This window comes from Molossus molossus, unplaced genomic scaffold (assembly GCF_014108415.1).
Source record: "Molossus molossus isolate mMolMol1 unplaced genomic scaffold, mMolMol1.p scaffold_m16_p_14, whole genome shotgun sequence".
NCBI lineage: Eukaryota > Metazoa > Chordata > Mammalia > Chiroptera > Molossidae > Molossus > Molossus molossus.
Window position 1 is genome coordinate 26655041 of NW_023425349.1, and position 72089 is coordinate 26727129.

The 72089-nt window shown below is 35.9% G+C and overlaps 1 protein-coding gene and 1 pseudogene across 3 annotated transcripts; one reads left to right on the top strand and one right to left on the bottom strand.

The window, feature by feature from the left end:
* Positions 1 to 1956: 1956 nt before the first annotated feature.
* On the bottom strand, positions 1957 to 52183 carry SMC2 (structural maintenance of chromosomes 2). 3 transcript variants are annotated; one of them, XM_036261021.1, is made up of 25 exons: positions 52050 to 52183; positions 50940 to 51168; positions 50161 to 50310; positions 47790 to 47912; positions 46672 to 46710; positions 43621 to 43731; positions 43388 to 43432; positions 41754 to 41987; positions 41419 to 41568; positions 38737 to 38970; positions 36702 to 36861; positions 36115 to 36232; positions 35152 to 35290; positions 34646 to 34765; positions 31214 to 31418; positions 28216 to 28351; positions 26153 to 26277; positions 20845 to 21038; positions 19698 to 19841; positions 16385 to 16579; positions 14446 to 14646; positions 12172 to 12288; positions 8425 to 8585; positions 5177 to 5324; positions 2046 to 4180 (listed from the first exon to the last, which is right to left on the bottom strand). In XM_036261021.1, the coding sequence occupies exons 2-25, from the start codon at positions 51105 to 51107 to the stop codon at positions 4022 to 4024; spliced, it is 3576 nt and encodes a 1191-aa protein (XP_036116914.1). In that variant the 5' UTR covers positions 51108 to 51168; positions 52050 to 52183; the 3' UTR covers positions 2046 to 4021. The 3 variants fall into 3 exon arrangements, with proteins under 3 accessions (XP_036116915.1, XP_036116914.1, XP_036116916.1); XM_036261022.1 differs by lacking the exons at positions 2046 to 4180; positions 5177 to 5324; positions 8425 to 8585 and adding an exon at positions 1957 to 1983 and having other exon boundaries at positions 52050 to 52180; XM_036261023.1 differs by lacking the exons at positions 50161 to 50310; positions 50940 to 51168; positions 52050 to 52183 and adding an exon at positions 47235 to 47357 and having other exon boundaries at positions 2048 to 4180; positions 47790 to 47870.
* A 16248-nt stretch (positions 52184 to 68431) lies between these two features.
* The window catches only part of LOC118630050, an 8544-nt pseudogene continuing 4886 nt past the window's right edge, over positions 68432 to 72089 (top strand).

The window sequence follows — 72089 nt, forward strand, 5'->3', positions numbered from 1 at the left end:
GGAGGGGGGTGGGAGTGGGGAGAAGGGGGTCAATTGGGGAAAAAGGAGGAACATCTGTAATGAAAGGAGGAACATTCAACAATAAAGATCAGATAAAAACAAAACGAAGAAATTCAGATGCATGTCAGTGAAAACCATGAGCAGTCCTGGCAGCGGTGTTGTAATAATGTCTGTACTTACAGGTGTGTGAAGGGTCAACGTTTGATTTCTGTATAAATATCTAGCTGTCAGTACTATCTGTTGAAAATGGCTTATGTCATAGACATTATAGTCGATTTGCTAATATTTTCAGGATTCTGTCTGAGGATTACAGTCCTGTAATTTAGTTTTGTAATGTCTTTGTCAAGTTTTAGTATTAGAACGACACTGGCCTCATAAGACGGGCTGGAAATATTCCCTCCCTATCTATTTCCTAAAAGACTTTGTGTAACCCTGATGCTGTCTTCCTTTTTTTTTTTTATTAATCCTCACCCGAGGACATTTTTCTGTATTTTGTTCAGATAGAGTGGGAGGGGAAGAGGAACATCAACGTGAAAGGGACACATTGAGTGGTTGCCACCCGCACGACCCAATCAGGGTCGGGGACAAACTGCAACAGAGGTATGTGCCCTTAGTGGGAACTGAACCCGGGTCTCTCTGGACCACAGAACGCTCTAACCGCTGAGCCAAACTGGCCAGCGGTTACAAGTGAAATTGGAGTTTTCTTTGTGGGAATATATTTAATCATTTCAACTGCATTAACAATTTGAGGCTATTCAGGTTTTGTATATTCTTGTATCAGTTTTGGTGAGCTTTATTTTTCTAATAGTTTTTCCATTTTGTCTAAGTTGTTGAATTTATTCACATACAAAACAGTCATGCTTTTGTGTCCTTTTAATTTAGGTAAGGATCCATAGTGGCAACTCTTTTCTTTCGTTCCTGATACTAGTAATTTATAATTTCTCTGGTTTACTTGATTGGGCTAATTAGAAATATTACAATTTTACTGCTGTGTTGAGAACTAGATCTTGGTTTCACTGATTTTCTGTCTCACAAATTATTGATTTCTACCCTTTATTTTATTACCATCTATTTAACTTAGGTTTACTTTGTTCTTATTTATCTAGAATATAGGTTAAGGTAGAACCATAGATAATTGAATTTGTACATCTTTGTTTTCTAAGAGAAGCATTTAAATCTGTCATTTTCTTTCTAGCAAGTTTTTTAAAAAATAAAATGATACAAAGTATGATCCCTGATCATAACAAAATTAAGCTAAAATCAGTTAAGAAAAAGGTACCTGGAAAATCCCCATTATAACTGGAAGTTAAGAAATGCACTCCAAAATAATAATAATAGTAATAATTTTCCCAATTCATTTTATAAAGCTAGTATTACCCTGAAACCAAATAAAGGCTGTAGGAGGAAAAAACAAAAAAAACCTACAGACCAAGTTCCCTCATGAAAACACATAAAAATCATGAGCAAATGACCAATTAACACACTGAATCCAGCAATACATAAAAAGAGTTTATACACCACGAGCAAGTGGGAGTGAAACCAGGGACACAATGCTGGCTTAATATTAAACAATTAAGCAATGTAAATCATAACACTAACAGGCTAAAGAAGTTACATGATCACATTAATTAATGTAGAAAAAGCATTTAACAAAATTCCATATTCATCCTTGATCAAACCAGGAAAGAAGGGAGGAACTTCTGTAACTTGATAAAGAACATCTACCAAAAGCCTATAGCTAACGCTGTGCTTAGTGGTGACAGACTGAACGCTCTTAATTTTGGGGAAAAAGGCAAATATGCCAGTTCTCATTACATATACAAGGTAAGAAAATAAAATAAAAGGCACTTCTATAGAAAAGAAACAGAACTGCCCTGATTGAAGATGACATGATTGTGGGGACGCGCGCCTGGTAGATGACTCCACCATATTGGAAGAGGGATTCACAAGCCTGTGCTTTTGCATTTGTTGTTAGTGTACATGCTAAAAGAAAACAAAAAACATAAAGCAAAACCCACAAGGAACTCTGTCTTCAAATGTATGAGGTTCTTCCTACAGAAAATTTTCACATGTTGTACATACTGCTCATCTAAGTATCTCTTAAATGTATTATGTACAATACATACAAATTTCAAGCTATCTTAGAGGTAGTATATCATGGGTTCTGGAGACCAACTGCCAAAATGTGTATCTTGCTCTGCCACTAAACTGTACTATCACTATGGGCAAGTGTCTTAACTTCTCTGCTCAATTTAATTTCCTCAATTATATAATGCTGAAAACAATAGTACTTACCTCACTGGTTAGTAATGGATTAAATGTGAAAATATGTGCATGTGAGAATAGTGTCTGATGTATAAAAAGAGCCCAATAAATGTCAGTTACTTATATTATTGTGGATGTGTGAAATTGTGTCCCCATCCCACTTAATGTGTTCCCTCTAATCAAAGAATAACAACATTATTCACAAAAATTTAATGTTCAAGGATTTTGATCAAAGAGCAAATTATATATAAGACAAAAATTAGGAAAGCAAACAAGTAGAAAATTTGTAGCAGAGGAAAGAAAATTAGTGCATATGGCAAAATATTCAACCCCACAGGTTTATTTATACAATGCTAGTTAAAACAGCAACCAAGTACCATTTTATAACTAGTAAATCACAAGAAATAAAATTAATAGCCGTGCTGACTAGGTTGTGGTCAACAGGTATACTATACTGGTGACAGTGTAAACTGTTTTGGGCAAACAAGTTGCTATACATTGAAAGAAAATAAAAATCTTCTTATGTTTGTTCTGTGATATTGGGCTTCCTATAACTCAGCACTTACAGCTTTGTCTCCCTAGTCTCCCACAATAGTCAGAACTAATTCCAATGTGTCCCATAATATCATTTACCTGGGCATAATCTGACATCCTCACATATGCATGAGGATGAAGAATGAGAAATGTTAAATCCAGGGCCAAGGAAAGGATAACACAAAGGAACTACAACTGAGCATGAAGAAGGGATGTGGGATCAAAATAACATATCAAAGATCAGACCATGTCAGAGCTTCAAGATTCAGAGTTTGGAGACACAGGTGATATACCTATAGACACTAAAAACTATTTTATTCTACGGTTAACACAATCTTTTGTGTTTTTGGAGAAACACCATTCTTTTGAACTGGAAAGTAGAAGACACTAAGAAACACAACAATCTTCAAATTTGGAATTCTTTTGGTAGATCAGATGGATCTAATAGATTGTTACTGACTGGATTGGGAAAGGCTGACAAAAAGCTCTGAAATTTGCCCCATAGAGCAGCATGCAGCACATCTTTTTCCTAAGCTTCTACTGAAATATTTATAAAGATTGTTTTTTAAAAAAAGTATGAATGCACAGATCAATTACTGAGTAAACAGAAACATGATATCCAAACATCATAAAATGTTACACAGATCTTGAAAGATTTCAGTCATTGGAGTCTAAATCAGGGATCTAGTATTGTGTTCTCAAGGAACTAACCACAAATAGCTCAAGAACCTGCCTAATACCTTCCTCTGTGCTCCCTTTGTTGGTCCAGCTATTTGCTTTTTAATTCTTCCTTACCTAAATGACTTCATTAGCAATAGAAAACACATATCATCTTAGGAATTAAACTAAAAGCTGATTATCAGCTATATTTATCTTATAATCTAATTTCACCTGTTTCTCTTTGTAGTTTTCTTTTACAAACAGAATTTCCCACCCAACAGGTATCTCAGGCTGCCTAATATATGACTTGTGTAAGAAAAATAATTGAGGACATGCATAAAATCACAATCACAGTAATTGGGCTATAGTTACACTAATCAAGAAAAGCAGAATCATGCTCATTTGTAAGTGATTATATAAGGGAAGAGAAAATATGAATTAAGTTACAAAAATAACATTAAATCTTTATATAAACAAATTAGATAAATCCCAAGTTCTTAAAAAGTTTATGTTTAAAAATCAGGTGAAGGCGTAAATTCATACTTCTAACTTCCAAATGTGTTCATTTAGGTCCTTTTGCTTTGGACTTGGTTTCCTTTGGAACTTTTCCATTCTGACATTGAGTAAATCTGGCTACTGTAGAAACACCATCCACAAACTTGGTTTTGAAGAGGACGTTTGCATTGTTGAACATACCTTCCTTTAGGGACACCACAATGAACTTAAGGGAAGTAGAAAAAAAGCATAAAAAACCCTTTTTATAGTATCCTTGAAGAAGTTCACTTTTTACAACAGCGAGGTTAAAGGATTGTTTGGAGGTATTTTGATTTTGCTATTTCCTTAAATGCCTGGTTCTGAGCAAAGGTAGGTAACAACTAGTTATAATATTAGACACCTAAATTAATTCTAGCTTTCCATATTCAGTTTTAGGAGTCTCTTAATTTTACCTTTATTGCTTCATTACCCAAGTTTACTCTTTCCTGCTGGTTAACAGCTTGTTAATCTTCTGTAGCTGGCAACTATTTTGTTGCTAGGTCTAAATGCCCAGTGAAATATTTTTCTCTGTGATATTTTAATAATATCAAGGCTTCAAGTTCCCACGGCATTACCACTTGCTCAAACAGAACATTTATATTTGTATAATTAAGAACAGGTACTAGTTTACTGTTGCCTGCTAAAAAACTGCCATAATAAATACATAGTCTGCGAACTATGATAAGTGAAACCTCCATGATCTATAAACTATATTTAACAGCCTCAGTTCAAAAAAACAAACTACTCTTAGCTTAAAGGGGCATTCTCTACTTTCTGGCCAGGAGAAATGAAGAGCACCCCACCAAGTACCACATGATGTGGATACATAGGTATATCCCTGAAACATGCTTGTTTTGACTGCATCTCTGGCAACTAGCTAGAAAAATAATCACATTTCACCACAAATTAATGCCAAATTATGAAAATATTAGATTCTCCTTCATGCTACAATTGTAATGCCTGTTTTTTTCTTTAATAGGAGACCAAACCCACTTTCATTCTAAACCTATTTGAGTATTAATAAATATTTAAAAGAAATACACAGTGCTTTAATATTCCTCAATCTTAAATATCTTATTAATAATGAGAACCACCTAAAGAGCAGTTTTAGAAAAACAAAACTATTACTGAAACATTTTTATACTTATTTTTTTAATAAAGACACATTCTTTCTGGCTCTTACCTGAGAATGTGTGAAATGAGTACGTAGCATCTGTCCAATATTCTGGGTGTGAGAAAGATCCAAGGCTGCATCAACCTCATCCAGGATGTAAATTGGAGCAGGTTTGAAGAGGAGCATGGACAATATTAATGACAAAGCCACTAAAGACCTAAAAAAAAGAAGGTTGGCAGGAAGCTGTCAAAACTTGATTTTACCACTTTTTACCAAAGCACTGAAGCAAATTTGCTATGCTGTTATCATTAAGAAAAGTACAGATTTAGCTAAGAGACAGTCCTAAGTTTCAAACTTCAATACTTGTATTAAAATGTCTTTCACTTTTCCTCTTTTCAATGAGTTTTATTTTGAATAGAACAGATTTATATTCTTCTTTCCAAATAATGAATCAGAATATTATATTTGGTACCTATCCTTAAGAGAACACAGTGGTGTCAATAGTTTCTTTCCATCCACAGTTGCAGTAGATGCCTAGGTGACAGCCGAGTAAGGGCTATACACGTGTTAAGCCAACAGTTACTGTCTTGGTAATAGTGTATCTGGTTTAGGGGCCTTCTTTCAAACTCTTACTATGGATGCATCCACGTGCACACACAAACTCTATCCATGTTTTTACTGGCACCATTTGGCTAAGTTGAATAGATTATGGCCCATTACTCTAAATACTTCATAGTGCCAAGTTGCTAAGAAATCCTTATGTGATAGTTAATTAGTTAATTCTGTCAACTCGATTGAATCATAGGGTGGCCAGATGTCTGGCTAAATATTATTTCTGGATGTGTCTGTGAGGGTGTTTCTTGGAATTTAGTAAATCAGTTTTTCCACCTCGATGTGGGTGAATAGCATTGAGTCTGCTGAGGGCCTGAACAGTAAAAAGGTAGAGGACAGAATTCTTCCCTTCCTGCCTGATTACTTGAGTTGGGACATGAATATTCTGTTCTTGGTGCTCCTGGGTCTCAGGTCTTCACATTCAGACTGAACGATACCACTGGATTTCCTGGGTCTCTAGTTTGCAGACAGCAAACTGTGGGACTTCTCAGCCTACACAACAAAATGAGCCAATTCCTTGTAATAAATATCTTTAAATATATGTATCTATATATCTATACAGATATATATAAAATCTCCCATTGGTTATTTTTCTCTGGAGAACCCTAATATACCTCATTTAAAATTTATTGTTATGCCCACTTAGATTCTACAGCTCTTTGAAAGTTCTCTTCTAGCTAACCATCCCCTTTAACTGGTAGTGGCTTTTATTCTAATCTGATAGAAAGAATCATAAAAATTTTTGTAACTTTTTTTTTCTTAAACATATTTTATAAGAAAGTCTTGTTTATTTTAGTACAAAATATTTATAATTAGTCAACATAAGAATAAATTATCACAAGAGCACTTGTAACGCATACTCTATAACTTCAACTAGCTCCTGTACACAGCACTAGAATGAACTGTCAACCTGATGCTTACTGCATTCCAGGAGGGTATTTATTAAGAAATATGTAAGTGGGGAAAAAAGAAAATGTGTGTGCACAAGTAGAGGGGGTACAGGGAAGTAAAATTCAAATGTCTAGCAAAGAAAATGAATTAAATGGTACAATAAAAAACAACTAACAGTGAGATTGAAATATGCCTCTACAGGAGATAGCTGAGGTCATTCAAGCAATCTAAATTTATTTTTCATTTGCTTTCTCTGTGCCAAATGTTTAAGGCAGTAAGTTTTAAATGTCTTCATTCGGGGGGGGGGGGGGGGGGACTCACCAGGAATTAAACTACTTTGATAGATAGTGATATAACTATAAGTAATTTTGTATCATCTTAATTATGGAAATAATCTTTAGTATTAAATGCCTTTCACTTAACAAAATAACAAAATAAACATATGTTTTCTAGGACTTTGGCAAGAACTATTAATACTGAGATATAAACTGTGGAATTCAATTTTGGTTGACAGGCAGCAGAAACTCAAAAATATTTATGAATTTTATCAATAATGAAAAATACAGAGTGGATTGCCAGTCTACTTATAAAAAATGACAAAGGATTTCATAAAGGAAATTAACAGGTCTTAGTATTTTCTTTGTACATAAGATAATAGTAACATGATGGCATTATGGAGCATGTGAGGACAATTCAAGGACTATGGATTATACATCCTGTAGGGGAAAAATTAGTAACAATCTTCAACTATGTAAACATTCACAACTTTCTTTTAGGTTTTAATTGTTTGGTTCTCTGCAGGAAAGGATTCAGGCCATATGACCTTGTGAGTTTCTCTTGGTATGCTGATAGTCTAAATCACTGAGTAAGGCCAGGAGAAATTTTCCCAAATCCCAAGAACTTGCTATTTCTGTTATGTAGGTTTCACTTTCTATATGGTACCATTTTCCTTTCACCTGAGAATGTCCTTAACCTGTATAGTTCTACTGGGATCAAATTTCTTATAGTTTTCATTTCCCTCTTCACCTCTTGTTTGTAATTCTTGGAAATAGTTAATTTAACTATTTACCTTCCTTATCTACTAGTTTTATTACCTGTCATTTGTAGGCTAGGTCTGTTACCACTGACTGATTTTTCTCTAGGGTATGAGTCACATTTTCTTGACTTCTGTCTAGTAATTGTTAGATGCTGGACAGTTATGTTGTTCAGTCAGTTTTTTTGTTTCTTTAGAGTGTTGGACTTTGTTCTAATTAAATTACATGCAGATCAGCTTTATTCTGCAAGGCCTGCAATTAACTTTGCTAAGATGCATTTACAATAGCCTTCACTTCAGGGAATAATACAGACCTAATGTTAGGGTGTAGCTCATTGGAGCCTCCCAAAATTCTAATCTTTGTTTCCCAAATTTAGTAAGACTATTGGGCTTTGTGTGGGTTTCCCTCCCTGCATCTGCATTCTAGAAACTGCTCCCAGGAGGAAAACTGGGTAAACAAGGGGCTCGTAGCACTTTTGTTTCCTTTCTCTCAGGTATATACTCCTGGGCTACTCATTTTCCGATGTCTGAAAATAATTGTTTTTCATGTACTTTTCTCTAGTTTTCTAGTTGATTATCCTTGTTATTTCCTTTGTTGCCTACTATTTTAACCATATGTTCCAACTAAAATGTTTAGTCTTACATATTAGATTCCTTAAATTCTATATGCAAAGAGAGCTAAGCAATGCAAAACTGAAATAAAATTGGTAGGCAATGAGATGATGGATTAGAATAAGATAAGAGGAATTAGGAATTCTAACAAAGCTAAGGAATTACTCACCTCTGACCACCACTAAGTTCAGTTAGATTTTCTTTCCAAGTATTTCCTAAGGCAACCTTGAACTCCAGACCATCCAATACAGTTTGCCCCTCTGGTGGTGCAAGCATAGCATTAGCACCAGGCAAAAGAGTGGAAAAAATAGACCCAAAGTCCTTGTTTACCTGGGTAAAAAAAAAAAAGATATTAAAATTCCATAGATATCCTAAAATAGCAAATGTTGACATGTGTATGAGCAACCCAGCAGTGCATTTTTTTGTTTGTTACTCTAACTCCGGGGTTGGCAAATTATGATCCATGTGACAAATCTGGCAATACTCATTCATTTATATATTTCCTATGGCTGTAAGCACAAAAACAATAGAGTCTAATATTTCCAGCAGAGACTATTTGGCTCACAAAATAAAAAACATACATATATTATGTCCCTTTACAGAAATAGTTTACTGAGCCCTGCTCTACACTCCAGAGGGAACTAGGGACTATACCTCAACTCTACCCTGATGTTCTGTAGGCCACCATGCAGGAATCCTGAGACACACAACTGTACAACAGAGGAGATCAAACTTGTGGTTAGAGAAGCAAAAACACAACAAAAACTCTTTTAGCCACAAAATGTTCTTATAAAACTTGTTTTCCGTTGACTGGTATGGTAAGATGAGCCTGCGTTTATCTAAACTGAAAAAGTGAGGATAATCAGGGTGGTTCTAGGAAAAAAACATGAGATCAAACAACCAGGTCTGTTCAAGGTGTTGAATGGTTCTCTTTTTCTTTATTGATTTAAGAGAGAGAGAGAGAGAGAGAGAGAGAGAGAAACATTGATGAAAGAGAACATCAACTGGCAGCTTCCTGCATGCCCCTCACTGGGGATTTGGCCCACAACCTGGGCATGTGCCCTGACCAGGAATCGAACTGGTGACCTCTTGGTGCATGGGTTGACGCTCAACCACGGAGCCACACCGGCCGGGCCTTGAATTGTTCTTTTTATGCTGCTTCTCATAGCCAAAGAAGCTGAGGTGTCAAGGGACAGAAACAGGATTAGACCACCAAGAGAAAAAGGCTAAAGAAGCTGTTTGGCCTAACTTCATCAAGCCACAGTCGGAGATTACAGAGATTTAGTGCCAACAGTGTAGCTTGTAACTGGGTAATTTTTGTGCATACACATTTAATGACTTGAGAATTTGGCCATCTGTTCTCAAAGACATGACTAATAACCTTAGGGAGTTCAGCAGACAAATTTGAAAGTGTACATACACACACACATCATGGACTTGACAGCCATGTTTTCTAGAAAAATTTCCAAATTCAAATAAAGGCAAACGTATGTTTTTATGAGTATTTCTAGTAATAAGGAATCTCCTAGATACAAGCAGTGTTCCTGAATATATATTTACTAAGGAATGCATATTTTAAAGGCAACTGTACACATGCTGAGTAATATTCTACAGAGGACACAGGTTCTAGTTTTATCTGAGAGATTTTCAGAGGTAGGCAAGATTCATCTCAATAGGGAGACACCCACTGTCTCTTTCGGGGGAACTAGAGGACAGCATGGTATTTATAAACACCCTAGATTATTTTGACCAGGCAAGAGACAGGCAGTTCAGAACTAAGACAATGGAATGCCACTAAACCCTGAACATGGACATGGACTCCATATATAAATTCTTCCAAAGGAGAAAAGAGAAACTAACTTATCAGTTAATGGGCAGAGAATATAGCCTTGTGCTAGATAGAAAATAAATTGTATTCATGGGTAGATATAGATACAATGCAATCAAATTTTGAAAATCCAATGAGGCTAAGAAAACAAACACAACCAGTGCCTAACTCTGGCTTTGTTACAGGTATGCTTAAAGCCAGAAGGAAATATAAGACGCTGATCACAAAATATCCACCTCATTGGGTTACTGTGAGGATTAAATAAAAAAAATTAATCTGAGAATAATGCGCTACATACGCATTCGCTAAATTTACTTGCTTTGTGAAAACCTTGGAAATTGGGGGGAAATCAGTTTAAAGGACAAATTCATACTAGCACCAAATACAGAAACCACAGCGGGGACAGGGTAGAGTGGTGTGGACAAGGGACAAAACCTCTTAGATCCAGTGTTAAATCCACATGATGTACAAGAATAATGGGGCTAACCTTTTGCATGTATTTTAAAAAAGACAGAAAATATGACATGGATAAGACTGAAAATAAGTTGTAGAGCAGGAAAAACAAGGTGATTGAAAGGGTGTTTTGTGCTGCCATAACTAAAAATAAAGTTCCTATAGCATTGAGAGAAAAAGAAGCAAGGTATCCAGTTAAATTCCAGAGGCACAGGATTGTTAAAGTACCAAACAGCACAGTAACTATGTTCAGAATTTAATGAGGAAGTGTTTTGCTATATATAGTAGATACAGAAAAATTTCCAAGAGGTTAAAGAATTCTTCTAAAGGAGACAAATGTATACAGCCAAGAAAGTAGAAATAAATGGTAAATAAAGAAATATGAAATCTTCCAAAGTTGTCGTAAAACAAAACCAAAATGGTAATTGGCTTTTTTTTAAATTAAGAGTCCAGGAAAAAAGCATACCAAACTTAATTGTTTACTATCCAATTCTTAACAACAAGGTTGACAGCAGTTTGCAATAAAAGGCAGTTTTAACTTTTATAGAAAAACAGAAATCCCAGTTTTCTACCTTTTAGCTATATGATCTTAGGCTATTTCATTATGTAAGCTTTAGTCTCTTCATGTATTAAATAGGATAATAACTGCCAAAACAACTGAAATTGTTTTAAGATAATGCATTTAAATTAAAAAGTTAACTGTTTCATAATGTGTTAACTAATATACTTATTAATCTAGTGTGTACAAAAATGCTTTAAAAACCTACAGAATACATAATATTTATGAATTCTGAAATACAATTAATCTGTAACTGGTAAGGAATATGCCAATCTTGGTACATTCTTTTTTCTTTAAATCCTCACCTGAGGATATTTTTCCATTTATCTTCAGATAGAATGGGAATGAGAGAGAAACATGAGAGAGACACATCAATTGGTTGCCACCTGCATGACCCTGACCAGGGCTGGAGACCGAACCACAAAGGAAGTATGTGCCCTTGACCGGAATCGAACCCGTGACTCTTTGGTCCTCGGGCTGATGCTCTAATTGCTGAGTCAAACCAGCCAGGGCTAGAAACATTCTTAGAACTAATATTTGACCTCTGTGAGTCTGGGCAAGAGAAACCATGAGATTAGAATTAAAGGAGTTATTGGGAGAGCTTTACCAACAATCAGAGATTCCCCAATGTGAATCTGCTTCCAGTTTCAAGGAGAGGGTGAGTGGACAGTATCTGAGTGCCCCCCCCCCCCTCCAAATATAAGAGCCTATAATCTCATGGGAAAGACAGAGGACAGTGTCCCCTTTAAAGGTAATATAGATCTGGCAAACAGGGTAAGAATAAAAATGGAGAAATTTAAAAAATTAGAATTTGAGAACCAGAGAAGTAGACTGAGAGTATGATGCAGTGACACAAACTTACCTTTGCTGACACAAACTTACCATTGCAAATCAGTAGTAGTCAAGTCCAAAAGGACAAAATGCCTGAGGTCTATGCGGCTTTAACTAAGGATGAGCAAATGCCTCCTTCAAACACAAACCAGCCATTTTCAATGCATCTTAGAGTATAACCAATTGCCAATGTTCTTCATCTTTGCCTCACATAGAATAAATGATACTATTTTTGGTTCAAATACCTTTTGCCAAGCGATATTTAGGGCTTGGTTTTTCTTCTGGTCAAGGTCTTCTATAGTTGCAAGTATTTTGGATTTGTCATTTTCTACAATTCTCTTCTTCTTCATCAAATCATTGTACTAGCAAGATAAAAAGCATACTTAATTGGAAAAATATAAAATTGTTTTCACATTCTAGAATTCAATCAGGAATAAAGAGCCTTCGTTATTTTATATACATTATGTACACTCTTATTTATCAAAAAGATACTGTATTAATAGCTATAATATAAACCAATTTTGAGAAAAATATGTAAAATTCAATTATTGTAATTGAGAATTTATAGGACAAGAACCCAAAATATTTTGACTCTAATATTCCCTTATCTTCCAAGCAGCCAAAGCACAAAGAAAAATGTGTCATATGTAAATTCAAAAGTAGCTATGCATGTTTTCTTCTTAAGGTTAGTCTTAGCAGTGACACAAAAATTCACTTCTTGCTCTGGCTGGTTTGGCGCAGTGGTTAGAATGTCGGCCTGCGGTCCAGAGACCCGGGTTTGGTTTCTGCAGAGGGCATGTACCATGGTTGCAGTTTGTCCCCGGCCCTGGTTGGGTTGTGTGGGTGGCAGCCACTTGATGTGTCCCTTTCACGTCGATGCTTCTCTCTCTCTCTCCCTCCTACTTCATCTAAGCAAAAAAAAAAATATCACTTTTTCACCATGATGTACATATACTGCATAATCTGCCTAATTTCTCTCTTTGGCATCACTCTCTTCCCCAGACTGCAGCAATATGGTCGTTTTTTTCAGGTCCTTGAACACATAAACTCACTGTAGCCTCATCTCTCTTCCTGGGCATTCTTCCTCTATATCTGACCTAGCTGGTGTCTCAAGTTTCAGCTCAAACATCACATCTTCAGAGTGACCTTTCCTGGTTAATGTAGAAATTTTGTGGGAAAAACAACATTTGAGGGAGGCCGCAAAGGGATAATTATGCATGAACAGCAGAACTTCCTTCAGTTTTCCTCAGAGCTCCACATCAAGGCCTCATTCTCCCTTAAAAACGCCAGGCAGTCCTGCTAGCGTCCCAGCTGACCCTCGTCCTGACGGCCAAGCTCCGGAAGCCTCCTCTCCGTGTGTTTATCTTATTTGTTGCATAATGCCATGTAGTAGTTTCTTATGTGGACAAACACAACAAAAAAAACAAAGGCCATCTATTTATCAATAATAGAGCTCTGGTTAAAGAGGTGAATTTGGTGAATTCTTTTTAAAACATATTAGACCCAGTTCATTATCTAATAAAAGCAAACAAGTAAAAGTGAACTAATTTGATGACATTCTGCAGCACAAATCCGGGCCAAAGATTTACTCCCACAAATATGCTGTATAGTAAATTGCCAAGCTCTAATGGAGAAATGAAAGCCAGCAGGAACATTTTATAGAGACCACAACATGTACATTATTAGTCTGTTTGATATCTAACATTGTATAGATTCTTTGTACATCAATAACAGTTTCATAGTTTAAAAAAACAAAACAAAACATCATAGCAAAATTTCTTAAGAGTAACTGAGCTCATAAGTATCATCACTTTTACAGAGCTCTCATTAACTCTATTATGCAAATTCATATAGAATTTTGCAGAATTAAAGAAGGTACTAGGCATAACATAAAATTACTCAGATTGCTAGTTCCTATGAGGCTGTCAAGAACAGGGATTGCTTTCCCTTCAGGATTTTTCCAGTGACATGGCGGACTATAAACGTTTTGTCTGAGTAGGGGAGCTGGATAACATTACAGAGCATTAAAATAGAAGATGCTGCTGGATTTATAGATTAGTAAAAGAGTGGTTATGTATATAACAATTTTACATATGTTCCCAGTACACACTGGAGTGAAAAGGAAGATGGCAGTTGTGGAGTGACTGGTGAGGAGGCAGTAGACCTTATTTTTCATAGCCTTTCAAGGAAAGTGAAACAAATGATAGCAATGTGAAGTGTTAACATGATCTGAAAGTATTTTCATATATACCAAGAATAAGACAAGAGTAGTACATATTCGTGACAAAGGGCAAAGCCAGCAGAAAAGTCATTCTAGGTACAATAGGACATATAAACAAATGCAATGCAAAAAGAATGAAATAAAAAAACAAATAACTGAAAAGGGAGAAAAGGAAAAGAGAAAGAAAGCAAGTACCAAGGACATCAAACAAAAGGCTGACGCTAATAACTGTCTCAAAGGTCAGAGCCATTAATGCTACCCATGTGCTAACATGGCCAGTCAGAGGGAAGTCACCTACCCGCTCTTCCGCTTCTGTCAGTACATTCATAGCTCGCATGTTGACATTTCTTCCTAGTTTTTCCTTCATTTCTTGCAACTTCTGAAGTCTCTGACCAGCTTCTTTTGGGTTGTTAGTCTTGAAATCATAGGCACTATTGGGTAGCCCAAAGAGGTGTTTCTCCGCATTAATCCAGTCATAATCTTTCAACATTTTGGATACCTAGCCACATATAAAAGAAGAATTTATCATTGCTTATAAATCTACATTTGAAAACAAATTTCTTAAATATTTACTAATTTAAAATCAAACACTTGAGAAAAACCCCACAATGATGCACTTGAAAAAATGAGGTTCATTGTTGACAGTGAACCTACAGTAAGTATATTTTTACTTGGAAGATAGCTCAAGAAATAAGAGATTATTAAAAAAATATATATCTTCCTATCACTTAGGCATTATAAGAAAAGCCAATGCAGAGAAACTTTTACTATATATATATATATATATATATAAAACATTTCCATTTGAATGAAATATGAGTCAGATGAGGCTTCTTTACATTTTACCCAATTCAATCGCTTCAAAAAAAAATTCCTGTGAAAGTTAAAATTCTTACAGGAATACTCAAGTCATAGATTTGGTAAAATCATGGAAGATGATTCCTGACTGATATCTAATGATTTTTCTCAGAATTATATTTATATTCTAAGTACTGTCCTAAACGTTGATTCCATCCCTGTCCCTGTAAAATACTCCTTCATATAACTAATTAAAATTTATAGGGCTTAAGGAAGACTTTCTTCTACTCAAATTAAGGTTGGTTTTGCCTGAAAGAATCTAATACTTGTCAATTTCCTTATCCTTATTAATTCCCTAGGCATGGTCTCACCTCTAGGCTCCAAAGTGAGACAATCATTTCTAGTCTGTCTTCCCCACTTATACGTAAACTCGGTGAAGGCATTCAGTGTACGTTGCTGATCCTTTTATCTTTAGTGCTGGCACTGTGTCATACTAGTTGGTATGTAATAAATATTTGATGAACCATGTATTTCAAAGAATCCTTATCTTTTTAGCAGTTCCCTTCCCTTTACCCCCTTAACTGTAAATAAAATCCCCTAGCAATCACCAATACTAGCATTTTCGATTACCAAATAGACTAGTGGGAAATCAATACTAATAAAATATTAGGATATTATGATGTGGCCATAAAAAATGAACCTAAACATGGCTCTTTCAGGGGGTGGAGAGACTGTTTTGTATGCTGTGATCTTTTTGAAATTAAATCTGTTGTACTTTTATGATGCTAAAAAAGATTTAAAAGGTACTAAACTGTTATATACCTATAAGAAAACATAACAGGTAAATTATTAAGACTAAGTGATGCAGCCTCTTAACCAAGTAATAAATTTCTCCAAAAGCATAAATTTTCTTTAAAATACTTAAGATAATGTGACACACAAAAGAAACTTTAAGAGTGACCAAAAAAACTGAGATAATCTCAAAAAGATAACTGCTTCAGATGAGGGTGAAAAAATTGATTATACTGATCCTTAGAAGGACATCCAGAAGCCATTTAAGTTCAGAAGTTGCCTGTATATACATTTCTGGGAGTCTTTAAATCCAAAGCGAAATAAGGTAAATAATATGTGTTATTACTATTAACACATTAATAATAGTTCTATGAACACTGGGGAGAAAAAACAGATATTTCTATGGGAGACCACTAAATATGTGGTAAAAACATCTTGTAGATAGGCATAAATCTCTAGAATTAAATTTAAAAACATTTGTGCTATTTGGTAAAAATAAGCATTGCTGAGAAGCAGTTAACACAGCTGTGAAGCTTCAAAATTATGTTACATTTATACTTAGTTCTTCATCTAGCAGTTTTTACTGGAATATTTCAGTAACCCAGAAGCAAACATTTGATTAAGGGTCAAAATGAACACAAGCATGCCTTTGCAGCAGCGTCTTCAGCTTCCCGCTTATGTTTGCTGATGTTGTGGTCCAGTTCCTTAATTTTAAGTTGAGAGTCATTGTTTTGTTCCTTATGCTTCACCATTTCTGCATATTTAGCTTTAATTACATTGTCTTGGGCTGTTATCACTTCTTTTTGCTTGGTCATCTCTTCTTGAGCTTTATTTAATGACTCCTGAAACAAATAATTCAAAGATGATACATAAGCAAGGTAATAGGAGATATTTTTAGTTCACTAAAAGATCATCTAACACACTTCTGGGTAAGATGGCAATGTGATTACAGGCAGATGGTCGCTGCTATATATTATATGCCCATTAAAATGACTAATAAACTTCATACATAGGACAAAATTGGGATTTCCATTAGAAAAAAAAAAAAAAGGATGGGATGCAGTGACCATGCTGGAGGCAACAAAGTTTTTACTGAATACAATGTAGTTATGATTAATTGGGGGCAGGAGAGGATATTGAAATCTGACCTTCGAGGTCGCTCGTAAAAGTGGCATTTCTGGGTTGTTAATAAGATAATCTGATAGACTCCCAAATGGCACTTTAGTGAGAGGGGCCAAGAACAAGCACAGAAGTAAGGTAGGCTGGGATTTGTTCCTTTCCCCTTCTGTAGATGTAAACCACATTAACTTTATCAGTGGCAATGGAGGGTCACAGTGTTTGGTTCTAGCACGGGGTCAAAACAGGAAAAGGAAGAGAAAAACTTTTTTGAAGAAACAGATCTGTGGCGCAAAGAAAAACTCCCTGGTCTGACTTCTATTCCCTACTTCCTAAGGCTGAAATTTACTCAGCCTCCAAAGTGGTCATCACAACTGGAATTTAGTCTACCACCAATGCTCCCCCCAACACACACAAAAACCCCAATGCTTCACCCTAGATCTTATTATTTTTTTTCCTCACCCGAGGATATTTTTCCATTTTTTTTGTACAGATAGAGTGGGAGAAAGAGAGAGGAAGGGGGAGAGAGAGAGAAACATCGACGTGAAGGGACACATCGAGTGGCTGCCACCCGCATGACCAACCAGGGCCAGGGACAAACTGCAACCTAAGTACGCGCCCTCAGCGGGAACCGAACCCGGGTCTCTCCGGACCGCAGGCCGATGCTCTAACCGCTGAGCCAATCTGGCCAGGGCTTCACCCTAGATCTTAAAAAGAACTCACACAAATGCCTACAAACAAAAAACCCTAGGGCAACTTATATTCAGGTGATGGAAAACAAAGAATTAGGACAACCTGCTCTCTACAAGATTCTGAGGAAGAACAATCTCGTTGATTAAAAGCACCAATGAAAATTAAGAATTGTTTAGGCATGCTCATTAGGAAACAAGATAATTTTGAGCAGTAAAGAATACCTGACATTATGATTAGGTTATTGAATGCACCCACATGCTTGAATTTCCTTATACTGTTTAATTTGTGTCATTAGAGGGCTTCTGCAGAAGGAAGATAAATCATGGCATTCATCTCAAACAGTGATTTTCAACCAGTGCCACAAGAATTTTTAAAACAAGCAATACTTGACTATTTAGTCAGAGGCACTGACCTCTTTTCCCTTAGATTATCAAATAAAAAATGACAACAGCCAACACAATAGCTGTCTGATGTGAATCAATCAAAATTTTACCCATTTTTTAGTATGCTGCCTAATTTTAGTAATTAGTTTATGTGTGCCATAAGATAAAAAGGGTTGAAAATCACTGATACAGAGACAGGTTTATTAACTAATGTTGTATCTGACAAAAACATGTTTATAAAGAAAATTCTCTCATGCCTAGACTTTAAATATTGCATTGCAGGTGTGACTGTTTTAATCTTTTATTTTTTTTTTATCCTTACCTGAGGACATTTTTTATTCAGATAGAGGGGGAGGGGGAGGGGGGGAGAGAGAGAGAGAGAGAGAAAAGAGAGAGAAGAGAGAGAAGAGAGAGAAAGACATCGACGTGAAAGGGACACATCGAGTGGCCGCCACCCGCACAACCCAACCAGGGCCGGGGACAAACTGTTTTAATCTTTTCAAAAACATAATCTGTTTTATAGTGGTAGGGAAAAACAGAAAATATGTCACTTAAGGTTGAACAGAAACAAAAGTTCAGTGTTATTTGTTTGAAGCTAATTAGTTTTAGGCAGTTTATTTTCTCAGCTCCCTCGGAATATCCTTAGCAACTCTTACGAGCAAAGGGAAACGATTTAGAACATAGTCTGAAAGACCAACTTTTAAAAACTAAGTGATCCATTTCTCAGTTTCACATAGAGAAATGAACACCCTCTTTATAGAAATAGGTACATGCTTTGATTTTATCTTTATTTAGATGAAGGAAGGAGTGGCTTATCTTCATACCTCTCTTTAGAAACACAATTATCTAATTTTTTTTCCCCCTAACCCTATAATTTAAAAAAAATTCTATGATATTCATGAAAGACAGTAAAAAATATGCAGGAATGAGATACACAATTAAAACAACAAATTAAAAAGAAACTAAAAATGTTTTAAAAACTAAAATTTACTTTGGAGACATAGTAGAAACTGATCAGAAACTGCAGAACATTTATTAGAAACACAAAAGCTTCTGCATTTCTCTCCCTTATCTTAAAAAAAAAAAAAGAACAGTTAAAAATTATTTTGCTATTGATTTGGTAAATAAATGTGTTAAGAACCAAAACTTGAATTTAACCACGAATAAGATCAAGAGGAAACACCTACTTATCAAAACAATCGTTTCAAGGAGAAAATGTTACAGAAGATTCAGAAATAGATGACAAAAGCAAGGCAGAAACATACTTGACTACAATGTAGGTAGTATGAAACTCCTGTTAAAGCTATATATACATTTTGTTAACATGAAAATCAATTACATTCTACTTACAAAAACAGTATTGATAGCAACATGACAGAAAACTCAACAGAAAATTCAATTTTTCAAGTTATATCACAAAATGAAAGTATACAGACTATACTACTAGTTAATAGTCCTATATTGCATATTTAAGTTGCTGAGAGAGTAATCTTAAAAGTTCTCATCACAAGAAAAAAAAATTATAAGTATGTATGGTGAGACATTAACTAAATGTCCTGTTCAAATTATTGTATAGCTTTTGTCATCTGAATAGACATGGACTAAAATAATTAGTATTATTATTTCAGGACTCTTTCTGGATCGGTAGTCACTATTTTTGTATCTCATCATGAAAAGAGTGAAGAGAATGCGACCTCTAAAGTCAAACATTTTCAAGCCAACATTTCGTAAGTAAATTAACATCCTCAATATGGTAAGTAAATCTTACCTTATTTTTAGCCACCTCAATGGCCATTACTTCTATCTGACCTTCATAGGATTTGATAGCTTCATTTACAGCTTCAAGCTGTTGTTCACAGGATGCATGCTCTCTCTTGAGCTCTTCCAGCTCCAGAGTGATAGCTTCAACCTCCTATAAGAAACATAGTATCTGGGCATTCAACAGGTTAACAACTACTGAAAAATAAATATGACATATCAACAAAATTAGTAAGAATATCATTCAAGTAAGACCCACAGCTTACTCAATCAACTACCTAAAACACATGTAAACTGCTTCCCCAGAAAGGAGGGAACATAAAATTCTTTATTTTCTTATACTTAAGAAAATGACAAGTGTTTGTACAATATTTATCAGTAAAAAAACGTTGCACAGAAACTTTCCTTTACCCTTCTATTCCTATAGAAAAAAATAATATAGAATTCTACATAAAGTACAGATAAAGACTTTAAAATTAGTTTTTCAATTTTCTTCTTTTCTATTATATAGCCTTTAGTTCATCAGAAAATAATTTGTGCAGCTACTTAATGACAAAACCATAAGATGGGGTTAAAAAAAAAAAAAAAACTATGAAGAAAAGTGAAATTGTATGGAACATAGACATTGGAGACAAAAAAACCCTAGGTTTAATTTCCAGCTTTGGTACTATCCAAAAGATATAATCAAGTATCACCAGTCTACAATCGAATGGCATTTCATAAATATAACATCCTTTGTCCTACATCATTCTTTCACAGTACACATTCATATAAATAATCACCAAAAGAAATATCAACACTAAATCTCTGATATGACATAGCTCTACCACATAATATAAGTTTTGGTCCACTCTAGAATGAAGCATTTACTAAAAGGCAACTTTGCTCTTTCTCTAAAATTAGCAAGCCAATGCAACTCACACAATTATACGACACTCAGTTACAGGGTTTTTGGGAAAAACAAAACAAAAAAAAACCAACCCCCATATTTTAAATTGCCTTAAAAGATGTATAATTTACTACCTAAAAAAGCAAATCTTATTTTTAGATTTTGTGATGAATACTGATAAGTAAGGCCAACCGACGGTGCTCTACCAACTTCAGCTCTATGTTGATGTTAAAAGATTGGCTGCATTTCAAGAAAAGTTATTACCTACCTGTTGTTTTTCTTTCATTTTCTTGCTGGAAGCATCTGCTTTTGTTTTGGCACAATCAAGTTTTTTCTGAGCATCCTTCAGTTCTTTTTCTCTTTCAGCTTCTGCATTTTTCATTTTATTCTCTAATACGTCATACTTTTCTTCTGCTTTTTTTTGAATTTCTTTGGTGTTTTTTAAGGTCTCCTCACTTTCCTCTGTTTAATAAAGTAGGCAAATGTGACTAAAGGAGGTGCTCCAACTATTAACAGTTATAGATAATGGCTTACAAACTCAACTTTTAATAGAAGAAATGGTCTGGAAAGTTAAGAGGCTAGAGTTTAGAAAAAAACAAAAACTGTTGCAACCTTATTCTACAAATGATATGTTGAAACACAGATCTTGCATAATTGTCATACTTGAATTATCTGAAGATCTGATACGAAATTACTTTCAATCACATAAAGTTTACCTACAACTTATCTACTTTAACAAGGTTTTGAAGCAACTTATAAGAAAGATCACAGAACATTGTTATGATATACCTGTAGACTTCCTAAAACCAGACTTTAATTGCCAGAAAGTTTATAATTAATTTCATAAACAAGCTTACTTTGTATTCTTCACTCATTTATTTTGATTCAAGGAACCTCTTATTAAAGAAAAACATTGTGAAAACATGTCTAGGATGAAACAGCGAAAATGCTGTCTCTAAATTTTTGAAGAAAAATAAAAAAGATAGAATGAGTATGTTCTGTCACAAATGACGCACTATGATAGAACCTAGGTACAAATATAAGCCTGGATACCATGACTGCACAATATCCTATACTATCAACTGCAGAATATCATTGCAATAAATCAAAAGATAAATAAATAAACCTTGAAACAAATGAAAATATCAAAATAGTTCATAGTAGTAAATGCCAACATCAAGAAACAACAACAAAAACCTCAAACGACGTAGCTTCACGTGTCAAGGAACTAGAAAAAGAAGAACAAAGCCCAAAGTTTGTAGAAGAAAGGAAGTAACAAAGATCAGAATGGAAATAAAGACTAAAAAGACATTAGAAACTATTAACAAAACCAAGAACTGTTTTGTTCTTTAAAAGAATAAACAAAAACAAAATTGACAAACTTTTAGCTGAATTCACACACACACACAGACACACAGAGAGAAGACTCAAAGTAAGAGAAGTTACAACCAACGCCATATAAATACAAAATATCACAAATACTGTAAACAATTATATGCCAACAAATTGGAGAACCTATGTAATAACCTGCTCCTATCACTTTGTCCTGATTAAATAAACAAAAGGCCAACTATGAAGCTTCCAGAGGCAACCTGAGGAAGTATCAGCTGGCCTGACACTCCTCTAAATGAATGTGTCCTCTAAGTGAATTTGTTAGTTTTTAAAACTTAGATAATAAAATGAATAGCAGGATAGATGTATGCTGACACAGTTCACCCAGTTCCCTCCTGCCTCAGCTCCCTCCCCCCTCCGTTCCCTCCTGCTTATCGCTAACTGCCTCCGCTTCTGTACACATAGCTGGCTTGCTCTGCTAAACTCTTGAATGACCCCTGTCCTATATAAGCAACCCTCCCCCTGAGCTCGGGGCTGCAGTTCTCCTCTGTGTAGGTTGGCTGCAGTCCCTGCGCAGGTAATAAAGCTCCTAATTTTCAAAATTACTTTGTGTCCGAGTGAGGTTGATTCTCCTGGGACACAAAGTAATTTTGATTCAACCTATACATCCTACAAAGACTAAATCATGAAGAAATATAAAATCTGAACAAATTACGAGGAACAAGGTTGGATCAGTAATCAACCCCCCCCACCCCCCCGCCAAAAGTCCAGTACCAGAGGGCTTTACTGGTGAATTCTATCAAACATTCAAAGGACGAGTAATACCAGCCCTTCTCAAAACCCTCTAAAAAAACAGAAGAGGAAGAAACTCTTTCAAACTCATTTTACAAGGTCAGCATTACCCTGATACCAAACAAGAATGCCACAAGAAAATTACAGGCCAATATCCTTGATGAACATAGATGCAAAAATCCCCAAAACATTAGTAAATTGAATTCAATAATACATGAAAAGGATCATTCCTCATGATCAATGGTGCAACATCAGCAAATATCAATGTGATGTGTACCACATTAACAAAATGAAGGCTAAAAATTATGATCTCAATGGTACAGAAAAAGTACTAGACAAAATTCAACATCCATTTATGATAAAACTCTCAACAGAATGTGTGTAAAGGGAATATACCACACCATAATAAAGGCCATATATGACAGGTCCACAGTTAACATCATACTCAACAGTGAAAAACCTGAAGCTTTTCCTCTAAGATTAGGAACAAGAAAAGGGTGCCCGCTCTAGCTACTTTTATACAACATAGTATTGGAAGTCCTGGCCCAGGGCAGCTAGGCAAGAAAAAAGGCATCCAAATTGGAAAGGAAGAAGTAAAACTGTCATTATTTACGGATGACATACATATAAAAAACCCTGAAGATTCCACCAAACAACTGTTAGAATAAATGAATTCAGTCAAGTTGCAGCATATAAAATCAATATACTAAATTTCTGTTAATGTTCTTATATGCTAATAAAAAACTATCAGAAGAAAAATTTAAAAACAATCCCATTTACAACTACATCAAAGAGAATAAAATACCTAGGAATGAATTTATCCAGGAAGTTGAAAGACTTGTACAATGAAAACTATAAGACATTGATAAAAAGAAATTGAAGATGACACTAATAAATGAAAAGATATTCCATGCTCATAGATTAAGAAAATTAACATCATTAAAATGTCCATACTACCTACCCAAAGTAACCTACAAATTCAATGAAATCTCTATCAAAATTCTAATGTCAGCCCTGGCCAGTTTGGCTCAAAGGTTAGAGCATCAGCCCACGGACCAAAGAGTCGTGGGTTCAATTCTGGTCAAGGGCATGTACCTCGGTTGGAGTTTGTCCCCGGCCCTGTTTGGGGTCATGTGGGAGGCAGCCAATCAATGCGTCTCTCACATCAGTCTCTTTCTCCTTCTCCCCTCCTACTCTATCTGAAAAATCAATGGAAAAAATATCCTCGGGTGAGGGTTAAAAAAAGAAATCCTAATGTTATTTTTCACAGAACTAGAACAAATACCTCTCAATTAGTATGAAACCAAAAAAGACTCCAAACAGCCAAAACAAGCTTAAGAAAGAAAAACAAAGCGGAGGGTATCACACTCCCTGATTTCAAAGTATACTACAAAGCTTTAGTAATCAAAAAAGTATGGTACTGGCATAAAAACAGAAACATAGATCAATGGAACAGGATAAAGAACCTAAAATTAACCCATGCAAAAACGGTCAATTAATTTACAAAAAAGGGGCCAAGAATATATAATGGAAAAAGGATAATGTCTTTAAAATATGGTGCTGGGAAAACTGGACTGCCACAAGCAAAAGAATGAAAAAGGACTATTATACCATAAAATGGATTAGACTTAAACATAAGACCTAAAGTCATAAAACTCCTAGAAGAAAACATAGGGAAATCTTGGTTATGACTTTTTGGATTTAGTACCAAAGCTAACATCAACAAGAAGGACTACATCAAACTAAAATACTTCTGCACAGCAAAGGAAACTATTAACAAAATGAAAAGACAACTCTCTAAATGGGAGAAAACATTTGCATAACATATCTGATAAGAGGTTAATAGCTAAAAAAATATATACATATATAAAAACTCATACAACTGAAAAGGAAAATCCAATTAGTAAAATAGGCAGAAGTTGTGAACACACATTTTGCACAGAAGGCTTCAATAACCAACAGTTACATGAAAAGATAGTTAACCTCGCTGATCATCAGGAAAATTCAAATAAAAACCACAATGAGATATCATCTCTACTTTTAAGAATGACTTATCAAAAAGGCAAGAAATACATGTTGTCAAGGATGTGGAGAAAAGGGAACCCTTGTGCGCTGTGCAGGTAATGTATACTGGTGCAGCCAAAAACAGCATGGAGATTCCTCAAAAAATTAAAAATAGTACTGCCCAGCCGATGTGGTTCAGTGGATTGAGCATCATTCCATGGACTGAAAGGTCCTGGTTCAATTCCTGGTCAGGGCATGTGCCCAGGTTATAGGCTCCATCCCCAGTAGAGGGCGTGCATGAGGCAGCCGATTGATGGTTCTCTCTCTCTCTCTAAAAAAAAAAATCAATAAAAATATTTTAAATAAATAAATAAATAAAAATAGGACTACAATAATGATCCAGTAATTCCACTTCTGGGTATTTATCTGGAAAAAAATAAAACACCAACTCAAAGAAATATATACAACCCCTCACCATGTTCATTGTAGCCTTATGCACAACAGCCAAGATGTGGGAAACAACCTAAGAGTCCATTGTGGATGAATGAATAAAGAAAATATCACACATACATAGGAATATTATTCAGCCATAAAAAAGAAAGAAATCTTGATGTTTGGGACAATGTGGATGGACCTGAGGGCATTGTGCTAAGTGAAATGAGTCAGAAAGACAAACGTCATATGATCTCACCTACACATGGGATCTTAAAAATTACTACAAAATATCTGAGCTCACAGACACAGAGAACAGACTGCAGGAGGCAGAGGGTGGGGAGTAAAAAAAAAATTTTATTTTATAAAAGAAAAAAAAATTAAAATATTAGTAGGGAAACAGGTATGTGGATATTTTTCTAAGGAACAAGAAAAATTAAAACTACCATATACAATTAAATTCTGATTAAAACTGTTAAGATAGGATCTTAAAATTAGGTAGATATCTATAAATTGAATCACATTAAACAAAAAACTTCTGTATAACAAAAATACTATAAATATAAACAAGGTTAATAGACAAGCATGAGCCAAGAATATTAATGCAGATAACCTATAAGAAATCAGAATGAAAACAACAGACACACTACAAGCAACCCCAGAGAAAAAAAAAGGAGGAAAAAATTCACAAAAGCAGAAACCAAGGAACACACAATAAAGATCCCAAACTTCATGAGTAATCAGGGAAATGCAAATTAAATGCTAATGAACTACCTCTGCACAACAGATTGAAGAATTTTAAAAGTCTGAAAAAGGAATGGATTTGGAGAAATGAGAACTTTCATATGCTACTAGTGCAAACGTATACTGCTACAAATGGGCAGAATTTGGCAATAATCATAATGAATAATAATTAAAATAAGTATTAAAGATAACTCGAATAAATATATAATAAAGATAAGATCTAAATACCTAAAGGTTACCAGAAACAGATCAAGCACAGTTCTTTATCTTACCAATAGTTTTTTTAAGAGCATCTAATTCTTCTTGTTGCTTGTGATATGAGCTTTGCTGGAGCTTGGTTTGTAATAAATCCGCCTCCTCACTTTTCATCTCCCACTGCTGTTTTAGTTGGTGATACCTTAGAAAAAGAGAAGTTTGTTACAAACACAAATTTTCTGATGTTTGAGACATACATTCAAACTATAGGCTTTTACCTAAAATAAACTCACATACTAAATACAAACACTATAAGAAGACACTGGTTGTTAAGAACAGTTTTGAGGAATCAATTAAATTCAAGTCTGATTTGGTCATTGGAGGTTAAAAACTCTAAAGGACTAAGACTGATAATAACTATTTACAGAAATACTCTTAATTTTAGAAAACACTAAAAATCATCATTGAATAAAATAGGCTTCCTTAAAAATAATCCTTCCTACTAATCCTTACCAAAAGGAAATATTTCTCTGAGATATTTTGGCTCCCCACCAAAAACCCGATTAATACTATATAATAATTTACACAAAATCTCAAATTTGGTTATCTAGTAATCTCCATTTTCAAATGTTTAAAAAATGATGTTCCCCACATTTTCTAACGAGACACACAGTACTGAGTACACGTTTGCAATGCACTTTTCTTGCAAACCCTGTACTTCTACTCCAGTTCTGGCTGCTTAGTTATTTCTTTAGAAGTCATTTAGCTACAGTTAAATTTCAAGTTATAATAAATCCTCAAGGTAGCTTGTCACTAGAAATTCATGAGGGTTTGAGGAAAAAGTATAAAATAAATACTTCCTTGAGTATCTTGCCTCAGACTTCTTGACATCAATTAAAACCATAATTTTAAGTTAGTCATTTTTCAATTCATTTAAAAAAAGTTATGTTCCTGATACGTTTTATGAAAGAATAGCTTTAGTTGACCCTAACAGTCTCATATAGTTTCAAAACCCATTTCCTTTCCTTGACCTCAGTGCCACAATTAGTCTACAAGACAATTCTGCAAAATAAATGATCCATTACTGCTGAACGAAGTTAACAGTTCTAAGCCAAATGTGACCATAAACTCAATGCCTTGCCAGAGCTTCCACTTGTCTCAGGGAAATTTTGTTGCATTTTTCTCACAGAAAAAGCTCAGACACTTTATGGTTAATTTCTGTTACTGCAGGTAAAATGCAGGCTTTCCCTGGACAACCAATCTGTAATTTCAGCCCCTGTTCACCCTGGATGGCTCACACCTCCTTTCCTGTTTTACTTTTTTCTCCTTAGAAATTAGTGTTATCTAACATATGTTTTACCAATTTAACTTTTTTTTATTGTTTTTACCAACTTATATATATAAATGAGATGAAGGAAGAGATTTATCTGTTTGATTTATCACTGTATTCCAGGTCCACCTATAAGAGTATTTGCACACAGAAGGAGGCAACGATAGTGAATAATGTTAAATGACAAAAGATTACATTAAACAGCATGGTCCCAATTTTGAAAATATGATAACATGCATATACCTTGTACCATATAAAAACAGAAGTAATACTAAAAGTACACATACATACCTATAGCTACACCCACAGAACATACAAGGACACATTTCACATTTTAATTTTAGCAGTGACTTTCTGACATGAACGTGTTTACCTCCTCCACAGGCAACCTAGTGATCTTCAATAGCTATAGGACAGCCATCACACTGCTCAAGTCACTGCTACACTGTATCTAATCATTCAAATCGAGGATGTAAGTATCACTGCTATCAACTTCCAGAATACTTATGAGTTTCCCCACCAATCCCAGCAGAGTATCTTAAAGGGAAAGGGGATTATTTGCCTTTTTTCCTTCCTTTTGTTTAATTAGCTTTCTGTAATTTCTTATAACAAAGACATTATTTTATTAGAAAAATAACTGATAAACAAGTTATCAACTCACAACTTATTCAATTAAAACTAAAGATAGTGTAAAAAAGTCAGAATTTGTATTTCTTTAAATAAAAGTAGATTTTCTTTCCTTTTCTACCAAATCTTCTACCAAAATGTATACATAAATATATATACAGATTAATTCAACAGAAGTCTTACTTTTCAGCAGTGTTTTTAAGACCAGCTAATTCCTCTTCTAGGGCCCGTAGCTCATTCTCCTTGATTCTCAGCTTATCTTGAACATCTTTGAGCTCTTGAAATTTGGTTAAAATAGAAGCCGCCTGGGATCGAGCACCTGATAGAAGCAAATTGAAAGGGGCCTTGGACAGTAAGTTATCACATATTTAGTAAACAATAAAAAGTTTGCTAAGAGAATTATACTTGAAATGATTCCACAGCCAATCTTTTACAGTGAGCTTACGAAGTTCCAGAATTCACTTCATCATTTAAATCTGAGAGCATATATACTTGGTAAATACGTCTAAGATGTGACGGATTATTTATTCAAAATAATCACTGCCCCTGCCTACTGGGCCCACCCCTCCCGGGCCCATTCTCCTCCCCACTAACATCGGGTTTAGCCATGTAATTTGCTCTGGTCAACATAACGGGAAATGTGCCTCTTTTAAAAGTAAGCCCTGAGAAACAGCACCTAATTCACCATATTTTCCCCATTGCCCATTTCTCCTTCCACCCGGGTCCCAGAATGAGAGTAGCATGAAATAGAGACAGCTGACCTACAGTTAGTGTAGCATAATTATGACAAAAAAACAATAAAACAAAATACCTTGTAAGGCACTAAGATTTGAGGGTTGTCTGTTACTACATCAAAACCTTGTCTGAACTCTGATATAGCAGAGAAAATTGGTTTCATTTTATAAGCAACTGTCTGGCAGTGACAGGCTGAGGTGTTATATTGGCAAGAAAACTGTAGGTTTGATAGGAGAATCTAAAGGTCAATTAGTGCCCAGCTGGAGTGGCTCAGTGGACTGAATGTTGTCCCATGAACTGAGAGGTCCCAGTTCAATTCCTGGTTAGGGCACATGCCTGGGTTGCAGGCTCCAATCCCCATTAGGGAGCATGCAGGAGGCAGCTGATCAATGATTCTCTGTCACATCAATGTTTCTCTCTTTCTCTTCCTCTCTTTCTAATAAGTCAATAAAAATATGCCCCACCTGTGTGGCTCACTGGTTAAGCGTTGAGCCATGCACCAAGAGGTCACCAGTTCAATTCCTCATCAGGGCACATGCCCAGGTTGAGGGCCTGATCCCTGGTGGGGGGCATGCAGGAGGCGACCAATCGATGTTCTCTCTCATCAATGTTTCTCTCTCCGTCTCCTTTCCTCTCTCTAAAAACCAGTAAAGAAAAAAAATATTAAAAAATAAATAAAAAGTCAATAAAAACATATATATTAAAAAGGTCAATTAGTGAACTGCAATTTGACCCAGTGATCCCACTTCTTGGAATATACCCTAAGAAGCCTGAAACACCAATCAGAAAAAATATATGTGCCCCATGTTCATAGCAGCACTATTTACAATAGCTAAGATCTGGAAACAGCCCAAATGTCCATCAGTAGACAAATGGATAAAAAAGCTGTGGTACATATACACAATGGAGTACTATGCAGCTATAAGAAAGAAAGATCTCTTATCCTTTGAGATGACATGGAGGGACCTGGAAAGTATTATCCTAAGTGAAACAAGCCAGAGAAAGACAAGTATCATATGATCTCACTTATTTGTGGAATATAATGAACATAATAGTTTGAAGAGGGGGGTAGTCCCAGAGACGTGGAAGTGGGGTACAGACTGACAATCCCCAAAAGAGGGGGTGAAGGGGGAGCGAAGAGATAAACCACAGAACTTATATACATGAACAATGGACATAGACAACAAAGCTGGCGACAGGGCGGGCAGGGAAGGGGAGAGGTGAATCAGTGGGGGTAAAAGGAGAAACAACTGTAACAAAAATAAATTAATTAATTTAAAAAAATAAAAATAAAAGGTCAATTAGTATTGCCTTATGAATATTTCATATTATGATATGGGTTACATATTTGCCTTCCCTTAAGTAGGAACTACAAGAATATGCAAATCAATAAAACCTAGTTTCTTCTGTTTAAATCCAATTGTAACTACTAGTCATCTTACTGTGTATCAGGAACTTAATACTTGATCATGGAATTCATTTTAAGTCACTTGACATTGTAAGAGGTGTTATACAACCTCTTGGTTTAGTTAAAAGCACAAACTTTGTAATTAGACTACCTAGACTCAAATACTGTATATTAGAGATGATAGTAATATGCTTACCTTATAGATGCTATAAGGATTAAATGAGTTAATTATTTAAAGCCCTTAGAATAGTTTTATAAAATGATAGAGATATTCTATATCTGCATTTTCCAGTTACCCATTAATTATTTATGGTTATTGAGCCCTTAAAATGTGACTTGTGCAACTGAGAAAATTATTTTTACTTTTAATTAATACTGATTATTTATTTAAACGTAAAGAGCCACATGTGGCTAACAGTTACACTTTTGGACAGCACGGTCTTAAAACACTGCTGTATACAGTAAATATTATTCAGTGTTTGTTATTCTAGGATCACTTGACATAGACCTGGAAACTCAATGTGGCAAACATCAGAACAAGAGAATTAACATTATCGTTATCTAAGAATTCCTTTCTTAAAGCATTAAAAAAGTATCATCTCAAGGGCAGATTTAATTTTTACTTTTGCAGGAGCAAAGGCATATACAAATTAGAAGTTAACATGTTTGCTGAAGGAGAAATGGGTAGTTAAGCTAAAAATGTACTGAATAAAAAGACTTCGTTTCCCAGTGATCAGAATATCCTGGTAGGGCAAAAAGCAAGAGGAAAATAAACAAAAACAGACTTCCTTGAGATGAATAAAAAAGCTACAAGATTGATGCCTAGACTAGTACTCCTTGAGGACTATGGTATCATGTAGTCTCTCAATATTATTAAATACCTGTCACATGGTAGGTATTCAAAAGAAAACCCAATTCCTAGATTAGGAAAACTGTGGATTAAGTCATTTCAACCGTACCAGTTCCTGTTAGAGACAATAAAAGCCCTCATCCTATTTATCACACAGAATTATGAGGACAAAATGATATAAAACCTACCTCCACTCAATGTCCCATGAGGATCAAATACCTCACCTCCTCGAGTTACAGTTCTAGTCATTATCCTTCTATCAAAGGCTACCTTTTTTGCATTGTCCATATTGTCACAAACAAAAGTTGTTCCAAAGACAAATTCCATTGCTTTCTGAAGTTCTGGTTTGTATTCAACGAGGGAAAGAGCCACATGAACGTTGTTAGGGCCAACCTGTAGGAAAACAACAGATGTGTCGTAGTACACGATACTCCTTTCCTTTCAAAATTATTTTATCAAGTAGTAAGAACTGCTATAAAAATACAGGTAATACTTACCTAGCACTATAATTCCTTTTGAAGTTTCTAAGATGCTATGGAAATCTCAAGAGTTTTAGGGGGAAAAAAACAATTTCAAATTTAAACACAGAAAGACCTATTGAGTATTGCTTCCAAGTAGGGGCCCTATAAAGTTTCTAAATCCAAAATGGACTATTTGGACATACTTTCTTAATTAAAATACAGCAACTGCTGGATCAACATTAAAACATAAAAATGTTTTGTTTCAATTATTAGTAATATGGTTGTTCCACAGTGAATGTTTTTTCATTCAAATTAAACATGCCAGGGTAGTTACCTGTCAGTTACAGAAATAAAAACACGACTGAGAGTAAAAAACAAGCCAAACAGAGAAAGACAAGTATCGTATCGTATGATCTCACTTATTTGTGGAATATAATGAACATAACAGTCTGAAAAACAGGGTAGTCCCAGAGACGTGGAAGTGGGGTACAGACCGACAATCCCTAGAAGAGGGGGTGGGGTGGAGAGATAAACCACAGAACTTATATGCATGTATGCATGACCAATGGACATGGACAACAAAGCTGGGGACAGGGCGGGGAGGGGCGGAGAGGGTGTCAGTGGGGGAAAAAGGAGAAACATCTGTAATAAAAATAAATAAATTAATTTAATTAAATTAAAAATAAAAAACCACTTAAAAAAAAAATCCCTCAGTCCTTTTAGAACAAGTAAACATTTTTTTTTTAATCCTCACCCGAGGATATTTTTCCATTTATCTTCAGATAGAGTGGGAGGGCGGGGAGATAGAGAGAGAGAGACATCAATTGGCTGCCTCCCACATGACCCCAACCAGGGCTGGGGACCAAACCGCAAAAGAGGTACATGCCCTTGACCAGAATCAAACCCGAGACTCTTTGGTCAGCAGGCCAACACTCTAACCGCTGAGCCAAACCGGCCAGGGCCTAAACATTCTTTATGAAGCTTAGCAGCAGCAGAAGTAAAAATAAAAGCAGCTCTATGTAACATATGTTCAGCATTGTACCCTGACATTGCAGCTACCATGCAATGTAACTGGCTAAGGGATGTAGATGAAGTATTTTTACTATTACTTGAAATTCCAATTTACTTCTAATACTGGAACTGGACCTAAGGCTGAAATAATGTCCAAAGCCTTAAAATAAAATAAGTATCAACCCAAAATACCGCCTTTCAATTACTGTGCACTCATCTTCCACCTCCTGACAGTGTACAGATCAACACAATTGTACTTTGAAATAATTTCCATTGAAGGCTTCTCAATTTTAGCAAGTATACTGAATATCCATTTATTATCTTAATTACAAATGCATTGCTAGGTTTCATAGAACTGTCTTTTCAATTCATATGTTTGAAATGACTACTCAGTAATGAATTGATATTGCTGCTGAATGTTACATCTGAATTCATGTTTTTTACTCAATATTATACAACCATAATAACCTTTTAAATGAACTTCCTTATACTCATCTATTTTTTTATTAGTAGCCATACCATTTGAGCTACACCTCAGCAGCTGACTGGATATCTCTGTCATGTTTTGTACATCCATAGACTGAAAAGGCAATACAGAAGAATTCCAACAGAGAAGCATCTCTGCAAGACTAATGGACACCGTCCATTATTGTTGTTATGGACAGTGTATGTGTGCCTGGCATAAAAAAACTGAAGAATTGCCCTGGCTGGTTTGGCTCAGCAGTCAGAGCGCTGGCCTGTGGTCCAGAGAGACCCGGGTTTGGTTCCCGCTAAGGGCACGTACCTCGGTTGCAGTTTGTCCCCAGCCCTGGTAGGTCGTGCGGGGGTGGCAGCCACTCGATGTGTCCCTTTCACGTCAATGTTTCTCTCTCTCTCCCTCCCACTCTATCTGAACAAAAAATGGAAAAATGTCCTCGGGTGAGGATAAAAAACAAAACAAAACAAAACTGAAGAATTCCAGTATTTATAAACTCTGTAATTCTAACTATTCAGAAAATAGAAATTTAATACAATCAAGTGTCACTTCATGATGGAGGTTATGTTCTAAGAAATGTATTGTTAGGCAATTTAATCATTGTGCAGACATCCCAGAGTGTACTTACACAAACCACGGTGGTAAAGCCTACAATACAACTACTCTATTGATCTGTACGGGAGGAAAAATAGTTTTCGTTTTACCCAGTCTGGGTTCTTGGTTGAGATATCCCTATGAAAAGTATATTAACAGGAGAAAAACAAAAGTTTAATAACATATATTCCTCCTTTATACATGGGAGAGACCCAGGAAAACTAGGTAACTCCTCAAAATGGCTGAAGCCATCACCTTAAGGTCTTGCATCTTTAGAGAAAAAAGAAGTTGTTCGGGTGAGGAGAGTCAGTTATGAGAGGTTACCATAAAGGCACAGTAAACAAAGTAAGCTTGTTATGCAGATTTACTTCCTTATCTTTTGTATTGATATGAGTTTCTAGAGCTAAGGTCACCCTCCTCTTCCAGATGTAGAGAGAGACACACTTACAAATGTAAATATCTTTTATAAAGGGTAACTTCTACTTTCTTTGTTTGCAAACCTGCTCTCAGGTCTGCAGTTTCTTCAAGTCAATAAGCCTAAAATAATTTATGCTAAATAGACATATTTGGGGGTGACATATTCTGTTTCCCTACAGCTTTTAAGCTACAATCCTGTACAGCATGTTACTGTATGGAATACTGCAGGCAACTGTAACACAGTGGTATTTGTGTAATATGTTGTGTTACAACATTACTAAGGCTAGGACTTCACTAAGCCTTAAGAATTTTACAGCTCCATTATAATCTTATAGGATCAAGGCCTTATGCAGGGTCCCTTGTTAACCAAAATGTCTTTATTGGGTGGGTGACTGTATAACTACCACCTGATAGCCATGTGACTTGACTTAAGGGTTAGAGATTCTAATACCACAACTTTGAAACATCAAAGGAAGTTTGGTCTTACAAGATTTTAATTCTTTCTATCTAATTTCACAAACATCAACTCCATTTTTTTGTATCTCAATATTTTAAAGCATGGTAGCAACAAAATCTTGTGGTTCTGCATACAATTAAGTATCCCAAAATTAATGTCCTCTAATTTTAAAAAAAGAGAGATGAAACTTATAAATAAGACTTACAAGATTCTGAGCAATCCTCAGAGTTTCTGGAGCAATACATGTGGCTGAAATTTTGTTGAGTGGAATTATAGTGTATCGACGCTTCAATTCCCCCTTTTCTAGTAGCTTTTTTCCAGTAACCTAAAACATTGTGCATGTGAAATTAAAAAATGCATATATATTATTAATGATGACACAAAACATTCAAATGGAAAGAGTGTACACTTAGGAATCCATACTCAAATAAATGTTCAATGCCTACTATCCCGAACAACTAAAAGTCTTAGATTGATAATATGTGTTCTGGATTCCTAAGTGAAGCATGAGACTTACTCTGAAATACAGCTAATCAAATATAATATAACGGGTAAAACAGTAAAAACATCATTAACTGAATAGTTTTACCCTGTAAAGATAAGCAACCTTGGGAGAAGCTTAAAACATCAAGAAAGTACCCAAATCTTCTAGCAGGACATGACTTTCAAGTTCAACAGCAATTATAAATCCCTTTATTAAAATCAATTTACCTCTGTATCTACTACAACATTGTAGAGTCGTTCCCCAGCCACCAATTCTAAAGCTGTGGTTGCAGAAGTATCTTTCACACTAATCAAAGAAGCTACAAGTCCTTTCACACAATTTCTATTCCAGTTCTTTTCTGGATCTCTAAAATGGAAAAGTTAACAAAAGTCATTCTTAAATAAGAAAACAGAAAAAGTTGTATATATATTAATACTCAAGAGCTCTTTCTGACAACACATTAAACTGAAAGCAGAAGACATATAGATTTAACAAAAATTTTAAAATGTCCCAGATGGCAATCAAAAGCTCTTTTAGTATATATTGTTTCAATGTAACAAACAGAACTTTGACTTTAAAAAAAATATATATGTTTTTATTGATTTTTAGAGAAAGAGGGAGACAGAAACATTGATGAGAGAGAAACATTGATGAGGGACAAAAACATTGATGGGCTGCCTCCTGCACGCCCCCTGCTGGAGATGGAGCCCACAATCCAGGCATGTGCCCTGACCAGGAATCAAACCAGGACCTCTCAGTCCACAGGATGACGCTCAATCCATTGAGCCACATCAGCCAGGCTGAACTTCAACTTTCTAATCTTTGTAATACATAAGTGACCACAGCCTTTGATAAAAAAAATCCGATGCAGAAAATCAAATTGTAAAATGTTAATGTAGATACTGAACAAAGGATAGAGAAACTTTAAAGAAAACTTGGACTGAGATTAAATTTCCCTCATTTTGGTTTTAAGACTGGTGGCATTAGCAGTCATTAAAGAATTTCCTCTGCCCACATCTGAAACAGTTCAATAAATGTTTAAAGGAAAGAAAGCAATTAAGGTAAAGCAGTTTACAATCATTTTCATACAAAAATCTTAACGTCCATAAAATTTTCAGATCGCCTTCCAGCCAAAATGAAAACATGTCTTTGTTATTACTATGTTAAAATTCAAGACATAAATCTCTTACCTGTAAGCAAATTGAAGATTGGGAAATCTGGCCAAGAGAGCTTCATATGTTTCTTTCAATCTACTGATATCACGTGATAACTGCCTTCGCTTTTCCAGAAGGCTTTCCTCCTTGTTTTCTAAATAGCAAATCATAAGTAAATTAAAATCAAGTTTTAAAAACTGAAATATTCTACTGTTTTGAGGAAAATATTAGTAATCTCTATTTCCAAAGCATTTCTAGAAGCAAAATAATAAGTTTTAAGTTTGAATCAAGTGTCAAATAGACATTTCTGACAAATACAATTTCCATTCCAAAACACAGTACATGAATTGAATGCCTATTAATGTAGAAACACACAAATGACATATTTGAGTTTTCAAGTGGCACTTCAGAGTGACTGAAGCAGGAAATTGTTAGTCTTCAAAACTTCGAAGCACTGTTTTATAGTTAGATATTTCTGTGACTACATTTACAAACATTTCTTATACTAATAACCCATTAATAGAATAAAAAACTTAATTACTTGCTATTTCTTTTATTTAAGTTATTTTCCACCAACAGTCACTACCTCCTAATGATCTAATAGCATGTCTTTAAAGGCAAACCTTCATAATTTAGCTTTTTCATTTCGGCTTCAAGTTTTTCTTTAAGTTTCTTCACGGCCTCTAAAGCTTCTTGATCCTTCCTGTAGCCACTATCCATCTTCTTAACTTCAGCTTGTTTAGTCTTTAATTCTTGTTGGGCATGTTTCAACTTCATCTGAGCCTGCAAAGGAAAATGTAACAGATTATCTGAGGCAGACAGTGCTAGTGATTAAATGGTCACAGATTCAGATTGGTTTAACAGAATCAGCCTTGAAAATGCAACTGTTTGGTCACTTGGATTAATATCTCAACAGATCAATCATTTCCCAACATTTTCTCTTCAAAGAACTACTCAGAGTAAAAACTAATATATGCTTAACATAAGTCATTAAATAATTTGCATTTTAAGTTCTTTTTAATATTTATAAAATATGACATTAATTTATATCAAAGAATACTTGTCATTAGCTGGTTAAATTAAAAACAACAGAAAGCTAGAAATCCTAACTCAAGTTTTTTTCCTTTCCACTTAGATTGTACCTGTATGTTTGTGAGGCTGTCTGTATTGAGAAATAACACTACATAGGAAAAGAGAAGCTAAACTAACAGTAATTTATTTATTTCTTAAAAATTCTTTTTAAAATATGTTCTTACTGATTTTCTAGAGAGAGGAAGGGAGAGACAAAAACATTGATGTGAGAGAGAAACATCAATGAGCTGCCTCCTGCACTCCCCCCACTGGGGATAGAGCCCACAACCTGAGCATGTGCCCTGACCAGGAATTGAACCAGGACCTTCATGGGACGACCTCAATCCATTGAGCCACCCGGGCTGGGCTAAACCAACAGTAATTTAAATTCAAGAAGTCTGATAGTCAAATGCTAGTTTATATTATTGAGCACTATTCCTTAAAACCATGAACTAGTATTTTAAGCACTATATGGGTGTATCCTCCCTTTAAAACTGAACAATGATAGACTTTTCCTAATATAATAAGTTTACAAAAATATTGAGAGGACTTTGAAGTTTTTTGGCTACATATTTTTTACAGATTTTGTGACCATTGTCACTGAATGAAAAAGTGGCAAATACGGTAATAGAAAACCTTGAATAGGATTAATACACAAACACACACCTGTATATATTTTTAGATGAGTCTTCCATTAACAGAAGACTAAAAGAACATTTATATACACATTTTTCCTTTCTCCCATCAAAAGTCTTGTATTCATAGGACTTGAATTTGCACAACTATCTAAACAAATTTGAAAACCATTCTAACAGATTGACAAGCCTTTGAAAATTATGAGAGTAGGAAAACCAAAGGCTAAAATGGGGGTAAATGGGAGGTAGAGATACTTCCAAAGAGTATGTTGTATAGTTTCAGAACCAAGGTTTTAAGAACTAGATGTTGTGGGCATAAAAATGGAGAGGACACTTTTCTTTTCCTGTTAAAGCTTAGTACTTCAAGTTTATAATGTCAATAAATACCGCAAAAAAATAAATGGACTAACCTCAAATTTTTCATAAGTGCTGGAAAAGGAATAAAGCACTTATTGCACTAATAATTAACCTATAAAGGTATTTTAGGTTTCAAAGCATCTTAAACTATCATCAATATTTAGCAATCAACATATTTAAATTTTATTATATTAGATTATAGTGGCAGAATAAAGTAACAAGTTCCTTGACAAAGGCCTGATTAGTTTTTAACATTTTATAACAACTGCCAAAGCATAAATGTGCAGCATCTTTCAAAAACAAAAGAAATAATGATAGCTCTGGCAGACATGGCTCAGCAGTTAGAGCGTCGGCCTGCGGACCAGAGATACCCAGGTTCGGTTACCGCTAAGGGCACGTACCTGGGTTGCAGTTTGTCCCCAGCCCCGATTGGGGTCATGTGGGTGGCAACCAGTCGATGTGTCTCTCTTCACATCGATGTTTCTCTCTCTCTTATTCCCTCTCTATCTGAAGATGAATGCAAAAAAAAAAAAAGTCCTTGGGCGAGGATAAAAAAAAAAAAGAAATAATGATAGTGCTTAACACCTATATTTACCTGTTTGGCTTCCGTCTGAGCTTTACTTATGTCATTTTTACAAGCCATCATTTGACCAGCAAGAGTTGCTTCTGCTCCATCCTCATTACTGGACAGGCCAGCGGAAACAGCATTGAAGTGCTGCTGTGCTGCAGCCAAAGCTTCGGCATCTTTATTACTTGCTTCTTGGAGGGTGTTCAGCCCATCTGTTATCTTTTTAACCTCTTTTTCCTTTGCTTCTAAAGTTTTAGAATCCTACAGGAAGTAAGAGTTTCAGATTGGAAAGTTTATATTTTAGGAGAAACATCCATTTTCTTATACACATGTACACTCATGTCACCAAACTTCACAGCAATTTGAAATAGGCATGGTAATAAGGAAAATAATTTAACCGTAACTTTAAATACTTTATTCCCATTTTGAAATTCGCTCTCTGATTTTAGGATAAATGTGCCTCTTATCCTACTAGAAATACTTTCATGTGTTATGGTCAAAGCTGAGAGAGAATGTGCTAAAACACTACAAATTTAAACCACTAGAAGAAACTAAAAAATCAGTTTCTAAATCTAAAAAATTCTAACGCTAGCCATCCTACACCAACCTTAAAAGTAGTTTTTAAGATTAAGAACATGTATATAAAAATATTTTTAGGCCCTGGCCAGACAGTTCAGTTGGTTAGAATATCATCTCAATATGCCAAAGTCTATCCCAGAGGTCTATCCCAGGTCGTGCTATATACCAGAATCAACCAACAAATAAATAGAAGGATATATACTGTGCTCATGGATAGAAAAAATTAACATCATCAGATGAACTTACTACTCAAAGCAATCTACAGATTCAATGTAACCCCTATCAAAATACCAATGTCATTTTAAACAAAACTAGAATAATCCTAAAATTTATGCGGAACCACAGAAGACACCAAATAGCCAAAGCAATCTTGAGAAAGAACAAAGTTGGAGGTACCAAGCCACCTGATATGAAGGCTATATTAACAGTATGGTACTGGTATAAAAAGAGACATACAGATAATGGAACAGAAGAGAGACACCAGGAATAAACCCAGGCATATATGGTCAATTAACCTATGACAAAGGAGGCAAGAATACACAATTGGACAAAGACAGTCTTCAAGAAATGGTGTTGGGAAAATTGGACAAATACATACAAAAAAAAAATTAAAACTAGACCACTTTCTTATACCACCTACAAGAACAATCTCAAAATCAACCAAAGACTTAAATGTGAGACCCAAAACCTAGAAGAAAATGTGGATAGTAAAGTCTTTGACATCAATCTTAGCAATATTTTTTTGGATATTTCTCCTCCAGCAAGGGAAACAATGAAATAAACGAGACTACACAAAGCTAAAAAGTTTTTGCATAGCAGAAGAAACCATCAACAAAATTAAAAGACAACCTATTGAATAGAAGATCATATTCACCAATGATACATCTGATCATAAAGTAGGAACTAATATAAAAATTTATAAAGAACTCATGCAACTCAACATAAAAAACACAAACAATCCAATTAACGAATGGGCAGAAGACCTGAATAGACACTTTTCTAAAGAGAACATACAGGTTGTCAACAGACATATGAAAAGATGCTCAATGTCACTAATCAGAGAATGCAAATTAAAACTGCAGTGAGTTATCACCTCAGACCTGTTAGAATGACTATCATCAATAAATCAACACACAAATGTTGGTGAGGATGTGGAGAAAAGGAAACCTATGTACACAGTTGGCATCACTGTAAATTGGTGAAGCCACTATGAAAAACGGTATTGAGGGTCCTCAAAAAATTAAAAATAGAACTACCATATGACCCAGCAATCCTACTGCTGCATATTTATTCAAAAAAACCCAAAACACCAATTTGAAAAGATGTGCACCCAATGTTCATTGTAGCATTATTTAAAACCACCACAATATGAAAGCAACTTAAGTTTCCTTTGACAGATGAATGGATCAAGATGCAGTACATATATATAACGGATATTACCCAGCCATAAAAGAATGAGATCTTGCCATTTTTGATAACATGGATGGACCTACAAGGCATTATGCTAAGTGAAATAAGTCAGACAAACAGAAACAAATTAACAGCTGCCAAATGGGAGGGGACTGGGTAAAAAAAGGTGAAGGGATTAAGTGCCAATTGGCAGTTTTAAAAATAGTCACAGGGACGTAGAGCATAGGGAATATGGTCAATATTATTGTGATAACTATGCATTGTGTCAGATGGGTGCAAGATTTATTCAGTTGAATATTTTGTAAGTTATATAAATGTCTAATCACTAAGCTGTACACCTGAGACAAAAAATTGTATGTCAACTATAATTAAAGAATAAAAAACAATACAAACGGTCCAATAAAAACTAGAAATGTCACATTTCTGCTTAACCAACTCCAGTGGCTTCTCATGTCACTGGAAATGTAGGTCAAAGTCCTTCACATTGACTTGTAAAACTACATGCAAATCTACATACCATTACCTTTCTGAATTCCTGCTGCTTGGTGTTAGCCTACTACAATGATGTTCTTGCTTTTCCAATACCTTGGGCACTATTCTTCTGCCTGGACCATCTTTCTCCACAAATCCAAACAAGTACACTTGGTCCACAGCAGTCCCTCAATAAATATTAACAGAATGGATAAATGCATGATAGTGATATTAAGCTTACTTGCTTACCTCAATCATATTTTTTTCCAGCTCTTTGCGTTTGTTCTCTTCACTTGTCAGATTTTTCTTCTTGAGATCAAAGGCACTTTGAGATTTAGTATTAACACGTTGAGCTTCTGCAAGAGCATCTTCTAAGGATCGGAGTATACCTCCAATTTCCTATAATCAAATGTACCCAATTCATTCAACATACTTAAAATGTGTTCAAGTCATTACTTTTTTATGACTTCTATATAAATTATTTTTTAAAAGATTAGATTGACAATGCCTAGTGAATCCTAGTTATTGTATATAATTTAGTATTTGTTCAGAGTATATTATCTATTTTTACATGTATGTCTTACCTTATCTTTTCTTTTTTCCAACTCTTCAATTTCATGATTAAGTGCTTTTATTTTTTTATCATTCTCAGACAATTCCTCTTGAAGCTTTTGAACTTTATCTTGCATTTCTTTTAACTCCTCAGCTGAGCGTTCTTTGGTATCTTCAGCCAGCAAAAATTGATAAGCAATATATAAACGACTCAAATGTTCTATCTCCCTCATTACTTTTTGATACTCCAAGTAGGAAGATCTTTCCTGAAAGAGAAATCATCAATAAAGCATAACTCAAAATTTGTTATTTTTAAACAAATTTGGAAAGAATCAAACTACAGCAACATGTATAAAATTTCCCATTACATAACAGATTTTGTCTTAGACTATGTGATCATGGATTATAAATTTTAGGAAACTTGAAATAACATCAGAACTCTGGCTTTTTAGATAGCATTATACTTAGTCTAGTGAATCCTATGTGTTATTAGAAGAAATAAATTTCTTCTAATACATAACCAGGCAGTTGGGATTAACAGAAATGTAGACATAGTTTCACAGACTGGGGTTCATAAGAAGTCTATAAATACAACCTATACAACTACCAGTGATACACTATTAAATGTATTTTGTAATAATATAGTCATCCCTCTTTATTCATGAAAGTCTGGTTCCAGGAACCCCTGTGGATACCAAAATCTGAAGATGCTCAAGTACCTTATATAAAAATGGTATAGTACAAAGTATACATATTACCAAAAGGCCTACCCAACATTCATTCATGTAATTATTTACAAGCATTTACTCACACAATACTAAACCTGATTCCCTTAAGGACCAACTGGGGCACACAAAGTAACAATGAAAATTCCTAATATGTAGACAAAGAAACACAGAGTGGTTAAATGACCTTTCCATGTTGTCAGATTTAGAAAGAATTTGGCAAAATCAGGTGTGAAATGTAGGTTTAAACTGTTATCTAGTGTTTTACACTAAATCATACAAGGGGTACCTTCAAAATTACAATTGTTCAGTTTTTCCAATAACTTATGCTATTCTATGTATTCAGAAGACAGCTCTGAGAAGTTTCAAATTTTAATGAGAATTTAATAAATTCCTAAATGCCTAACTTTAAAAACAATGTGCTATAAATGTATTCTTTCCCTGAAACATTATGATGTCAGAAGCTGCAAAGACTATAGAGAAAACTTAATTATCTGTTTCAATATCTTTCATTTCCCCAAATGCCTTGAAAGTAGTAATTACTGTGATAGACCCTAGTATCCTTTAAGTTACTCACTCTACCAACAAGGGTTACTAAGAATACTGTATCTTTAAGAACTGTTGTTCTGTTTAACTCTTAATTATAAAAAAACAACAACAAAAAACAAACCTGGATTTATTTCCCTTCAACAAAGTATCAAAACCTGGCATATCATTATCTGAGATTATCTAAAATCATTATGACTTAACAGATATAAAGTACATGTTCTCTCTGAGTGAAAGGCTGAATATGGGGTACCAACTCTAATTCTTTATCTCCTTCCAGAAAATAATTCCTAAGATGTAGTACACATTTCATCCCTGTGGTGTATGATCTTGGGTACATCACCAACTGTGAGAGATTCTATCTAGCTGGATGTCCTCACATATATTGTATATACCTCTTTTAATTTTTGAATGGTTGGAGTAATTTCTTCTTCAAGTATCTGAAAAATAAAGGAAAATCAAATTTTTCAGTATGTAAACTACCATTAAGAAAATTTCAAAAGGAGAAGTAGTACAGGAGACCGGAAAACTAAACAAAGAGGGTGGGGAATTTCCCTCTTTGGAGTAGAGAAACTTTAAATGAAAAATCACTCTCTTCTCTAAAAGTGTTTTATATAAATTTAATTACCGTCTTAATTTCTTTCAGCTTAGCCTCCTTTTTTTCTATAGTTTTCTGGGCAGCTATTTTTTTGTATTCATACATCCTGGTTCCAGCTGCTTCTTCTATCATGGACAAAATCTAGAAAGACAATTGTATTAATGTTTTAAGAATCTAAGACAAAAAAAATCTCATTGGAATTTACATTAAGTATATATATCATTTAAAGCCTTGGCCTCACTAAGCATCTTATCAAAATAATGGCTCAAACAGACCATAGAAGGTAAGAACATAAAAATGTACATATTAGCCATAACCCTCACATTGCAGAAACATTTCTGGCCTTCGCTCCAATTCTAACTGCAAACTTTATGATACACCAAGGTTCCAGAGTACATTTTTTAAAAAGTCGAAGCCAATAATTCCTCACTCCTATTTTCCTTCAAATACAAGTCTAAAAAAGTAAAGGCTAACACCATTTAGCTTTGATTTTAGAAGTTTCTATTTAAAATCGTCCCAAGTAAGACTTCAGCCATTTAGTGCCTACCAGGATAAAGCATAGCATCACATCTGCATCCCAGTCATGGAACATGCGTCAAAAACTTAGGCAAATAACTTAATTTTCTCTGTGCCTCAGTTTTTTTCATCCAGAGTACTAATAATGTCTCACAGCATTGTTGAGAATTCAACAAAGTAGTTCATGCGAAAAGCAAAGGCAAATTATAATTGTATAAGAAGGGCAATTTTGCTAGCACTCCGTTTTTAGAAGCTTCTACTCATCACCAATCCCCATCTCAAGAGGATTATTTCTCTGGAAATCACTTTGATTTCTATGTATTTGGCAGTTTTCAAATTAGAAGTTTTTCCTTAAGATGTAAAGAAAATAAGCGTGCCCCACATTCAAACTAGACAGGTATTATCAATTATCAGTCTTCTTCTTATATCTTCTTAATACTAACAGTCTGTGTTCTCTACAAAACATTCTTTCTTTCATACCAATTCTTCTCAAGGGGGCTCCAAGAGAAAATAAGTCTTAATGGCCTAAATAATCCATTATACGTAATGAATTAATTTCACTCAAATCTTTTTCTGTAGGATTTTTCTACAGGGTTTAACTCTAACGTGAAACGCTGGTTGAGAACGGCTGCTTTATACTGTCAACATTTCTTTTAATATTAGGCACGTAAAACTCCTAAACGAAAGCATAGGTAGTAAGCTCCTTGACATCCATATTAGTGATGATTTTTTGGATTTGACACCAAAAGCAAAAATTAACAAGTGGGACTACATCAAACTAAATATACTTCTGCACAGCAAAGGAAACCACTAACAAAATGAAAAGACAACCTATGGAACTGGAGAAAATATTTGTAAATCATAATGAAATACATAAATAACTCAACAGAAAAAAAACCCAAATAATCCAATTCAAAAATGGGCAGAAAACATGTCCCACAAAAGACATACAGATGGCCAATAAATACAAGAAAAGGTGGTCAACATTACTAGTCATCAGGAAAATGCAAAACATAACCACGATAAGATATACCACATACCTGTTAGGATGGCTATTATCAAAAAGACAAGGCATAACAACTACTGGCAAAGATGTGGAGAAAGGGGAAACCTTGTGCACTGTTAGAGGGATTATTCATTGGTGTGGCCAATGTGGGAAAACATCGTTTGGAAGTTCGTCAAAAAATTTAAAAAAGAACTACCACATGATCCAACAATTCCATTTCTGGATATTTACCCAAAGGAAAAAACACTAACTTGAAAAGATATCTGGACCCCCATGTTCAATACAACATTATGTATAATAGCCAAGACATAGTAACACCTAAGTGTCCACTGACGGATAAATTTAAAAAATGAGGTATATAGGCATACCTTGCTTTATTGTGCTCTGTTATTGCACTTCACAGATGTTGTGTTTTTTAAAAATTGAAGACAAGACCCTCTACCAGCAAAAAGATATGATTTGATTTATTGCAGTGGTCTGGAACTAAACCCATGTCTCTGAGGTATGCCTGTGTGTGTGTGTGTGTGTGTATATGATGGAATATAATCCAGCCATTAAACAAAAGGAAATCTTGTGTTTGTGACAACCTGGATGGACCTTGAGGGCATTATGCTAAACAAAGTAAGTCAGAGAGAGAAAGACAAATGCCATATAATCTCACTTATATTCTTTCTCAAAAAGAAAACAAAACCAAACTATAAAGAGAACAGACTGGTGGCTGCCAGAGGTGGGGAAATATGTGGTCAAAAGGTATAAACTTCCAGTTGCAAGATAAATTAGTCATGGGGATATAATGTGACTAGTTAATAACACTGTACCTGAAAGTTGCTAAGAGAATAAATCTTAAAAGTTCTCATCACAAGAAAAAAAATTGTAATTGTGTGGTAATGTTAACTAGACTTATTGTAGGGATCATTCTGCAACGTATCCATATATTGAATCATGTTATACACGTGAAATTCATTTCAATTGTATTTCAATTAATAAAATAGTTCTAAAAAAAATCTGCTTAAAAAATGTCTCATGCCTTTTCTTATACATTCTCATTTAAGCCTCAAAACAAACCTGGGGTTAGGATTACTGACTCCAATTTATGGATAAAAAACTTAAGGCTCAGCCCTGGCTGGTTTTCTCAGTGGTTAGAGCACTGGCCCGCAGGCTGAGGGGTCACAGGTTCAATTCCTGTTGAAGGGCATGCACCTGGGTTGCAGGCTCAATCCTCAGCCCCAGTGGGGATCAAATGGGAGGCAACTAGTCCATGTGTGTGTCTGTCCCCACCACCCCCCCTTCCTTCCACACTATCTAAAAATCAAGGGAAAAATATCCTTGGGTAAAGATTAACAAAAGTAAAAAGCAAAAAAACAAAAAACCAAGGCCCAGAAGGTTATTTTATAAATAAAATAAAATATTGAAAAATGAAAACCACTTTCTTTACTAATCATTCTTAAATATTTCCAAGAGTTTAATAATGAAAGAAATTATTTTAAAAACTGATTATCTAGAAAATTAAAATAATATGTATTATTACTGTTTTTACTGTCCATAAGTAGTTCTCTTACCTCTGGAGGTTTCATGTTCAATACTTTTGTGATTCGGCCCTGAAAATAAAATGGCAAACTTACCAAATGATAACCAACTAAAGGCATACATGTTTATTTGCAATAAAGCTACTGTATCCTAATACATCAATCTTTGGGAGTTCTACATACATGAAAAGATGTTTCTTTCATTCGAGGCTGAAGGTATCTTATAATTCTAGAACTTTGCTGTTCACTTTCTTACTTACCAGTGACACAAATTACAGAAGTTATTAAATGATACGGAGTTAACTCAAACCACATTTCTGTAATAGTTAATACTAATGACGTAGAAGTAGCCAATTCTAAAACAGACAGGCACATCAATAAATTTTAGCATAATTACTGAATATTTCTTTTTTTTTTTTTTTGCATGACAGCCCTCTAAGATAATTTCTAGAAACAGACTACATAATTCTGGGCCTTAAATAGAATAGTAAAAGGTGTTCTTTCAATGCTAGAAAATCATCAAAATCATTCAGTGCCAAAAAAAAAAGGACAAATAAAGGCCCCACCCTCACTATACAACTTTCAGAGAATATTACTTAAGATTTAGTTTCATTTGAAGTAAATTTTCAGTTTTGAGGCTGTGATGTAGTGAAAATAATTTTATTTTGGTCCCATCAGGATCCTGCCGCTGACTTTGCCGTAACTTTCTGAAAGGACAGCTGGATGGATCAAGGGAGATAATGTAAAGGCAAGATCACATTAGTTCTTACTTTTTACTTGAATAAATCTCTAAAGAAGAAAATTATTTAAACTTTAATATATATTTAAAAGAATAAAATACTTTAATCCAGTATTTTAAAAGGCTATTCTAAGACAATATTTAAATACTTTTTATAGTAAGTGTGTATTGTTCTTATAGTAACAAAGTCAAGGAAAATTAGTTCTAAATGTTCTTCAAAATTCAAATACATATAACATGTTAGACTGTATCAGTACAAATAACCCCCATTTCTTAACAGATGCGCAAACACCAGCATTAACAGTAAATAAAAAAATGGAAAATCCATAAAGCCCTTCTCCTAGTGTAATATCAAACAATAAAAGATGTCAAAACCATTATGAAAGAGATAAAAGGATCACAAACAAAATACCTGCATGATGAGAAAGTGAGGGTTGTTAACATTAAGGCCAACAGAACAAAAGAGATCCTGTACTCTGGTATTGTTTGCATTTACTCCGTTGATTAAATATTTATTTCTGCCACCAATAACCACCTGAAAAGGGAAGCATTTTCAAAGATATAAACATACACACCTTGAGCTAAGATAGTAAATTCCCAAATACATTATCTTGCATTTGCTTGTTTTGCCCTAATGATAAACAAAACCAATCCTGAGCAAAGTGGAATGTGACCTGGTCAAGAATAATGAGATTGCCCTGACCAGTTTGGCTCAGCAGTTAGAGCGTCAGCCTGCAGTCTGGAGAGACCTGGGTTCGGTTCCCACTAAGGGCACATACCTCGGTTGAAGTTTGTCCCTGACCCTGGTTGGGTCATGTGGGTGGCAACTTCTTGATGTGTCCCTTTCACATCGATGTTTTTTTTCTCTCTCTCCCTCCCACTCTATCTGAACAAAATATCGAAAAATGTCCTTGGGTGAGGATAAAATAAATAAATAAATAATGAGACTGAGTCAGGACCATGAGCTTCTACCCAGGGACTTTTACTAACTAGTTATGTAACCATACACAAGCCTCCTAACATCACTGGACTGGGTCTCTAAGGTCACTTCTGGCTTTGTTTCCAAGTATATGTAAAACATGTACTATCCATCCCTGATCACCCTCTTTCCGCAAGTTTTCCACCCTCAGAGGTTAACCTGTCTTCCTCCACCTTTCATTCCCAAAGAAACAGAAGTCAGACATGAAAAAAAACTAAAGATACGCAGTTTGATATCAATTCTTGACAAGATCCTAAAAGGGATTAATGAAAGTATGACTTGTGAATACTTGCAAGAGTAATATGGAGCTCCAGCATGGGTTCATTAAAATCAACTTACATTAGACACCAGTTTGTTTATATTCTACTATAGCACTTACACTGTCATTTATTGGGTATGACTGTCTCACTCATATTTTGAAGTCCTTAGAGATTTGTTTCTCATTCTTATTTTTACCTGTATTTCCCAGTACATTTAAAAAAATGCCCAGCATATATATATATATCAAGCACTTAATAAATGTTAATTTCTTTCTTTTCCTGACAAGATTACTAGGCTGAAAGAACATATATTAATATACTTAAACAACAGACCTAGTATATCCATACAAGTAATTTGATGAAGTCTTTGTAACAAAATTTTAAAGATACAGGCATATGGAACACATGAGAACAGGGATTGTAGGTAAATTAGTAGCAGACTTAATGAAAATTCCTGATGAGTGATTATTTGATGGATACTTAATGACATGGAAGAGGATTCTGTCCCAACCTAGTCAATGGTTTATTATTTTTTTTCTTACCAGAGGTTTTCATTAAAATAGAGGGATATCTACAAGTTACATATACTAAGATGGAGAGTAAATGGGAGTCATAATTTTTAAAAGTGAAACTTTGAAAAACTAGAAACATTGTCTGACTATAAAAAAAGATTTTAAGGGACAAATGTAAGGTTCTGTATTAGTTTCAAAAACTTGCTTACATAGAGAAATGGCAGTAACATGCTAATAGCACACATGAAAAAAATCAGTGTGATTTTAAGTAAATCAGATATGAATTCATAAGGTATTACTAACTCTCCAACATCATATTGAGAAAAATAGAAGTAGAGTACCTAAAATGAAAGAAGTGACAATTCTGCTTAATCCTGACCTAACTAGACCAATTCTGTTACCTGCAATTTGAGGTGCCATGCATTTAAAGAGGAGGGGGAGGAGAAGATAAAGAACTGGAATACATTTGCATTCAATGTGATCAGACAAGTGAAGGAACTAGAAACAGCTAAATATCAATGGAAAGACCTACAGAAATTTAGCTTAGAAAACATTTAGATTACAGACCACTTAACTATTGAAATATGGAATAGACCAGATTTGTTATCGGTGTTCTCAAGAGAAGTAGGATTAATGTCTAAAACTTTAAGACAGCACTTTGACTCAAATCATTTTTTTTAAAAAAACCTTCTAATCAGACATGTCCAAAACCAGAATGGGTACCTTAGAAGACGTAAGATCCCAAGTTCTGGTATGTACTCCAGCACAGACAGAGAGGATTCAACGGTAGTTCAAGACCGAAGCATGGCTGATTGCTTACAATAATAGATGACTTTTCAAATCCCTTCAGTCCTCATGGTAAATAGTAAAATTTGCATGGTCAAATTTTATCATGAGGTATTCCTAAGGAATCTAGTCAATATTTGATGCACAGATTTCTCTCATAAACTTTCCGTCTAGCAAAGTCATATCTCAAAAAAAAACAGCAGACATGCAAGTTTTTAGGTATCCAAATATTTAATAGCCACTCACCTGCCTTGTTACTGTAATTTCATCATGAACTTCAAATCCTAAAGGACTTTGCTTTTTGTCAGAATTGTCAAAGGTGATTGATACCGAGGCTTTTGTAATACCAGCCTGACCATTTTTGTAAACTAAATCTTGTAAATTAGAAGCCCGAACCTGAAATAAAATAAAAAAAATTTGTCAATTACAAAACCCCATATTGCACAAAATGGCAATAAAAATGGGTTTCTTGACGTCTGAAAACCACCCATGTAGCATTATCCATCAACTAACCAAGGACAGAGATGTCTTCACAGGCAAGGAAAATGGCAACAACCTAAAATTAATGCATTTTGCCATAGGACTTTTTTAACCTTGAATTGAATTGCTTTCTAATCATTTCTTAACAAAACGTACTTAAAAAGTTTTAAAGATATATAGCATCTAAGAATTTCACTATTCATCCAATCTCGTTAGCAGATCCTGAAAAGGCATTATAACGTTGGGGCGGGGGCACACAAAATACAGACACTTGAATGAGCCTGCCTTAAAGTAAGAATGCCTGAGTCTGAGTTTTGCTCCAAATACCACACAAGGATGAACTTTTCGCAACCCACCTAAGTTTCTATTTTCTCACCTTAAAAATAGAGTAAGTAATCCCTACCCTTAAAGGACTGCAGTCAGGTATAAGATAATACACATAAAGTAAAAAATGCAAATAATGACAACAGTTTTCAAACTCAAAGAGGATTAACTCTAGGTTCCCCAAACTTAAATTCACATAAGTCAGAAAGTTTACACTTTACCTGAGACAGGTTGGAGATGCCCAGCAAAAAGCAGATGGAGTCCAATATGTTGGATTTCCCACTGCCATTTAAACCAGTGATAGCATTGAAGAGGGGATCAAAACCATTGACTTCAGTCCTCTGGGCATAGGACTTGAATCCTTCAAGAACGATTGACTTAATATGCATTTTCACTACTGACTTGGGCAGGTGAACTTTTGCTAAGAATCAAACAGGCCACAAAGCAGTTCTGTACAAAACAGAAATAACATGAAAGTGGAATGTAAACCTGGAATTATACAGGGTGAATTAAAAAGACTAAAACATAAGAATGATAACTCAATAGAAATACATAAACTACCTGCCGATCTAAGCTACTTCCTGTGATGTAAGGATATCTTTCTTTCTCCAATTTTAAAATATACAAGTTAGTTGTTACCTGAAGGTTAATTAAACCATTAATCCAACGTGGAAGTCGCTTACTTACACTCCCAGGATCATTTTCCACTGTTAAAGAACTCCAGCTAACAGTCTACGGACTATTTTACATGCCATTCCCTTTGCCCATAATGTCCTCCTCAATGCCGGCATGGCTCTCCATTTACCACTCACATCCCTGCACACATGTCACCTTATCAGAGGTCCTTCCTGACTTCTCTATATAAGAACATCGCTACCCAAGCCCCTGCTCTGCTTTCTTTATCCTTCCTTTAACTTAAAAGTGACACTAAACTATTTATTTCTTCGTCTATACAACCTGCCATAATGTAAGTTCCTGAAGGATCTCCGTCTACGTTCCCGCTGTGTGCCCAAATAGTGCCAGCCTCCAGGGCGTGCAGGAGAAGGGGGTGTCAGTAAATATTTATTAAAAACACGAATCCCATTTATTCTCCAGCCTCTTGCCTTTGACTCAGGCTGCTACCTCGCCTCACCAAGACTGCCAACACTTCTTCGCCCTACTTCAAGTCTCAGTAGGAACTGGAATCCCCCCAGGAACCCTTTAGGGCTAATTTTAGTCTAAGGTCCCTCCTTGCTACTGTCCCCGCTCCCCGCCCAGCAGCCCCCACCTGCTGCCAGCGATGCCAGGCCAGCGAGGCTAGGCCCAACCGGCCGCGCGCACGCACCGCTCACCGCTGTGTCCGGCCGCCCGGGCTTGAGCGCCCTAAACGCTCTTCCTGGTCACAAGGGCAGAGAGCGGGCCAACCTGGCCCGGCTTCGGGCTGCTACAAAGCGGTTCCCACCATGGTGATTAAAAAACACGCTCCGGGCTCCGCAGCCCTGCCGGAAATATTTATACCTTTGAATTTCGGCGCGAGCAAAGGACCCCACCTCCACTGCCTCGTTCATTGGCTGGTGCCTTGGAGATGCCTGACTTGGGCGGTTCCATTTTACCCTCCCATCAAACAATGAGAGTGACAGGGAGACAGGAAAGAGGGTCGCGACAACACCAGCTCCAGGGGTGAGACAGCTCCGGACTGCGGAGTTAAGGAGCAGGTGGCATATGTTGAGGTCGGAGTCCGGCACGCCGCGGGCAGCCCCTCACCTGAGCCTCGGGGCCTCGTGCGTCGCTGCCCCGCCCGCCTCGGGCGCCGTCTGGCTGCGGCCGCGTCCTGGAGACCCCGCCCTCTGGCGGGCTTGGCGGGCTACGGGGTGCAGCCTGCACCGGTCTCAGAAGGACAGGGACCGGGAGGCTGCAAGCCTCAGGATCTCCCCGAGTTGGCTCAGAGTCCTCGAAAGTGGAAACTGCAACTTGGTGGAGCTGAAGCGGCGCCGGCCTTCTGACGACTCCAGGTCGCGCTCTGGCTCCTCCCCTTGCCGACTGCGGATCCCCGGCCTTTTCTCGTTTCCGGTCTGGCTTCTGACTGTCGCTGCTGTTTCGGGGAGCGCTGCAGAGCCCGCGGAGAGGTCGTGTGGGCGGGTAGTAGGTGCTGGACAGATAGTTCTTCCCTCCTTACCTCGGAAAGCTGTTTAATCATAAGCGATGGCCGAACTAACATTTTAGAGAACTTGGCGGGGGGAACATCCTTACCGATCTCGAACATTTCTTGACCTCTGTGTACCAGTCTGGGTTCCAAGGGCTTTTAAAAGTGTGCTACCTTCAGCCCTGGCCGGTTTGGCTCAGCGGTTAGGGCGTCCCCTGTGGTCAGGAGAGACCAGGGTTGGTTCCCGCTAAGGGCACGTACCTCGTACCTCGGTTGCGGTTTGTCCCCGGCCCTGGTTGGGTCGTGTGGGTGGCAGCCACTGGATGTGTCCCTTTCAGTTAGATGTTTCTCTCTCCCTCCCATTCTATCTGAACAAAATATGGAAAGATGTCCTCGGATGAGGATAAAAGAATTAAAAAAAATAAAAAGTTCTCTACCTTCAGTAGGTGAGTGGATAGAAAAGCTGTAGTGCATTTACACAATGGAATACTATGCAGCTGCAAGAAAGAGATCTCTTACCCTTTGAGAGGACATGGAGGCACCTGGAAGCATTATGCTGCGCAAAATAAACCAGAGAAGACAAGTTCCGCATGATCTCACTTATTTGTGGAATATAATGAACAAAATAAACTGACCGATAAAATAGATCCAGAGACATAGAAGCAGGGATTGAACCTCAGAGAGGTGGGGGTGAGGTGGGAGGGAGATAAACCAAAGAACTTACATACATGTATGCATAACCAATGAACACAGACATTGGTGCATGAAGGCCTGGGAGGACTGGAGCAGGGTGGATCGGGGCAGAGGGGGAAAGACAAGGGGACATCAGTAATACTTTCAACAGTAAAGATTCAAAAAAAAAGTCCTCAGCAACCCTTTGAAATCTGTGATACTGTTCTCAATTTACACATGAACAGTCACGAAAGTCCAAGTGATAAGTGGAGAGACGGGTTTGTTCTCAAGCAATCTAGCAGAGCACAAACTCTTAAATATTTTATAATATTCTTCATTTCACAGGATCCAGTGGTATGAGTAACAGGTCCTGTTATTAGTGTGTATTGTTCTTTCCTTAAGCTAAAAGAATAGCTGGCCCGTTTACTCCAAGTTGAGCATATTGATACCAATGAGTTGGGAAGAACTTAGGTTTAAGCTCACTGTAGTGTTATATCCTATAACATACAGAAAGATCATGTGGCCAGTGTATTTTAGGCCATGTGGTCAGAGTTTTTTGGCCCCATTATCTTTGCAGTATTTGACACCAGTCTTACACTACCAAGAATGGGCCTGTGTTTTGAAATTCTTTCTCTACTTAAGAGTAAAATAAGGTGTGTGAGTGTGTATGTGTGTTTATGGGTATTGCTTGTTTAAGCAAGAATTTTCTTATTTACTGTCATATCCCATCCCTTCCTATAATGTCAGTTATTACAGGCCTAACATCACTTTAGTTACACTGTTATTTCTGTCGACCTTGATTCCTGCATCTGCACTCTATAGCTGTTCACTTGTATTGATTCTATTTCACTTGAATAGATTTATTTTCTGTTATGTCCCCTTCATTTCACCGCTGTGAATAAAGAATTTTAATTTGCCAACGAGCTCTAATGTGAATTTTATTAAGTTTTGAAATAAACAATTCTTTGGGGTGAAAATATAAGTGTTAAGACATATTATTAGCCTTTTCACTTATTTAATAGATTAATAACTTGATATATTTAAGGTAAACAGAGAAAACATGCAAATGCACTTGCCAAGTAAAGACTTCTGAGTAGTCCTAAGAATATACACATCTAACTATTCCCATTAAAAGTATTTGTTAAAATGAAACTTGCTTATAAAGGGAGAGAGCTCTATCAATTTTAGTGCATGCCAGAAACACTAAAGAACTGTTAGTACAGAAGAAATCACTAATGGCTGAGGTTTAACTCTGCCTCCTGAGATTGCAGGAAAGTGAAGGCCAAGGCACAAAGGCACTGATAACCCCCTAATTTGGAGAGGTAAGGACTGGAAGTGAAGGTTGACTATTGAGTAGATGTAGTATAGAGTACTGTTCTTGTTTTATCACTATGGATCAAAGCTTTTGAAAGCTTCAACTCTGGCAGGCCAGAGGAGTCTTCGTCATTATGTGCAAGGCAGCACCACCAAGGATATCATTCAAGTCATAAAATGGGGCACAGGAAAAATATTTGGTCTACTCCAGGGCATTGGAAAGGTCCCTCTTTCTCAGGTGTCCTTCCCAAATTTTGGAGCCCTAAAATAACTTTTAGGGACCTGGGTGAATCCTGTCTCTGGAATTTAGGACAGGAGAAAAAAGTAAAGTACTTCACTGTAGAAATAAGGTTGATTCATTTTGTTGAGATTAATTTTGGCTTTAAAGGGATGAATTGATAATGACAGGAAGTTCATACTATAAAATTGTATTGAGTAGCAGCACATTTTAAATACACCAAATATATACTCTGACAAAGTTGGAAAGAAATGCTGTTGAGCATAATTTATAATGAGGACTACAAAAGGAGGCAATTATATTCATGGGATCTGCTTAGACCCAGTCATTTTCATTTCAATGACAGTACTGTTTTGTTGTTGTTTTTTAGTGGTACGTGCCCCTAGCAGGAACGGAACCCAAGAGGAGAGTCTCTGGCACGCAGGCCAACGCTCCAATCACTGAGCCATACTGTCCAGGGCCCAATACTGTGTTTCAATACTACATGTTCTGTTTGGTTCTTTGTGAAATCTACCTGTTCTTGCATTATTTCTATTATTTTGCATCTTTAATCAAGTCAAATATCTTTATTTTATCTTCTCATTCAGATACTTCCATTACTTTCAGCTTTGAGTTCCCAACTCTACTGCTTACATTTGCTGACTTTTATTCACAGTGATTTATTTCCTTCAGTGGTGCTGTTCTGGAATGGGGTTGTTTTGTATGCAGGAGTCTCTTACGCCCTAATTTGTAAAAGAAACCTTTCAGAGCACTTATGTATTTGCTTCTGCCAGAGTTCTTTGCCTCTTTAAGATCTAGGAGCATTGCTACATGGTTATTTCTGTTTGTGGTTCCTGAAGTATGTAGATATTGTAAACTTATATCAGTTGCAAGCCTGAGAATTTCCTGTTTATTGTTGTTTTCCGTTATTGAGCTTGGTGTGTAGTTTACATAACAATAATTCCATTTTACTCGGTATATCTATAAGTCTTTAAAAGGAAGTCAAATATGTTGGAGAATGTTTTCTCATTTACTTTTTATGAAAAACATCATTGATCTTTGTTTTACTCCTGCCAAGCCTTTCTTTTAGATTCTCACAGTCCACACTCAAAGTAGCTTTTCAAAATGAAATCTGGTACCAGCCCTTAAGAAAATATTTTTATTTACTACTTATAAAATCCAATTTCTTCTTATCTCATATTTGTTCTTTCAGTTTTTCCAGCTCTCCTTGGCCTTTATCACTTCCATTCTGGTTGATAGGCAAAGCTACTCATCTCATCTCTCTCTCTTCTGCTTTACCGCATCCCTTCCTTTATGGAGTTGATTACTGGCTTGTCTTTCTCAAATGTTCTTCTCATTTCCCTGCTCTCTGTCATCATGGTCTTTTTTTTTTATTTATTATTTCAAATGCATACACATCTGCTTGAAATTTCTCTACTTGTTTCCCTTTATTACCAACTCAGTTTTTAGTAAACCCAAAAAGACTCTTCATTCAGCATTTTTTTTTCATAAGATCTGCCTCTTCTGTAATAAATGTTTCCTTTACCAGTTGCATCATTTTGCAGTCTTCTACAGTCACAGTCTTCAAACTCTGACTTAAATTCCTACTTCAGCAATACTTACTAGCTGCCTGCCTCTGCCCTCTCAAAAGGTCTACTCTACAAATATCTGTTTCTATATCAGAAATGTGATATCTCTTCACTCTATATAAACTTAGTAAAAAACTTCCTACAGAATGAATTCTAACCTCTAAGGTGGCATGCCTGGCCTTTCACAATTTATTCTCAAACTACTTTCCCAGACTCATCTGCTGTTTTGTTGTTTACTACTGTGTACCAAGCACCTACCAATGACCAAAAAAAAGCTTTAATGAATGAATGAGTGAATGAAGGAATAGTTATTTATAGAATGCCTACCTTATGCTAAGGATTGTGTTAGGGATACCAAAATTAGATATGGGCCTGTCCCCAAGGAGTACATAGTTGAGTAGAGAAGACACATATAAAGACATAACTGGAGGAAAAGGAGAAGAGTGAAAAGTATTGTAAATAAAATATGCACAGTCATAGAAGATAAACACAATATATGAGGCAAGAAGTAGCAAGATTTAGTTTAAGAGAAGCTCAGAAGCCAGACCATGGAACATTTTATGTGTTATCTTTAAAGAACGTTTTGTCATTTCTGAAATATTGATGTTTTCTTCTCCATCTCTGTCTTTGCATGTGCTGAAGTGGAAATGATCATCCCCTCTCTCTATCTCCCCACCATGTGTATTTCTGTTTCAAACTCTGAATCTGATCCATTTCTGGAAGAAATGTTTACAACCTCTTCTGTAATCCCTTAATCCTTTACCCAGATTTTTCTTCTAACCTCTATTCTTTTGTGTCATACCTCATACCTAGCACACACTATACAATAAATATTCGTTGAATATGAATAAGTTTAGGGTGTTTATTTGTTGTTTTCTGATTAAGGTAAAGGCAAAGAGGAGATTAAAAAGAGAAAAGCCCTGCTCATAGGGAGTGAATTCTTAGTGGAGAAGAAATAAATGCTATAACAGGCTAAAAAGTAGATTTGCAAATGTTTATAAAAAGCAGATGAGATGTAGCATAGGTAGAAGTGCTGAGCTGAGGGAACAGGAGGAAATGTTCTTAATAGTGCTGGTTGGTGGCATCTTCTTTTTATTTTATCCTATTTTAATATTTTTTCTTTATTGATTTTAGAGAGAGGAAAAGAGAGAGAGATAGAAACATTGATGAGAACATCAGTCGGCCACCTCCTGCATGCTCCCCACTGGGGACTGGGCCCACAACCTGGCATGTAACATCAGCCCGGTGCATCTTCTTTTTTTCTGTATTCTTTGTTTTTATTTTTATCCTCTCCCAAGGACATTTTTCCATTTTTTGTTCAGATAGAGTGGGAGGGAGGGAGAGGACGAGAGAGAGAGAGAGAGAGAGAGAGAGAGAGAGAGAAACATCGAAGTGAAAGGGATATATTGAGTGGCTGCCACCCGCATGACCAACCAGGACCAGGGACAATCTGCAACAGAGGTACATGCCCTTAGTGGGAACCGAACCCGGGTCTCTCGGGACTGCAGGCCAATGCTCTAACCGCTGAGCCAAACCTGCCAGAGCCCGGTGCATCATCTTTTAATACAAAGAAATGTTGCCAGCAATTCTGCTTGTGTGACTAATTGGGAATAATTCTTATTTTGTATATTTTTATTAGTTAATGGGATCCAGGAGTGTAATAACCTGGTGAGAATTTCTCTGGAAATGGCAATCAAATTAGTTTTATTCATGAAGCTCATAAATAAGCTATAATTCAGCATTTTAAGTCTAGGGAAAATAAAACCAGGGTCATGCTGTTTAAGAGGATAAGGGAATTTAACAGAACACTGGGGGATTTATAGCAGATTTATGATAAAGATACATTCTAACTGGAAACTTAATTGTGATTTAAATTAGAGGTCAAGCTGTGCAATGTATTTCTCTTTAGGGAAAATCTTTGGGGAGACAGAGTGTGCTTGTTTAAAGAAGAAACAGAAAGCAAATAAACAAACAATTGCCTTTTCAGTTTTTCTTTTTAAATTTCAAGCTCCTTTTAGCCAAATTGCCCCTGAGCTCCTGAAGATGGCTGTTGTGGAATTTCTTTGTTTTATTTCTTTGTGTTACTCTCGCCCTCTGTTCCAGAGCAGTTATTTCACTTGACAGTCACGGAGAGATGTAAGCAGCATATCTGCCAGCAAACTAACATGGAAACCAGAGATAAGGTACTCTCCAGCTTTCTAGAGTCAGGACATCCAGGCCGACTCACGTAAGATCAGCAAGTTCTGCAACTGGAAGAGCCCTTGAAGAATCGCAGCTGCTTATTCTCCAATTGGGAAATTAAGACTTCTAGTGATTTTCCTAAATTTACTCTTTATCACATTAAGGAAGGTCTAATAAGGTAGTAAAATATATGTATGAATAATTTTAATTCAAAGTATAAAGAAATCGCTTCCCTGTAAAATGAAAATTAAAATAATTAAGTAGTCAGAGCTTGCCTCTGTAGGGAGGATTTCTACTTGGAAAAGAACAGTTAGAACCGACAGCCCAGGCTCTTGGTCCCTGACATTTCCCTCAGTGAAATCCCTCAGTAAGTAACACCACATCCGCCATGCAGGATTCAGCCACGGATGGAGACGGAATTGAGGGTGAGAATGGGAAGAGAAGGTCTGAGAAGGAATTGAAATGATCGACTCTCCCTTTACAGCTCTGAAACAAGGCCAAGTCGAGAACAAACATTTCAACAATCCTTTACCCAAAGCTTTAGGAACAATGGGAGAACAATCCTTGGAACAGAGTAAAAAGAGAGAAGAATCTAGCTTATAAAACACTGTAGCAACAAGATACTCTGGGACTCACAGGCTTAGTGCCATCTGTGTGAGACCCCAGAGACACAAATGACACTCGAGTGACCTATTCGAATCCCTCCTGTTATTCCTCCCACACCTACCATCTTCCATCTTAGTTTCTCTGTGCTGCATGTTTGAGGAGCAACCCCACAGTCATCCACTTAGAGGACCTTTTCCTCATACAAGGCGAACTTATAACAGGATTGGTGCAAAGTGCCAAGAAAGCCCACAAGAAGGAAAAAAATCATGGCTGGGATCACCATCAAGAGATACTTCCTGGAGGATTAATAATCCTTCCAAATGGACAGATCATTGTGAACAAAAACTAAGACGTAATGTTTTCATAAGCGATAATCTGGTACAGACTTTCAATGATTTTATTAGAAATGTATACTACTCTTGTAGTGAAAAATGTGTTGTCCCACCCAGAATCCCTCCTCAGGACCAAGGCATAACACCCTCCAGTTGCCAGGAGTGTTGACTGCTGGTGGCTCACTTCCCAGGCATTACCCTCCACTGAAGGAAGCTGCCAAGCTGAAAGTTACACCTCTTCTTCTGTGTTCGCCCATATCCAATGTCTGTCTGGTGGACGCAGAGACACAAAAGCCCCTTTTCTTTAACCAGGACTGGGAACTGAAAAGGTTAATACATTGTTATATCAGGCAAACTTGATGCTACATGGAAGATCAGAATCAGAGCAGTAGGCAAAACAGCCCTATTACCTTCTGGGGGATGCAGGGAGGACAAACACTGCTGGCTCCTGGATTGTAACACAACACGTACCGAAGGTGTCTTATTCCAACGGCAAGATGAGCTTCTCAACATAGAAGCTTTACTCCCTGGCCGGTTTGGCTCAGCAGTTGGAGCATCGGCCTGCGGACTAGAGAGTCCCGGGTTCGATTTCCGCTAGGGGCACGTACCAAAAAAACAAAAAAACAAAACATATAGGCTTTCTGGGAGAAGGTGGGAGTAAAGAGGTAAGGATGTTAACTACCAATTCCTATGCTAGAGAATACCTTGAGCCTTGCCCTGTGAGATGTGTATGTCTCATGGACACAGTCAGCCTTTAACTATCCAAACATCCCCTCCATATGGGAGCAGAGTGGTGCCCATTCTCAACATTCCTGATTCTTCATCCCACAAAATCAGCCTCTTCCTTGCTGCCAACCAGTGTGGTGAATCTAAAATGGTTCCTCCCTACCGTGCAATCATATTCTTTAGTTGACTATTATACTGAGGTCTGAGTCAAGAGAGAAAAGGAATCATAGGACATTGTGGGTGTCATAACAAGAAAGCATGTGATTTATTATAGAAAGGAAAATGTGGAGAAAGGAAACTCTCATGCAGTGAATGAATTGTAAATTGGTAATATCTAGTAAAGTTGAGGGTGTATATTCCCTCAAACTCAGCAGCTCCTTTTCTAGCAGAGAAACTCTTCCATGTGTGAAAAAGGAGCTATGACCAAGTTTTTATGACAGCATTGTTTGAGAAAGGGAAGAATTGGAAATAATTGAAGTGTCCATCAACTGGAGGATAAATAAATTGTGTGATATAATCACAAAGTGGAATGTTACAAAAATAATACAGCCAAGATAAAACAGCAGAGCAGCAGATCGAATCATATGGATGGAGCTCACAAACATAATGTTAAATAAAACAAAGCAATTTGAAAAGTAATACTTATGATGCCATTTATATAAAGTTACAAATTCTGTAGAATTATAATATATATTGTTTAGAGATAAATATAAATGTATAAATATGAGAAAATCTAACTATAAATGACAAACATTGAATTAATGAAAGCAGTTTACCTTTGAGAGGGAGTGAAGGTAATGGAAATATAAAAGAATTTAGAGAGAACCCCAATTATGATTAAAACCAACATGGGCTGCCCTGGCCAGTTTGGCTCAGCGGTTGGAGCGTCGGCCTGTGGTACAGAGAGACCCGGGTTCGGTTCCCGCTAAGGGCAAGTACCTCGGTTGCAGTTTGTCCCCAGCCTTGGTTGGTCGTGCGGGTGGCAGCCACTTGATGTGTCCCTTCACATCGATGTTTCTCTCTCTCTTCCTCTCTCTCCCTCCCGCTCTACTGAACAGAAAATGGAAAAATGTCCTCGGGTGAGGATAAAAACAAACAAACAAACAAAAAAACAAACAAACAAACATGGGCTAATGTGAGAGTATGATAAAACCAGGTGCTGAGTACCTGATTTTAGTATATTATTCCATATTCTTGTTTGAGTTTTTTAAACTTCTTAATAATTTTGAAACTCTAATTTAAAAAGCTTAAATGATCTGTATTGTACATTCAAGCTTGGGTATTTTTTAAATATGTTTTTATTGATTTTTTTTGGAGAGAGAGGAAGAAAGAGGGAGGGAGAGATAGAAACACTGCTAAGAAACATCATCAATCGGCTGCCTCCTGCAGCCCCCTACTGGGGATTGAGCCTGCAATACAGGCATGTGTCTTGACCTCTCAGTGCATGGGTCGATGCTCAACCACTGAGCCACATTGTGTGTGTGTGTGTGTGTGTGTGTGTGTGTGTGTGTGTGTATGGTAAAATGCCAGCCAAGTATTAGGAACACTGAAGAACATGTTCATAGGGCTCTGTAAAAACATATGCACCTGTAGTAGATTAATTGGGGAAGTTATGGGATTCGTTATCATAGGGGATTATATTCTCTTATTGAATGAGAAAAATTTTATCTGTTTTCATAGGATTCAAATCTCAGCTCTGAGTTTACTACATATAAAAACCCATGTATATTCAATTTTTCTTGGACATATTGCTGTTTTCAGATTATTGTTTCAAAGCTCTTTGATAAGATAAGGTGACTTCTAAAATTGTAAGTAAAGTCAGCACATTTATTTGGCTACTAAACCCAAGGTGTGCTTTATTTCAGCAAGTAAAATACATGGGAATGCATTCTTGCCATGTCTATCTACAACACATTGAGGTAGTGAAGTTCTAAGGTAGATTTCTATTATAGTAAAAATCCTTGAAGCATGGGAAGTGTGTAGCCATACTGATTTTCTCCCCAGCATGCGATGCAGAATTTATATACTCTATTTTGCTCCCATAAAAAAATCTATTGCCAAAAATAATGGTCCTGAACAAATTATATATTGAAAATGATCAAATACCTCTTCTAAAAATTCCTACTTTTTGTATGACATAAAAATATAAATTAGGAAATAGGAGTTTGAAAAAAAAAATGGTTTAAGTTGTTGTGGCTTTTAGCATCAGTTTTGATTTTGCTATATATTTTACATAATTTGAATTAAATATAGTTTTGAGATAATAATGCATTTATTTAACTGCATGTTTTTGTTAAAACATTTAAGTTTTTTCAGAAAGTCTTCTAAGTTGTGTATTTTTATAATTCACTCATTTGGTATTTCTTGAGGATTTACTATGTGTAGGACATGGTCGGCCAAGATGTATAAGGGACAGGTAATTTAGCATGTATTGAGTATATTTATTTAAAGCATTTCATTTGTATTTTAAATAAATATCTTATTTCATAATAGCTCTGAAATATGACATTCCCATCATGCTGATTTTGGCAGCTCCTCCCTTCAAGAAGTGGAGTCCATTTCCTACCACTTGAATCTGAACTTCCCTATATTTAGTTTTTGGCCAACAGAATGTGGTAGAAGTGACTGCCACTTGCTTTCTCTTGCAACTCTCAATGCTATGTGGAAAAGCTCAGGCTAGCTTACTGGAGGATGAGAACTTATGTGGAAAGAGTCTAGCTATCCCAGCAGATTTTCCTAGATCATCAATTGCCAGCCAATCACCAAACACATAAAAGAGCCCAACCAAGATCAATAAAGCTGCCTCCTCCATACAAGTCTCATTGCAGATGCATAAGTAAGCCCAGTCAAGACCAGAAGCCACCTACTTTACTCAAAGATTTAAGAACAATAAGAAATTCTTACTGTTTGCCACTGAGTTTTGGGGTGATTTTTTTGCACAGCCATAGTTAACACTGATCTTTAGAAAAGAACACAATTTAGATTAAAGCTGAATATTAAAGTACACCTGTACAACTTCAAAGCCCATGCTTTTCCATACATTGAGTGAAATACAAATAATGAAGTTCAAGTCTGTGGAACAAAGTAGTGTTGTTAGTCCAAAGAGGTAGAAGTTACTTTGATTGAAGTGGTTAGAAAGTGATCAGAAGGAAGATATCCTTTGGCTGGGCACTTAGTAGCTGAAGTTGAAAATGAGCTAAGGTACAAAAGCAAGAAGGTGAAAGTCATGTTCAAAGAATGGCAAATGAGTCTGTTACCCAGAAAGTACAGTTGGTATAATGCAGCACTGAAAGATAAGACCCTTAAACTGGTTTTAATTCATACTGTTTTTTTTTTTTTTTAAATTCAGATGAAAATTTATATGGAAAGAAACATTTATTGATTTATAAGCAGAGATAGTAATTTGTTGAGAGTTTTTTTTTTTTTTTAATTTTTAATTTTTTTTTTTTTGTTATAGATGTTTCTCATTTTTTACCCCATTGACACCCTCCTCCCCATCTCCACCGCCCCATCCCCAGCTTTGTTGTCCATGTCCATTGGTTATGCATACATGCATATAAGTTCTGTGGTTTATCTCTTCCCTTCCCCCTCCACCCCCTCTTCTGGGGATTGTCAGTCTGTACCCTACTTCCATGTTTCTGGGTCTACCCTATTCCTCAGACTGTTATGTTCATTACATTCTATAAATAAGTGAGATAATGTGGTATTTGTCTTTTTCTGCTTGGCTTGTTTCACTTAGGATAATATTTTCCAGGTCCCTCCATGTCATCTCCAAGGATAAGAGATCTTTCTTTCTTACCGCTGCATAGTACTCCATTGTGTATATGTACCACAGCTTTTTTATCCATTCGTCTACTGATGGACACTTGGGCTGTTTCCAGATCTTAGCTATTGTAAATAGTGCTGCTACAAACATGGGGGTACATATATTCTTTCTGATTGGTGTTTCAGGCTTCTTAGGGTATATTCCTAGAAGTGAGATCACTGGGTCAAATGGAAGTTCAATTTTTAATTTTTGAGGTAACACCATAGTGTTTTCCATAGTGGCTGCACCAGTCTGCATTCCCACCAGCAGTGTACTAGAGTCCCTTTTTCTCCACACCCTCGCCAACACTTGTTGTTTGATAATTTATTGATGGCGGCCATTCTGACAGGTGTAAGGTGATACATCATTGTTGTTTTAATTTGCATCTCTCTGATGATTAGTGATGTTGAGCATTTCTTCATATGTCTCTTTGGAGAGGTGTCTATTTAGTTCCTCTGCCCATTTTTGAATTGGGTTCTTTGTCTTCCTTTTGTTGAGTTGTATGAGTACTCTATATATATTGGAAATTAACCTCTTATCTGATATACTATTGGCAATGATGTTCTCCCATACAGTGGGTTGCCTTTCCATTTTGATGGTTATTTCTTTTGATGTGCAGAAGCTTTTTAGTTTGATGTAGTCCCATGTGTTCATTTTTTCCTTTGTTTCTGTTGCCTTGGATGATGTATCAGTGAAAATTCTGCTGCATATGATGTCCAAAATTTTGTTGCCTACATTTTCTTCTAGAATTTTTATGGATTCACGGGTCACATTTATGTCTTTTATCCATTATGAGTTTATTTTTGTGTATGGTGTAAGTTGATGGTCTAGTTTAATTTTTTTGCATGTACCTGCAAGTTTTGATTACTTAAATTGTATTCATGTCTTGAATGAAACTATATTGATGCTAAAGAATAATTTATAATAGAAAATTAAGTGTTTATAGAAACAAATATATTTACCTTTTTAAATGATTCAATATAAGTGAAAGATCATAGAAGTTAGAGAGAGACAACATTCGGATATAAAATTCAGCTAGGCCATTTGCTACACGAACATGGACAAGATACTTAACTTCTTTGAGTCCTCGCTTCCTAACTTACAGAATGGAGACGATAGATATCTATTTCACAGGAAAACTAGATATAAGGTTTGTAGAAATGTCTGGCATGTAATAAGCATGTGATACATAGCAGCCCTTTTAAAAAAATCTTTAATACGTTTAAAAATTTCCCTTAGAATCAAAGTGTTAATAGTGATTTTGATGTGACACACTCATCAATAATATCAGTGGTGCTCTTAAGTGTGGGGATTCTTAATTTTTTTATATGGTTTCTTAGATTATATGCCAAACCGACATACCTGTGCTATTATGCAGTATGGAGGTTGCAGCTACCCACCTCCCCATCTTAATTGGTATTACTACTTCATCTATAAGATAACATGCAGAATGACATACATCATTTTCTAACAGCAGAACATAATGAATTAGTGATTTTGTGATATGAATGAAGTATAAAATGAATCCTTATCAAACACAGTTGAAGAATGAACCCCCAGATTAGAAAGGGATTAAAGAGGGCTAGGACCATTTTCTCCTCAGAGGATTATCATTTTCCCTTGTAACTGTCATGGTCAGAATCATTATATATATTTTTTCTTTATTGATTTTAGAGAGAGAAGAAGGGAGAGGGAGAGAGAGATAGAAATATTGATGAGAAAGAACATCAATTGACTACCTCCTGCATGCCCCCCAATGGGGAATTGGCCCACAACCTGGGCATGTGCCCTGACAGGGAATCGAACCGTGACCTCATGGTGCATGGGTCGCCGCTCAACCACTGAGCCACACCGGCTGGGCTCAGAATCCTTATATAAGGGAGCTGCAAATGAAGGGAATAATGAGTCCACGTACCAACAATCACATATAGAACAAAATTGAACGTGACTATTAAAGAAGTAAAATCAAGTGATGTATCTTTTTACAACTATTAGCATATAGTGAGTTTGTGTTGAAACTAGTGCATTAATGTATAAGTCTTTGCCGAGACTATAAATTATAGTAATATTTGAAAACAAAACAGCAAAAACTTTGAAAGTTTTCAAGACCTGTTGTTGCTAATCTTGAGACTCTATAAGGAAAAAGGAAAAATCACATGCAAAAGTACTCATTGCTAACTTATAATAGTGAAAGTTTGAAAGCAGCTTAACATCTGAAAACTGAGAAACAGTTCAGTAAGTAATAGAATATCAATTTGTAGACCACAAACCATCCATTAAAAAGCATTATTGTGAAGAATAGCAACATGTAAAAATGCTTATAACATGTCAAGTGGAAAAAAATTAAAATGCATACTATACTTTCAAACACATAAAATTTGTTTTCTTATGATCAAGAGAACATAAAAAATTTTTTTAAAATATGTTAGTGAGGTGGGATTGTAAGAGGTTTTTCTTTTTATTTATTTCATTGTTGATATAATGCTTCCTTGTGCTACAAATAAAAACAGGATTAGAAATTAATAAATGGAACTAATTACTCTGGTGTCAGAACTTGAAGCCAATTTACAGGTTGATTCTTTATAGCTTACCAATATCAGTGTAATTTCTTATTTCCAGAAATGCTTCATTTCCTTTACTCAATAGATTTAATTAAATGTTCTTGAAGCAGTAAACTTACATCAACCTGAAATAAATACTATAAGAATAATAGGCTTGCATTTATGTAGTCTGCATTGGGTAGAGTTTAGAATGAATGATAAAACAATTACTCTCCAGTTCCTCAATACTTCATACATCTTGGACAGGAAAAAGAAAAAATAAGTTCTGGAAGATGGTGTTTTCAATGTCTTTTGGGTTATTTTTTTGAAAACAAGAGCACTTTTCAATAATAATAGCTGTAAGAATTTTAGCTAATTATATCATTTACATTCTATATTAAGTTATACAATTCTTTATAAGAATAGAGAGCTCTTTTTTTTTTCTTCTTTTCTATACACATCACAGAAGGAACCATCGTATTACTGAGCATTTGAAAGAATCATTTCTATGTGCTGAATGCTGATTTTTAGGAGATTATTGTCTGAGTGCTAGCACTAATTTCTGAAAGAGATGATATCTGCTTTGATCTCCAATGATCTTATCTGTAAACTGATGGTAATTTCTCTGCTTTCCAGGAAAAGTTATGACAAACTTTAAATTAATGAAAAGAACTGTAAATTCACTGGAAATGTACAAAATAATAAAATTGCATTTGCTATTCATTAGAGAAATATTAGTAAATATTTAAAACTTTCTATTACAAAAATAAGAAAATACATATTTCCATTCTGTAATCAGGACATTAATTCCTTCTCTCTTTCAATAAATACTTATTTGGGGCCTATAGTCACTGTGCTAAATGCATGCACTATAACCATAAAACTGGCAAAGATCTTGTTCCAAAGTCCAATAGAAAAGGCAGAAAAATTAACAGGCAATAACAGTACTGTTTGATAAATTATATGGTAGGGTACTATTGCAGAGCTAAGGATTGAAAGTTTGTATCCACCCCAAATTCATATGTTGAATTTCTAATCCCTAATATGCTGGTATTGAGAGGTGGGGCCCTTAGACAGTAACTAGGTTTGAATGAGGTCATAGAATCAGAGCCCTCATAATGGGATCCAGAACTAAGACAGAAACTGGTACTGAGAGTGGGGTTCTGCTGTAACAAATACCTAAAGATTTGGAAGTGGCTTTGGAACTGGATAATGGGTAGAAGCTGGAAGAGTTTTGAGGTGCATGTTAGAAAAATCTAATATTGCTGTAAAGGGATTTTTTTGTATTAATTAATTTACTTTTGTTACAGATGTTTCTCCTTTTTCCCCCATTGACACCCTCCTCCTGATCCCCCACCCCCAGCATTGTTGTTTATACCTATTGGTTATGCATATATGCATATAAGTTCTTTGGTTTATCTCTTCCCTCCCCCCACCCCTCTTCCCTCTGAGGTTTGTCAGTCTGAACCCTACTTCTATGTCTCTGGGTCTATTTTGTTCATTAAGGGCAATTCTGGTGAGGGCTCAGGATGGAAAGAGACAAGCTTTAGAGAAAGCTTTCATTTTCTTAAAAAGTACATTAATATCATGTTGAGATGTTAGTAGAAATATGAATGGTAAAGGCCATTCTGATGAGGTATCAAATGGAGATTCAGAGAACATTAGAGCTGATGACCTCAACGGGCCAGATGGCTTCCAACCAAGTAGTGGAGGTGACAGTGCCACCCCAGTAGGCTTGGAGGGCAGAGCCTCAAACTAAGAGTTATCTCGAGCCTTAAGGTCTTATGGAGTTTGCCTTGGTAGGTTTTGGGATTTATCACTCCTTTCTTGCTTCTCTTTTCTCCCATCATTGCAAGTATTTTGAAGTATGATTGACTTCTATATGTAGATCTTGTTTCTTATGACCTTGTCAAAAACCCACTCTATTTTCTAAAGAGACAAGCATATCTTTGGTAAATACCGTTTTCCAAACCAGTCTATCAGCCTTTTATTTCCATTTCTTGCGTTTTGGCAGAAGTTAGTACTTCTAGTTCCGTGCTGATTGGGGAGATAAAAGAGTACATTCTTGCCTTCTTTCCAGTCTTAGAGGAAAAGGATTCATTCTCTCACCATTAAGTAGGATGATGACTGTAGCTTTATTTTTTGATGTTCTTTACCCTGTTAAGGAAATTCCTTTCCATTTCTAGCTTTTTTCTTGAATGTGGAAATTTCTCAAATGCGTTCTCTACATCTATTGACAATCATATAGATTTTCTTACTTATATGGTTAATATGGTCATCTAATTGCACATGATATCTTATCCCTCATACATATATTATTTTACACAGTGTTAGATTTTATTTGCAAATATTTTGTGGCTAGTCTAATGTATAGTCTTCTGAGAACAGCTCAGATACTGAAATTTGTACTTGGGGCAATCAAATCTTTAGGTTTTAGTTCCAATTAAAAAAAAATTTAGGGGTAGCTAGTGAATGTTTTTATTTCTTATGAGTCCAGTACCACTTTAAAAAGCGCATACATACAGATGATATCTAGTTGTTTTGTATTTAAAGGGCCCTTCAGAATATCTTTTTTTTTTCTTTATTAATTTTAGAGCGAGAGGGAGAGAGAGAGAGAAACATCGATGAGAGAGAACAATGAATGGCCATCTCTTGCATGTCCCACACTGGGGATTTGGCCCACAACCTGAGCATGTGCCCTGACTGGGAATTGAACTGGTGACCTCTTGGTGCATGGGTTGATGCTCAACCACTGAGCCACACCCTGAAGTGCTGGGCCCTTCAAAATATCTTGACTTCACAGAGTTATAAATAGAAGTCAGCTCATCAGTTGAGTCAGAAGTACACCTCTGCAACATTTTAATAAAAAGAAAACTGAAAATAAAGATGATATGTAGTCTATATACAATCGTACAACTAGGAAGTGTCATACAGGTGACAAGAATTCAGACTTATTTGTACCAAAGTCCATGTTGTTTCCATAACATCATATTCCCACACTTTGTAGGGTACATATAATGTGGAATATAGCATAAAGCATTATACAATTCCTTATTCTTGTATACAAGCTTTCACATTCTCTTATTTGCAGGAAATTAATTGTTGTTTTTATTAGGAAACCAGACTATTTTATTGTCAGAGCACCCCATACTAGCTTTTATTTTTACCTCTGCTGACTCTATCTTTTACACTAACCACACTGAGATTTGCAAGAGCAAGAGTTTCTGTTTCTTTGTCAGGAATCCATGGCTCCAGTATTCTGGTTGTAGTCATTTATGTAGGCTGTCACATTTCAGCAATTAGAGAATCTAGATTCACTTTCACCAAACCAGCACTGAAATCACTACTGGTGCTTTCTTGTCATTGGAGTACATTAAATCCATTCATTTGAAAGCTTATATGAAAGCTTTTGATCCAAAGTTTTTTCTTCTCACACCCATTTTGTGATTCAAACATTTTGAGCATGTTGCACTATTGTATGCTTTTTCTTTTTTAAGTAATAAAAATCCACACCTAATTTGACATGATTCCTTTGGCAGTTAATAAGAACACATTATATAGCTTAATGAATCTGCAAACTAAATAATGGTTGTAGTGGGTGTGAAAATAGGGATATTTAAATGCATAAGAAAATTTAGCACACATCCCAGTGGCCATGTAAACAGACCTCTGATTCTCTTATAAATTGCAAATTCTTTCTTGTGCAGAAACAGAGTGAAAAATATAGTCCTGCATCCATACATAGAGCTCATTATCATACCTCAGAATGCTCACTGCATGCCTATTATCCACTTAAAAGCTCCCCTAAAATGCCCACTCTGTTTCAGCACCAGCTAAACAAGTCAAAAACCAAGCCTCATTTGTCAGTATCTGTCTCCAGAGATTAAAGACAGCTGTATAGCTGAGGTGTATTTTAAGATTACATCTCCAGTTATTTTGATAAAAAGCTTTCATATATGACCCCGTATCAAATAAAAATCAGTATTCAAAAGCTCATTATCAGCATAAATTCTATAATAGACAGACTTAAGAGGAATGTGCATGAAGAAAAATGATTGGGGACAATGGACATTTTTGTGGATTGTACTCTTAACTTGGTATTAGAAATTTAAGCCTTTTGGTGTAATAGTTGTGTATTATTATTTACAATCTATGTGTAAGGATGTCTAATATGTTCATTGTTTTACATGGAAGTAAAATAATTAACAAGGTAACATATTGCTGAGGAACAGAAATTGAGGTCCATCTTAGGGCCAAGTAAAGAAATTATAATACAGGGAATGTGAACATTAAGAACATGCCATAGAGATCATGCATTTTTAAACCTGCATTTATAAAAGGCTGTGATATTTTCTTCCCTTTTCCTTTGGCTCCATCTATCCTTTATCTGGACACCACTGACCATTGTTTCACAACCGCTGTGCTGCCATTAAATGGGCAGATGATAGCAGTATATGCAAACACAAATCAGAATGTGGTGGGTAATGCTTAACATGAATACAAAATTACAAATTATTCAGTTGAAAATCAAATAATGATATGTATGCATTATGCTTGACCTTTGGATGTATGCCATGAGATAAACTGTGGTGTCTATTTAGGTGAGCTTAGATCCATGTATATGCATGTCTTTCTATGTTTAAATGTAAAGGATATATTACTATCTTGATCAATTCCTCTATATTTTTATGCAAATATAATTATTGGGCATTCAAAACACAGTTTTTAGCAATATAAAAACCTCTTTCACAATGAGTGTTGAAGAGCCTTCCTAAAAATAAAGAGATGCAGGTCACTGTTTAACCATTGCATTTAAGCATTTGTTTCATTTCTCTTTATTTATTTACTTTTAATCTGGAGGAAAGCTACCATTTTGCTGTTTCTTGATTTCTGGATGCAGCTAGTACTGATTTTTTACTAACCATGGTCCTTATCCACTCTCCTTTTTCTCATGTTGTTTATTTTTATTTTTGACATATTATAAATAACTAAGTTGAGGCTCAAAGAGATGAAACACCATGCTATTAGTTCTATGGTAATTTAAAGAAGCCTGATTTTATTTGGTAGGTAGCATGAGAAATTCATAAAATTATGCATGAGCAGTCTACGCTAAATATCCCCGTATGTTAGTGGAATGAGTGAGCATGTCACCTGGTTCTGCCACTAAGGTGCTAAAGGGTAGAGCTCCTGTGAGGACATCTGCTCCCTGATCAAAGAGACAAGCCAAGGTGGCTCTTCGTTGACTCACAAGTGTCCTGTGGGGACCT

Coding starts and splice junctions, on each gene's coding strand:
- SMC2 (XM_036261021.1), bottom strand. CDS start 51,107: ATGCATATTAAGTCAATCGTTCTTGAAGGATTCAAGTCCTATGCCCAG. Junction 47,913..50,160: donor AAATTACAGTAACAAGGCAG/GTGAGTGGCTAT, acceptor TTCCCTTTTCAG/GTGGTTATTGGTGGCAGAAA. Junction 38,971..41,418: donor TGGAAAAAAATATGATTGAG/GTAAGCAAGTAA, acceptor TACTTCCTGTAG/GATTCTAAAACTTTAGAAGC.